The sequence below is a fragment of the Mesoplodon mirus genome, assembly GCF_964341445.2.
Source record: "Mesoplodon mirus genome assembly, chromosome: 4".
Classification (NCBI taxonomy): Eukaryota; Metazoa; Chordata; class Mammalia; order Artiodactyla; family Ziphiidae; genus Mesoplodon; species Mesoplodon mirus.
Window position 1 is genome coordinate 68519111 of NC_138979.1, and position 72089 is coordinate 68591199.

The window sequence follows — 72089 nt, forward strand, 5'->3', positions numbered from 1 at the left end:
CTTCATCTGGTACATAACCCTCTGCTTTTCATCTTGTCTATCTTTCTGTGAATGTGGTTTTTGTTCCACAGGCTGCAGGATTGTAGTTCTTCTTGCTTCCGCTGTCTGCCCTCTGGTGGATGATGCTCTCTAAGGGGGTTGTGTAAGTTTCCTGATGGGAGGGACTGGTGGTGGGTAGAGCTGACTGTTGCTCTGGTGGACAGAGCTCAGTAAAACTTTAATCCACTTGACTGTTGATGGGTGGGGCTGGGTTCCCTCCCTGTTGATTGTTTGTCCTGAGGCAACCCAACACTGGAGCCTACCTGGGGTCTTTTGTGGGGCTAATGACAGACTCTGCATTGGCTCACACCAAGGAGTACTTCCCAGAACTTTTGCTGCCAGTGTCTTTGTCCCCACGGTGAGCCACAGCCCCCACCCCCACCTCTGCAGGAGACCATCCAACAAAACAGGTAGGTCTGGTTCAGTTTCCCCTGGGGTCACTGCTCTTTTCCCTGGGTCCCATTGAGCACCCTACTTTATGTGTGCCCTCCAAGAGTTGAGTGTCTGTTTCCCCCGTCCTGTCGAAGTCCTGCAATCAGTTCCCACTAGGCTTCAAAGTCTGATTCTCTAGGAATTCCTCCTCCTGTTGCCAGACCCCCAGGTTGGGAAGCTTGACTTGGGGCTCAGAACCTTAACTCCAGTGGGTGGGATTCTATGGTATAAGTGTTCTCTAGTCTGTAAGTCACCCACCCAGCAGTTATGGGATTTGATTTTATTGCGATTGTGCCCCTCCTACTGTCTCATGTGGCTTCTCCTTTGTCTTTGGATGTGGGGTATTTTTTTGGTGAGTTCCAGTGTCGTCTGTCGATGATTGTCCAGCAGCTAGTTGTGATTCTGGTGTTCTCACAAGAGGGAGTGAGAGCACTTCCTTCTACTCTGCCATCTTGGTTCGTCCCCTCTTCTCCATTTTTTTTCTCCCTGTGTCTGGCTAATGGTTAATCAATTTGATGTATCTTCTCCAAGAACCAGCTTTTAGTTTTATTGATCTTTGTTATTGTTTCCTTCATCTCTTTTTCATTTATTACTGATCTGATCTTTATGATTTCTTCCCTTGTGCTAACTTTAGGGTATTTTTGTTCTTCTTTCTGTAATTAGTTTAGCTGTAAGGTTAGCTTATTTATTTGAGATGTTTCTTATTTCTTAAGGTAGGATTGTATTGTTATAAACTTCCCTCTTAGATCTGCTTTTCCTGCATCCCAGAGTGTTTGGGTTATTGTGGTTTCATTGTCATTTGTTTCCCAGTATTTTTTGATTTCCTCTTTGATTTCTTCAGTGATCTCTTATTTATTTTGTAGTGGATTGTCTAACCTCCATGTGTTTGTATTTTTGTTTTGTTTTGTTTTTGGTTTTTTTGTGTGGTATACAGGCCTCTCACTGTTGTGGCCTCTCCCATTGTGGAGCACAGGCTCCGGACGCACAGGCTCAGCAGCCATGGCTCACGGGCCCAGCCTCTCCACGTCATGTGGGATCTTCACCAAGCGGGGCACGAACCCATGTCCCCTGCATTGGCAGGCGGACTCTCAACCACTGCGCCACCAGGGAAGCCCCTGTTTGTATTTTTTACCGTTTTTTTTTTTTTACCTGTAATTGATAACTAGTCTCATAGCATTATGTTTGGAAAAGATACTTGATAAGATTTCAATTTTTGTAAATTTACCAAGGCTTAATTTATGACCCAAGATATGATCTATCCTGGAGAATGTTCTATGAGCACTTGAGAAGAAAGTGTATTCTGTTGTTTTTGGATGGAATGTCCTGTAAATATCAATTAAGTCCATCTTATTTAATGCATCATTTAAAGACTGTTTTTCCTTATTTTCATTTTGGATGATCTTTCCATTAGTGAAAGTGGGGTGTTAAAGTCCCCTAACATGATTGTGTTACTGTTGACTTCCCATTTTATAACTGTTAGCCTTTGCCTTATGTATTGAGGTGCTCCTATGTTGGGTGCAATATTGTCAATAATATTGACAATTGTTACCTCTTCTTATTGGATTGATCCCTTGATCGCTATGTAGTGTCCTTCTTTGTCTCTGTAATAGTATTTATTTTAAAGTCTATTTTTTCTGAAATGAGAATTGCTACTCCAGCTTTCTTTTGATTTCCATTTGCATGGACTCTCTTTTTCCATTCCTTCACTTTCCATCTATATGTGTCCCCAGGTGTGAAGTGGGTCTGTTGTAGACAGCGTATATATGAGACTTGTTTTTGTATCCACTCAGCCAGTCTATATCTTTTGGTTGAAGCATTTAGTCCAATTACATTTAAGGTAATGATCGATATGTATGTTCTTATGACCATTTTCTTAATTGTTTTGGGTTCATTATTGTAGGTGTTTTCCTTCTCTTGTGCTTCCTGCCTAGAGAAGTTCCTTTCACATTTGTTGTCAAGCTGGTTTTGTGGTGCTGAAATCTCTTGGCTTTTGCTTGTCTGTAAAGATTTTAATTTCTCAGTCAAATCTGAATGATATCCTTGCTGGGTAGAATAATCTTGGTTGTTGGTTTTTCTCTTTCATCACTTTAAATATATCTTGCCACTCCCTTCTGGCTTGCAGAATTTCTGCTGAAAGATCAGCTGTTAACCTTATGGGGACTCCCTTGTTTGTTATTTGTTGCTTTTCCCTTGCTGTTTAAATATTTTTTTATATTTAATTTTTGATAGTTTGATTAATATGTGTCTTGGCATGTTTCTCCTTGGTTTTATCCTGGACTTGACTGACTATTTCCTTCCCAATATAGGGAAGTTTTCAACTATAATCTCTTCAAATATTTTCTCAGTCCCTTTCTTTTCCTCTTCCTCTTCTGGCACCCCTATAATTCTAATGTTGGTGCATTTAATGTTGTCCCAGATGTCTCTGAGAAAGTCCTCAATTCTTTTCATTCTTTTTTCTTTATTCTGCTCTGCAGTAGTTATTTCCACTATTTTACCTTCCCAGTCACTTATCCGTTCTTCTGCCTCAGTTACTCTGCTCTTGATTCCCTCCAGAGAATTTTTATTTTCATTTATTGTGTTCTTCATCATTGTTTCTTTGCTCTTTAGTTCTTTTGGGTACTTGGTAAACATTTATTTTATTTTCTACATTCTATTTTTAACATTTTATATCATCTTTACTATCATTACTCTGAATTCTTTTTCAGGTAGACTGCTTATTTCCTCTTCATTAGTTTGGTCTGGTGTGTTTTTATCTTGCTCCTTCATCTACTGCGTGTTTCTCTGTCTTCTCATTTTGCTTAACTTACTGTGTTTGGGGTCTCCTTTTTGCAGGGTGCACGTTCATAATTTCCGTTGTTTTTGGTGTCTGCTCCCAGTGGCTAAGGTTGGTTCAATGGGTTTTGTAGGCTTCCAGGTGGAGGGGACTGGTGCCTGTGTTCTGGTTAATGAGGCTGGATCTTGTCTTATTGGTGGGCAGGACTGTATCCAGTGGTGTGTTTTGGGGTGTCTGTGAACTTATTACGATTTTAGGCTGCCTCTCTGCTGATGGATTCAGTTGTGTACCTGTCATGCTAGTTGTTTGGAATAGGGTGTCCAGTACTGTAGCTTGCTGGTCGTTTAGTGGAGCTGGGTCTTAGCACTGAGATGGAGATCTCTAGGAAAGCTTTAGCCATTTGATATTATGTGGAGCCAGGAGGTCTCTGGTGGACCAATGGTCTGAACTTGGCTTTCCTGTCTCAGAGGCACAGGCCTGACATGTGGCCGAAGCACCAAGACCCTGTCAGCCACACGGCTCTGAAGGAAAGGGAGAAAGAAAGAAAGAAAGAAAGAAAGACAATAAAATAAAATAAAGTTATTAAAATAAAAAATATTAAAAATAAAAACATTTTTAAAGTAAGAAAAAAAAGGAAAGAAGAGATCAACCAAACCACAAAACAAATCCTCCAATGATACGAATCGCTAAAAATTATACAAAAAAAAAAAAAAAAAAAACAACCATGGACTGAGAGAACCCTAGGACAAATGGTAAAAACAAAGCTATACAGACAAAGTCATACAAAGAAGCATACACATACCACAAAAACACAAAAAGGAAATATATATATATATATATATTAGAAAAAAGGAAGCGAGCAACCAAATCAATAAACAAATCTACCAATGATAATAAGGTCCACATACTAAACTAAAATAAACATAAAACCGGAAAAAAATTAGATGCAGAAAGTAAACCCCCTAGTCTACAGTTGTTCCCAAAGTCCACCACCTCAACTTTGGGATGATTTATTGTCTATTCAGGTATTCCTCAGGTGCAGGGTACATTAAGTTGACTGTGGAGATTTAATTCGCTGCTCCTGAGGCTGCATGGAGAAAGTTCCTTTTCTCTTCTTTGTTCACAGAGCTTCTGGGTTTCAGCTTTGGATTTGGCACTGCCTCTGCATGTAGGTCGCCTGAGGGCATCTGTTCTTTGCTCAGACAGGACAGGGTTAAGTTTGCAGCTGATTAGGGTGCTCTGGCTCACTCAGGCCAGGAGAAGGGAGGGGTACGGAATGCAGGGTGAGCCTGCAGCAGCACAGGCCAGCATGATGTTGCAACAGCCTGAGGTGCACCATGTGTTCACCCAGGGAAGTTGTCCCTGGATCAAGGGACCCTGGAAGTTTCAGGTTGCAAGGGCTCCTGGGCGGGGCAGTGTGGATAGTGACCTGTGCTGCACACAGGGTTCTTGGTGGCTGCAGTAGCAGCCTAAGCATTTCATGCTCGTCTCTGTGGTCCACACTGATAGCCGCGGCTCGCGCCCATCTCTGGAGCTCGTTTAGGCAGTGCTCTGAATCCCCTCTCCTTGTGCACCCTGAAACAATGGTCTCTTGCCTCTTAGCCAGTTCCAGACATTTTCCCAGACTCCCTCCAGGCTAGCTGTGGTGCACTACCCCCCTTCAGGCTGTGTTCGCACAGCCAACCTCAGTCCTCTCTCTGGGATCTGACCTGCAAAGCCGGAGCCTCAGCTCCCAGACCCCACCCGGCCTCGCAGGTCAGCAGACAAGCCTCCAGGCTGTTGAGTGCTGGTGAGCACCGATCCTCTGTGCAGGAATCTCTCTGCATTGCCCTCTACACCCCTATTTCTGAGTTCTCATCTGTGGCTCTGAAGCTTTCCCGCACTACCCCTCATCTTCGCCAGTGAAGGGGCTTCTTACTGTGTGGAAACTTATCCTCCTTCACAGCTCCCTTCCAGAGGTGCAGGTCCTGTCCCTATTCTTTTGTCTCTGTTTTTTCTTTTGCACTACTCAAGTACGTGGGGAGTTTCTTGCCTTTTGGGAAGTCTGAGGTCTTCTGCCAGAATTCAGTAGGTGTTTTGTAGGAGTTGTTCCACATGTAGATGTATTTCTGATGTATTTGTGGGGAGGAAGGTAATCTCCTGGTCTTACTCCTCCTCCATCTTGAAGGTCTCCTCAATATTGCCTATTTCTGATGAGTTGTATACTTGCCCCTCATGTAGTGAATTTATTTATTCCTAATAATGCTTTTTACCTTATGATTTATTTTGCTGGATGTTAACATTAATGCAGGGGCTTTATTTTGGTTCAAAAATATCTGCTATATATTTCCCACTTTTTTGACCTTAATACTTTTGTTTCTTTATATTATATGCACGTTTACTCTTGACAAGAATTTTTCTGCCAAAAAATATTCGAGTCTACATAGCTCTGTCTTTTTATTATCTCTGTTTCATGCACTTTCTCTTCCTTCATCAGTGAGGGAGAGATTCCTGACCTTGTAATGGAAATGGCCAAACTCCTGATGGCTGCACTCAGGAACAGAGTGGAAGTATGTTTGCTGCAGTAACCAGCATTTCTAAATATTTTACACTAGTGAGATACTAAATAATATGAGCTTTTGTTTATACATTGTTGTCTTCTGAGTTTAGTTTGCAAGAATCATCCTTTCAGAGGTCTAGTTTTTTATGAACTTTTGCAATGAGGTTCCACACCTGAAAAGCATGGAACCTCAGGCCCTGTAGCCATGGAAACTTCTCCAAATGCAGAGACACCATTGTTGATAGTGCCTAAGCAGCTAATATGCACATCACAAAAATATCTGTTTAACTGAACACATTATCTACTAAAGAAATCAGGTCATTGGGTCCATTTGATTAAGGAAGTTCTTGTAGACTGTACATTTACATCTTTTTTTAACCCCCTTTAATTCTAGAACCTGGCTCAAGGCCTGGAGTCCCTGAGGGCTCAGTATATATATACATATTATATATATGTACAGATGTGAGTCTATTTCTATTTTGTAAAGAGGTTCATTTGTACCATTTTTTTGAGATTCTACATATAAGTGATATCATATGATATTTGTCTTTCTCTGTCTGACTTACTTCACTCAGTATGCCAATCTAAGATGTGGTACATATATACAATGGAATATTACTCAGCCATACAAAAGAATGAAATAATGCCATTTGCAGTGACATGGATAGACCTAGAGATTGTCAACATATATTTTTGATGAATTTTAAAAAGTGATTTTTCTGATTCTGTAATGTCTTCCAAAGAGTGAAGAGAAAATGACATTACTGCATTTATTGGAATAAAATTGACTATGATAGATACAGTTTTTCCACCATATAAAAGAGTAGGAGCACCACAGCCAGCATCAGGGTGTTACAACTGACAGGCTTTACTGTTATCAGTGGAGGAATTTCAATCCTTGCAAACAGGAGAGCATCATGACTCAGACCTGCTTCTGTCAGAGTCTTGGGGCAGCACAGAATCTCCGAGTGCCATTTCTCAAATAAACCCTAGAACATTCTCCTTTAATTTTACAGAGGCTCAGAAATCATTTCTCTGGAATTACTGCACTGCACAATGAATGTCTTTCTCCATTAGCTAAAGAATGTCTTTGCACTAAAGGATTTCATTTTGCACTCAAAGATTATTTTGCACTGAGGAATCATATTGGAGTAAATGTAAATGCTTAGCCTAGATGGAGATGTGCTCACTTTAAGATAAGAGGCTCATATTTTAAAAATCAAACTTCCACTTTCTTTTAAGGAGGGATGCATAGTCCTTTCCATCTGTTCTTCAAAGAAGATTAGTAGGTGAATAGGTACATCTCTTCAAGCTGGAATAATCCTTTAAGGTCGTTGAAGGGAAACTCCAACTTTATAGGAATAGTGGCATTATAATAGATGGGAAAGAATGAGCCTTGGAGGAGGAAATGTGGATTATCTGAAACCAAGGCCATCCCTCAAACTTGTCTTTGTCCTTGGCGCAACTCTACCATCAATAACTCTCTCTTTTCTTACTGCCAACAAGATATTCCTGATCTTTCCTGTGCTGCATTTTCTCAGTTCTTTACCAGGTGACATAGTGCTTTGTTCTAAATTGTTAATGGCTGCCAATGCCTTGATATGATACCACTTCCATGAAGAATGTTCAGGTGATATCTGGACATATAATCTTCTATCAAAAATAAACTAATTGGAAATAGAGAATTTGGGGGACAATGTGTCCATAGGATGGAAGTAGATGCTTTGGTTTGATGTTCTTTTCAATACTCCTAAGGTCAGTCTACCTGTGAGTCCCAATGTGGACCATAGATGGACTACCCCATGACTGATATCCTGGAAGGTCTTTGTTTCATGTCACCCACCAGTTATTTGAATCTCCCTCAATCTTTGTTTGGAGAGTGAGCATCACTAATGAACACAAAGTCATTTGTATTGAACACAAACAGCCTAAATGAACATTTAAAACTCTGATCTTGGCAATGTCAGTAATTTTAGAAACAATGCTGTTATTTATAAATTATGAAATTACCTTGAATTTATCAGATTGACTTGCTTTTTATTATAGGATTCCAGGAAACTGTCTGGATCAAGGCTTTTTCTCTGGTAGAATCTACCAAATTTTAGAAGAGGGATTCTATAAATGAAAAATGAAAACACAAACCATAAATTACCATGAAATTGGAGGGGCCAATGCCATTGGGGGTTTATGCTGTCACCTTGACACATCTGCACTCTGTCCCTTTTCTTTTCTTTCCTCCTCCATATATCCCTTGGGTGATAGCATAGCGTAAGAACCTGTTCCTTTGTCCTGTCCCCTCCTGCTTCTGGTCCCAAGGCTGGTCCCTCTCAGCCTTCAGAAACATGGCCCCTCTCTCTTTGTCTGGTCTAGCTCCCTCACATGTAATTTAAATACCTGTCTCCATTTTCCCCCTTAATCCTTGGAACCTGGATTTCACAGATAGCTCTAATGCAATGGTCACTATTATTTCTTCCATAAAAACCAAGCTACACAGTGACCCCTATTTAACCTGATTCCCTCTGGAGACCCTCTCCTCACTCTGTTATCCTGTCACGTCCTCTACTTCTGAGAAAAGTTTACCTTTTTTACATTTTCAGACTACCCTTTCGCCTCCCACTGGATAGAAGAGGATTCCTCCAATCCTTCCTTCTCTGAAGTATCCTCCTGACATGGGACCTTCTGTGTTCCCCCCCTCCTCCTACTGGTTTCCAGTAGGAGTCACAGGGTGACACATTTTAATCTTGTTCTCTAGCCACAAATTTTCATCCAAGTTTGAGTCTGGCTTCTGACATTTTGTCATTCATCCTGTCCTCACTTCTAACTCTACATGTCCACAACAAAGCTGTCCCTAAAATTATTTCCTCTTAACATTCTCTCCATACATTTTAATATTATTCTCCTAAAACAAATTTTAAAAATTTATATTAACATTTTTAGTTAAATCCTATTATTCTGGTACAAATTTTGGATTTTTATTATTATTTTGATGCAATAAGTTGTTGATGAGAATCACAATTTTACCATATACTAAACATCTACTCTTAGGCAAGTTGCTTGACCTTGGTCTCATATTTCTCATCTATAGAACAGGTATTCAAAATTGCTACAGACCAGGGGTTCTTTGTGCCTTCCAATGTCTCCCTTTTTGAGAAGGAGTGTCTGTAGGCTGTTGCAGGTATTTTTATCCTGTCCCATAACTGTATGTTGAGTGTATGTGGGTGGGGTGCCTTGTTTCTTAGCTTTCTTGATCTGCAAATCAAGAAAAACTGTATTTGAGAAATTACACCCAAGGACCTTCATCCACACTTGGGATAGATTTAGAAAATGAGATCCTGGGCTTTGAGCCTATGCTGTAATAGGGTGAGACTCTGGGGGACTTTGGGAAGAGGTCAGTATTATTGTTCATGAAGGAGGGACACAAATCCCAGGCACCTGAGAGTGGATTGTGGTAAGCATCCTCTCTGGTGGTTTCTCAAGGCACTAATCACCTCTGGGGCAATTGTGAGTCACTGTGGCATTGATGTAAGCTTCTTGCTGAAAAAGACATTAGTTGAGTGCAGTAGGAATCTAGATGTACCTTTACAACAGATTAATTGCATCAGTAGCCCTAATTCTTTACCCCTCTATTTATGTTTTTTAAAAATTTTAGCTGCCTGCTCCATTTTTAATTTTTTATTTTTTTATTGAAGTATAGTTGATTTACAATGTTGTGTTAGTTTCAGGTGTACAGCAAAGTGATATATATATATATATATATATATATATATATATATTCTTTTTCAGATTCTTTTCCCATATAGGTTATTACAAAATATTGAGTATAGTTCCCTGTGCTATACAGCACGTCCTTGTTTATTTGTACTTAGTTTTGATGCTTAACAACAGCTGTGCTTGTCTTTATATGAAGCAAAATAGCTTTACAATAGTATTCTGCATTCACGCCAAAACCCGGCACCATCCAGTGATTGCTGCAGACTCTAAATGAAGAAACATTGAATGTTGAGCTTGCAAATGCAGTGTTAGGAAATATCAATATTGTGGCAGCCATCATCATTCTCTTAGATCTCCACCTTGAAATTTGGAGCTTAGCATGGATCCTCCCCCATCATTCCTTTCAAACATCTAATTGAATAAATTCATCAAGATTTTTCTAAACAGTTATTGGAATTTGTTCTTCTTAATGATAGTTATCACTAGATCCTCATCACCTGAACTCAAGTCCAAAAAAAAATCCTTAAGCACCTGTCGAGTACAAGGAAGCACTCCTGGTGTTTATAGAGGTACAGGAGGAGGGGTACCTCCCTTTGTGGCTTGGGTAAGTGACCACAAATCAGGGATGAGGAGACACTAGACAAACACATCTAACACAAAGCAGAAGATGTCAAATGCCACTGAGAGAGACCAGCGAAGTGACATGAGATGTGAAACCAGTGAGACTTCAGAGCCGGTCAAGAGGATCAGGGAAGGATTCTCCTGGGGCCATGTCTTCTTTCCGGCTGACTCTCATTATAGCCAGTTGGCCTTAGGGTTCCCTTTCACCTGTCTGGCCAAAATCCTCACATGGGCACGAAATTCTGGTTCCCCAGTCCTTTGGGGCCTGGTCATATTCCATTCCCCACATAAGGTGTTGTGCTCAGTCACTGTGGGACCTTCAGTCCACACTTCCCAAGCCAGCCTCAGCTGGTTTCCCAGTCTTGGGTTGTGTGTTTATTCAGGAAGGCAGCTCAGACAGAGATGACATTTGTGATGGGCCTTGAAGCATAATGGACATGGTGGGAGGCAGTGTAAAGGGAGGTGCTCAACAACACGGGAGTATATATGTCAGGTATACAGCTTAAAACTTGCAGGTCCAAATAGTTCGGTTTACTCAATTGTCCTTGTGATTGGAGCTTTTTATAATGGATAATATTTGTCTCTAGGAGAAAGTCTAAAGGAATTTGCCTCTATGACTAGTTTTATTCTTTATAATTTAGGGGAAACATCAGGGGTAATTGAAGAATGCATGTTTTCAGTGGCTTTTTATACAAAATCTACAAAACTTAGGAATTTGATGCATGCTATAAAGCTAAGAGGGGTCTTACTATGGCCTATAATGTAGGGGGCAAGAAAAGATGAGAAAAATACCTGAATTTTCCCTCTTGACCTCTAAGTAAATTCACTCCTTTGTAATGTAGGTTGTCATGGAATCAGAAAGGGCTGTGGAATTATGAGACTGGAGAAGATATTGTAATTAGAGGATCATTAAATTCATTGTAATTGCTGTTTCCTTCAGTTAAACTGACCGAGGGGTACATTTGACTGCCAGGAGAAATTTGGGACATCGTGTGGTTAATAAACTCTTCCCAGACCATTCTTTTACCTATTATCAGGGAGTTTTAGGACAAAAGAACATGGGAAATCACAGCAGATGGGACAGACTTTTGACAGCAGTGTGCATAGTGACACTGTGTTGGGAAAGAGTGGATTAGAATAAGGATGGAGATTTAAAAATATACCAAGGGACAGTAAGACATTACAGTGTTTGGAGCAGCATTGTGAAATGAATGGAATTGATCCAAACATCAGAAGAAATAATCAGACAAAGTACATCATACAGAATGTATGAAAAGGGGATTGAGATGAGTCATTAGGAAGCTATTGTAATAGCTCAACCCCAGGAAACAGAACATGTATTACTATGACTTCCCGAGTCTAAAAAAAGAACAATGATCTCAAAGAGCAGTTAAGGTGCTAAATCAAGAAACCAGTAAGAGACTATTGCAAACCATTATTAAGCTATTTGAACTTTCAATGAGAAAAGCATGCAATTCCTTTACTCATGTTATATAAGGATTTGAAATGTAGGCTGAAGTATTTCTGGCTTCCCCACAATCAATTCCAATTTTGCTAAGCTTTGAGGAGATGGGGATTCAATGAGGGACATTAATTCTGCTGAGAATAAAGTAGAAACAGCTTACAAGGAATTAAGGCTGCTTTTCTGAATGTTTGTAGACCGGTATATATGGGCCTTGGCCTAGTCAGTGCGAAGGCCCAAAGGCAAAGCAAGAAATAGGCACTAAAGAGAGTAGGATATGGTCTTTGGTACAGACCCTGAGTATAAACCCAGTTGCTCAGCCCTCAGTGGCATGATCTCCCCTCACAACCCTGCAGGCCTGTGGTCCCAGGAACCTCCACCCTGGTGATTTCTCACTCCCTCTGGGCTGCTGAGCCCTGTCGATGTAGGTGTGCCATGTCATCATCATTCACCTGTGATCTCTCTTTTTTTTTTTAATTAGTGTGGTAAGAGCAGTTAATGAGAGATCTACCCTCAAATTTTTAATTATGAGATATAGTCTTGTTAACTATAAACTCGATGTCATGTGGCAGATCTCCAGAACTTATTCATTTTGCAAAATTGAAACTTTATGCCCAGTTATTAGCAAGTCCCCATTTTTCCCTCTCCCCAACTCCTGCCAACCACCATTCTACTCTTCTTCTATGAGTTTAACTATTTTAGATCCCTCGTATTGGTGAAGTCCTGCAGTATTTTCCTTCTGCTACTGGCTTATTTCACTTAGCATAATATCCTCCAGGTTCATCCAAATTGTTGGATATGGCAGAATTTCCTTCTTTTTAAAGGCTGAATAATTCTCCATTGTATGTATACATTGCATTTTCCTTATCCACTCATCTGTGGATGAATGTTTAGGTTGTTTCCATATCTTGGCTATTGTGTAATGCTGCAATGAACCTAGAAGTGGTAATATCTCTTTGAGATCCTAATTTCAATTCTTTTGAATAAAGAACCAGAAGTGGAATTGCTGTATCTCATGGTAGCTCTATGTTTAATTTTTTTGAGGAACCTCCATACCGTTTTCCACAGAGGCTGCATCCTTTTGCATTCCCACCAACAGTGCACAAGTGTTCCCCTTTCTCCTCATCCTCTCCAACACTTGTTTTTTTTTTTTTTCTTTTTGCGGTACGCGGGCCTCTCACTGCTGTGGCCTCTCCCGCTGCGGAGCACAGGCTCCGGACGCGCAGGCTCAGCGGCCATGGCTCATGGGCCTAGCCGCTCCGCAGCATGTGGGATCTTCCCGGACCGGGCATGAACCCAGATCCCCTGTATCGGCAGGCTGACTCTCAACCACTGCGCCACCAGGGAAGCCCCTCAATACTTGTTTTTTATCTGTGGTCTCTTGTGATGACTTTGCTTTTCTTGCTGGATTAAATGACTGAACAATTGTAACTTCAGCCAAGCCTGAGACATAATTTGTTTATACTCAGAGTTAGGCATCTGTACACCTTTGTACAGATATGTTCCTCGATATATCTTTCTACAATGTCTTCCTCTTACACAAACTACTAGGAAGCTCTGGATAGGATTTGTGTTCTCTGCTCTAGCAGAGTGTCTGAAGCCTGAATATGATATTTGTTGGTGTTATTTTAACACTATCTGGCTTTAGCTTAATTTTCCTATGCTTACTTTCCCCTTTCTTGTGATTTTTCTTTTTTTCCAGGTTTATTGAGATATAAATGACACATAACATTGTGTAAGTTTAAGGTATACAATGTGATGACTTGATACACATATATATATACCAAAATTATTACCCCAATAAGGTTAGTTAGCACATCATTCACCTCACACAATTACCTTTTATTTATTTATTTTTTTGTGGTGGTTATGGTGAGAACAATCCCATTCACAATAGCATAAAAAGCAATAAAATATTTAGAAATAAGTTTAACCAAGGAAGTGAAAGATCTATATACCAAAAGATATAAGACATTGATTAAAGAAATTAAATAAGGAGAGTTCCCTTTCTTCACACCCTCTCCAGCATTTATTATGTGTAGATTTTTTTGATGATGGCCATTCTGACCGATGTGAGGTGAAACCTCATTGTAGCTTTGATTTGCATTTCTCTAATAATTAGTGATATTGAGCATTCTTTCATGTGCCCCTTGGTCATCTGTATGTCCTCCTAGGAGACAAGTCTATTTAGGTCTTTTTTGATTGGGTTGACTGATTTGTGATACATGGAACCTAAAAAAAATACAAATGAACTTATTTACAAAACAAGAAAAGGCCCACAGACATAGAAAACAAACTTACGGTTACCAAAGTGGGGTGTGGATAAATTAGGAGGTTGGGAATAACATATACACACTACTATATATAAAATAGATAGCCAACAAGGACCTACTGTATAGCACACTACATAGCATTATAAAATATACTCAATATTTTATAATGCCTGTAAGGGAAAGAATCTGAAAAAGAATATATATAAACATATCTACACATTTTTTTAGTTTCTTAAGGAACCTCCATACTGTTTTCCATAAGTCAGACAGAGAAAGAGAAATAGTGTATGATATTGCTTATATGCAAAATCTAAAAAAAGAAAAATGATACAAATGAACTTATTTACAAAACAGAAACAGACTCACAGACTTACAGAACAAACTTATGGTTACCAGAGGTGAAGGGTTGGAGGGAGGGATAGTTAGAGAGTATGGGATTGACATGTACACATTGCTGTATTTAAAATGGAAAACCAATGAGGACCTATTGTATAGCACAGGGAATCTGCTCAATATTATGTGACAACCTAAATGGGAAAAGAATTTGAAAAAGAATAGGTATATGTATATATATATAACTGAATCACTTTGCTGTACACCTGAAACGAATGCAACATTGCTAATCAACTATAATATAAAATAAAAAGTTAAAAAAAGAATATATACATACATACCTGTACTGTACCCCTGAAACTAACACAACATTGTAAATCAACTATACTTCAATAAAATAAAATTTTTAAAAATTAAGGAAGACAGAAGTAAATGGAAAGTCATTTTTTGTTCATGTATTGGAAGAGTTAATATTATTAAAATATCCATACTACCCAAAGCCATTGATAGATTCTAAAGTAATCTCTATCAAAATCCCATTTTTTTTCTGACAAATTTTTCCCCAAATTTCAAATCCTTGTTGAGATAAACATGTACTATAAAGTAATGTTTACATTTAAAAGCAACCTCTCAATTTTATTGAGCTAAGTTGCTACTTAAATTTGGTGAGAATCAAAATCTTCTTTCCTTTAAATCAACATATATGAAGCCAGGTGAGAGCTTTCTTAGTTAATTATTTGTTTTCTAATTTAGGATATCATTTTTCACATATGATTATGCTTTGCAAGTTAACTAACATATATTTATTTATTGGCTTTGAGGAATGTCCTCCAAAACCAGTATCTTGTGATGAGATACAGGTACATTTTCATGAAATGCACCTTTCACAGCAGTGCTGTGACCTGCAGCCACATGGGGGCGATGCCTAGCTGAGCCCTTGCCATTTCAGCTCCCCTGCACCAGCACCTCCTCTCACCATCTGTTGCTCAAATATATACATCCTGAAAAGTCAGTCTGCTCACTGGCATTTCTCCTACCCAACCTGGTGCCCCCTGCTCTCTGTCCAGTCACAATGCTAAGATAACCTAGAACAGCAGTCTGATTCTAGAACTACCATGTGAAGCCAGAGAACACTGATTTCCACTCTTTCACAATAAGAAAAGTCCCATTCATCACACTAGCATTTTGCATTTGGGGACCAGAGGGTATGAGAACTAAACCATCTCTGTATTCTCTTGGTCTCCATCCTGTTGGCCTACCCTGCAGACTTTGGACCTGTCAGCCTATACAACTGTGTAAGCCACCAGTTGACCCTTGAACAATGAAGGTGCTAGGGGCACTGACCCCTGCACAGTCAAATTTTGCTTATAATTTTATAGTCAGCCATCTGTATCTGTGGCTCCACATCTGTGAATCTGACCAATCACGAATTGTGTAGTACTTCTGTATTATTTATTGCAACAAATCCACGTATAAGTAGCCTGTGTTGTTCAAGTGTCAACTGTATATGTATAGACACATCCTATTGCTTCTTTTTCTCTGTAGAATCCTGACTAATACAGTTTCTTCCTTCTTCCTTCTTTTTTCCCAAGGACAGGAGAGACTGGGCTCTGGGTGGAGAAAACCACAGGGAAACAAGTGACACAGTCTCTGGACCTGCCTCTCCGCTCATCTTCTCCTTCAGGGTAGCGTATGTTCCCCTGCCCTGCAGACCAGCCACTCAAGCTACCTAGTGAGTGAAAGGTGACCAGTTTGCATTGCTGGTTTCTCTCTCTCTCCTCTCTTCTTTTCTCATTCCCATCCAATTCCCTGCAGGAGCCTGACTCATCTTGGGGCAGGAGGACCAGGTGGATACCCTGCAGCCATCACTTCTGAGATGAGGGGCCATGTGCACACAGGGTGCTGGGCTCCGGGAGAGAGAGCAGGACCAGCAGGAGAGGGAAGACCAGACCCCACTCCAAGGCTGGCCATGCCCCAATGTTGTCCCCCAGGCCTAAGTAATGCTTGGACTTCCTCTCAATGAAAATAAACACTTGACCTAATTTATATTTATTAAAATATTTGTTTCTCTTGTCAACTTGATCTTTTTGATTTTGAGCATCACACACTACCGTTTCACTCATAATTACTTTCATTGTGAACTGAGAAAAGTGTCGGTGAATTTCATGGCTAGACCCTCCCCTCCCCCAGACAATGGCTTCCTGGTGCTACAGGCTGAAAAGAAGTGGAAATAAGGGCATTAATTCTTAACACACACACACACATACACACACACACGCACAAACACACACACACCATTGACAGCTCACTGGAAGAGGTCTTGCTCATAAATCACCCTCAATTTGTTTTTCAAAAGATTATATGTGAATAAATTATGGTCATTATTTACTTACACTGTTGGCAGTTTAAGTAAATGATAACTCCTCCTCCTTTTCTTCTGCCTTCTTTTTTTTCAGAATGCAAATTGCTTCTTTAAAGTCTATTTTATCTGTTATGAATATTGCTACTCCAGCTTTATTTTGATTTCCATTTGCATGGAATATCTTTTTTCATCCCTTCACTTTCAGTCTGTATGTGTCCCTAGGTCTGAAGTGGGTCTTTTGTAGACAACATATATATGGGTCTTGTTTTTGTGTCCATTCAGTGAGCCTGTGTCTTTTGGTTGGAGCATTTAACCCATTCAAATTTAAGGTAATTATCATCTATACTCCTTCACTGAGTAAATGATTATGGAGAACCAGCCACTTGGCCAGACATGGTTCATCTCAGTCTTCATCATAGGGTCCTGCCCTTGTGCAACTGGCATTCTAGCTGACTGTGGGGTTGGTGGGTAGTCAGAACAGATCCAATAAACCTAAAATAAAGCATAAGAAGATTAAGAGTGCTATCAGAGAGAGAGAGAGAGAGGGAGGGAGAAGGAGGGAGAGGAGGAACCCATAAATTAAAACCAATGACAATGCAATGACCATATTTGGATCCGGATTCAAACAAGCTATGTAATAAAGAATATTATGAGAGTTATGGGAATGTAAACACAGACTAGATATCTGAAGACATTTGGGAGTTATTGACTATTTTAGACATATGCTTTTTAAGAAAATAATCCTTTTTTTAAAAAACATCTTTATTGGAGTATAATTGCTTTACAATGTTGTGTTCGTTTCTGCTATATAACAAAGTGAATCAGCTATATGTATACCTATATCCCCATATGTCTTCTAGAGATTTATCATAAAATATCTACAAGTGAAATTATGTAATATCTAGGACAAGCTTCACAATAATCCAAGGAGGCTGGAAAGAAGCGAAAGCGGTTCAGGTTAAACACAACTATCCATGAATTGATCTCTGTTGAAGCTGGGTCTTTGGTATTTGAAAATTAATTTTGTCATTTTGTTCTTCTTTGGGATATGTATGACACTTCCTATAATGAAAAAGTATTAAAAAAAGACTTCTTCTTCTTGTAATTAATGTGCATAGGGTCATCTTTGAGAAGACCCTGGATATCATGAACATATTCTTCTGAATTCTCTTCTGGAAAATTTATTGTTTTGTTTTACATTTACAACAAAATCAACCTACAACAGATTCTGTGTATGGAGTAAGGCACAGGTTAAGTACTCTTTTCCCATGTATATGTCCAACTGGAAAACACCATTTATTGAAAAAATGGCATTCCCCACTGCCCTCACACAGCCTCTCACAGACCTTTGTCCATCTATGGGCAGGTCTGTTCTGGGCCCCCCACTCCATCCTGTTCATCAGTGTGTCAATCCTTGTCAACTGCTATGGCTTTAAAAAGTGTCAATATACCGTTGAACAAATCTTTCCAACTTGTTGACCTTTTTTCAAAACTGTCTTTTCTAGTCTTGCTCCTTTTCATTTCCAGGTGAATTTAGGGCCATCTTCTCAAGTTCTACCAAAAAACTATTGAGATTGCACTAAATCTATAGGTTAGTCTGGGGAAAATGGATATTTTTACAAAATAAAACAGAGTGTATGCCTCCATTTATTTACATCTTCTCTAATCTCTCTCAATGATGTCCCACAGAGGTCTTGCACGTTTTTTGGTATATATATTCCTGAGTATTTATACACAATCTGATTACTATTTATTGACTTACATAGATATTCTTTCTGTGTGAGTTTTGGTAAGATTCATTTTTCTAGGAATTTATCTTTTTCATCTACATTTTCAAATGTAAGGTATAAAGTGTATATAATCTTTCAATTTTTTAAATGTTTTTAAAAACTACTGAAATCCTCATTTTTTATATCTGTATTGGTTATTTGTGTCCTTGCTCCTTTTCTCTAAATTATGCTTACAGGGGATTTATCAATCTTATTAGTAATAAGATTGGTATTCTTCTTCCTTACATATTTGGTGGAATTTGCTGGTGAAGTCATCTGGGGCTTCAGATTTTGATAAATTAATAATTTTAATTACTTCGTGTATTTTCTTAGTAGTCATTGGATTATTAAATGTTTTATTTATTCTTTTGTCAGCATTGAGATGTTGCATTAAAATTTTGAAGCTAATACAACATTGTAAAGCAACTATATTTCAATAAAAAAATTTATTTTTAAATTGGAAAGAAACCCACTTTTGACCTTATTGAAACTCTCTGTTGTGTGCTTGTTTTTTATTTCTTTAAAATTTCTGCTTGTATCTCTCAGAGTACCAGCAGGAAACAGATGAAACATGCACATTAGAATAATTTGAGAAGACTTAATAAAGAGAAATTTACCTAAGTGTGGGTTGAGGTGAGAAGACCACAAGGGGCAGATAGTGTGATATCATGGGAGGTGATGTTGAGTGTAGGTTGCTACCTCTGGGCCTGAAAGGGCGAGAGAGGGAGATTCTATAGGAAGCCAAGGTCACAGGTCTGATAGTGAAGGATGACTGAGTGGAACTTGGTCCTTTGGTCAAGGATGCATTTGGCCTGGGCTGTTCACATGGGGAGAGAGTAAAAGGAATCAATATTGCAGCCCCAGGCTCCTCTCCTACCTGGGTTTCCCAGGAGGCCAGAAGGTCAGGGAGCCTACCATGTGGTCAGCATCCTGAAAGACAGATCCAAATGAAGAAGGGTGAAGTGTAGAACTGAAGGAGCAGAAAGTATGTCGCACAGACTGCTCCTCTTGCCCCTTGGTATACAAGATTTTTCCAGATGAAAAATTGGTGTTCCCATCACAGAAGACACAGCTTGGCTGTTTGGGATAACGCTGGTTCTGTCCTATGATCATGTGATCATAAAGCAATTTGTCCTCCACATCCAGATAGAAAACCTTAAAATGTACTTCAGACATTGAAAACACAAGAACAAGGACTTAAGGACTAAAGATCTAAAGAGGAAATCTAAAGCTTGACTGAAAGGAGTTCCCAAAAAAGAGAACAAAGAAAATGCAGAAGAATAAATTGCGTAAAATGAGGGACAAATCTGTCTCAGTGGTAAAGGAAGACAACAGTCTTCAGGAGAGGTCCCACAAAACTAGAAGAATTTTTTTAAAAAAAGATTCACTTTGAGGGTTATCTACACATGATTTCATAACAAAAAATCAATTCTAAAATTCTTCCAAGGAAAAAACAAGAAGGGAATCTGCAAAAATGATTAAAAGCCTGGTATTTGAGACAAAAGCCCAGTTCCTAGCTGGAAAGATTCATCTGTCAAAAGTAAACTATCCACAAGCTTACTTGTAACTTCAGTTGCAAGCACGGTCAAATTGATAAGGGATTCTCAATTCATATGGAGTAGAAAATGTACAAATATTCATAATATAACTTTGAAAATAATTAAGGGAAATGAATTTTTTCCTACCTGATGAAATGACTAAATTTCTAAATATAATAATGATTTTATTAATTTTCCACAGATAAGTATGTATAAAAATCACATATTACATAAAATGCATTAATTTGTAAATACATTCTTCCACTCCCTTAAAAAATAAATTATTCTGTTTACAAGCCTCTTTTCAAAGAAAAGTCACTAGACTTCATGGCAAGCACAATAATTACAAAAGTGAGTTGCACAAAAGGAAGTCAAAGGTATGAGTATAAGGCAGATCAGATCATTCAAGACCTTCTCAAAAACAATAATAAACTAGGGATTTTTAAAAAAATGTAACAAAAACTATTGGAGGATTTGAAGCATAACATAAGTAACAACAGATTTATATTTAGGAAGATTACCATGGTTATAATATGAAAGAATGGATTTTGTGGCATCTATGGAAAGAGGACAGTTGGAAGACTGTTATAATCTTGGGAGAGGTGCTGCTGGCCTGGGGTGAGGTGGTGACAAAATTGATGGAGGTCACATTGGTAGGCTTTACTGATGGGTAAAATTGAATAGGTATCAAAGATGTTGTCCATATTTCTGACTTGAACAATAGGTGGATGGTCATACCATTTGCTGAGATGGGGAAGACCCATTAAAGAAGAGAAACTAAGAGATCAATTTTTGTATCCATCAAGTTTGAAAACTCTGTAAACAATGTGGCATTAGCTATGCTTGACTGGAGTTTAGGAGAGAGATATGTTCAGAAATATAAAGTGAGGGATGTCAACCTTAAACAATGTTAAAAACTCCATGTTGATCTAAGAAGAAAAAAATATAAGAGGGCACAGGATTAAGTCCTGACAAATCCCCACATTTACAGTCAGGCAGAGATGGAGGAAGTATCAGCCAAGAAAACCAAGAAAGAAGGGCCTGTGAGGTGGGAGAAAAACAGAAGAGGGCTAGGTTATGGAAGACAAGGAAGAGAAGTGTTTCAACACTTAGAGCAGCTGACTGTATCACATACCTCAGTGTTACGGAGTAGAGTAAGGGCAGATGGTCCTTTACATTTGACCACGTGGATGGAGGTCATTGATGCCCTAGACTGGAGAAGATGCAGAGGTGTGGTGATGTGGGAGTCAGATTGCAGTGATCAGAGGGTGAATGGAAGGCAAGAAAATGACAACCACTCTTCATGGGCAACAAGTGGGTGAACACATGGGAAGCAAGAAAATGGGGTAGTAGTTGGAGAGAGATGGATGGTAGAGGCCTTGTCCTTTTGAGGTTTACTGCTTGTTTCTTAAAAAAATGCAAAAGGTAAGTGGATAAATGAGAGGGGAGGCCTTGAAGTGCACCAGCAGATGAGATCCAGAAAACATGTAGAGGGCAAGGCCTTTGATAGGAGTGAGTATAGGGAAGGTGGTAGGTACTGGAGGGAAGATAAAAAAGGTTACTGCTGTGTCTCACTGAAGTAGGAGGGGTGTGTGTGTGTGTGTGTGTGTGTTCTGGTTGTGCACTACACAAATACAGAGGAGTCCTGTGTGATGAGCACTCTTGGTGTCCTGCACTACACACCTTGTCCTGTTGTACACGATGGCCCTAAATGAGGTCATCAGCTGACAGATTGAAAGTCTCCTTCAGAGTCTTTAAGAAGAGATATCAGACCCACAACCAGTTTATCTACAATAAGATGGATCCCTCTGGTGTCCTCAATTCCTTCACAAGCTTCGGGGGAAAAAAATGGGCCTAATATACAGAGAAGCAAAAATAAGAGAGATGGGAGGGACTTCCCTGGTGGTCCAGTGGTTAACACTCTCTGCTCTCAATGCAGGGGGCACGGGTTTGATCCCTGGCTGGGGAAATAAAATCCTGCATGCTGCACAGCATAGCCCCCGCCCAAAAAAATAACTAAAAGGATGTTTTCTTCCTTTAATATTCCAGAATTTTAAAAAAGGTTGGGGGGAGAATAGCTAATAAGCCTATGTTGTTGTTTTTTTCTGTCTCTGGATCCATTTGTTTCTGGAGTCAGCTCTATTTTCAACTTTTCCAAGTAGGATGTAAGCCAGCATACCCCTCTGGGTCCCTTGGCAAAAAAAAAAATCCAAAACACTATATATGTAGATGCCAGATGATTGATACATCTAGCATCTAGAATCTGGGAGGTATTCCTGCTTTACACATCATCAGACTTCTTTCTTTGGCAAGAAGACACATGTGCACACACCACACACACTAAAAACAGGGTCTTCAGGAGAATTCAGTTAACAACAGCTAAAAATTCATATGTTAAAACATTTTGATATCTAATGTATAACTCTTCTTCAGCTATGCTTTGGAAGCTCCAATTTTATAGAGTAAGGTGACTTTTCTGACACCCAGAAACAAAATAGCTTTTTTTTTTTACATCTTTATTGGAGTATAATTGCTTTACAATGGTGTGTTAGTTTCTGCTTTATAACAAAGTGAATCAGTTATACATATATATATGTTCCCATATCTCTTCCCTCTTGTGTCTCCCTCCCTCCCACACTCCCTATCCCACCCCTTTAGGTGGTCACAAAGCACCGAGCTGATCTCCCTGTGCTATGCGGCTGCTTCCCACTAGCTATCTATTTTACGTTTGGTAGTGTATATATGTCCATGCCACTCTCTCACTTTGTCACAGCTTACCCATCCCCCTCCCCATACCCTCAAGTCCATTCTCTAGTAGGTCTGTGTCTTTATTCCTGTCTTACCTCTAGTCTCTTCATGATATTTCTTTTTCTTAAATTCCATATATATGTGTTAACATACTGTATTTGTCTTTCTCTTTCTGACTTTCTTCACTCTGTATGACAGACTCTAGGTCCATCCACCTCATTACAAATAGCTCAATCTCATTTCTTTTTATGGCTGAGTAATATTCCATTGTATATATGTGACACATTTTCTTTATTCATTCATCCGATGATGAACACTTAGGTTGTTTCCATCTCCTGGCTATTGTAAATAGAGCTGCAATGAACGTTTTGCTACATGACTCTTTTTTTTTTCATTCTTTTTTTTTTAAATCTCTGCTTTACAACAAAGTGAATCAGTCATACATATACATCTGTTCCCACATCCCCTCCCTCCTGCGTCTCCCTCCCTCCCACCCTCCCCATCCCACCCCTCCAGGCGGCCACAAAGCACCGAGCCATGGCTCTTTTTGAATTATGGTTTCCTCAGGGTATATGCCCAGTAGTGGGATTGCTGAGTCATATGGTAGTTCTAATTGTAGTTTTTTAAGGAACCTCCATACTGTTCTCCATAGTGGCTGTACCAATTAACATTCCCAACAGCAGTGCAAGAGTGTTCTCTTTTCTCCAAACCCTCTCCAGCATTTATTCTTTCTAGATTTTTTGATGATGGCCATTCTGACCAGTGTGAGATGATATCTCATTGTAGTTTTGATTTGCATTTCTCTAATGATTAATGATGTTGAGCATTCTTTCATGCGTTTGTTGGCAATCTGTATATCTTCTTTGGAGAAATGTCTATTTAGGTCTTCTGACCATTTTTGGATTGAGTTGTTTGTTTTTTTTGCTATTCAGCTGCATGAGCTGCTTATAAATTTTGGAGATTAATCCTTTTTCAGTTGCTTCATTTGAAAATATTTTCTCCCATTCTGAGGGTTGTCTTTTGGTCTTGGTTATGATTTCCTTTGCTGTGCAAAAGCTTTGAAGTTTCATTAGGTCCCATTTGTTTATTTTTGTTTTTATTTCCATTTCTCTAGGAGGTGGGTCAAAAAGGATCTTGCTGTGATTTATGTCATAGAGTGTTCTGCCTATGTTTTCCTCTAAGAGTTTGATAGTTTCTGGCCTTACATTTAGGTCTTTAATCCATTTTGAGCTTATTTTTGTGTATGGTGTTAGGGAGTGATCTAATCTTATACTCTTACATGTCCCTGTCCACATTTCCCAGCACCACTTATTGAAGAGGCTGTCCTTTCTCCAGTGTACATTCCTGCCTCCTTTATCAAAGATAAGGTGACCATATGTGCGTGGGTTTATCTCTGGTCTTTCTGTCCTGTTCCATTGATCTATATTTCTGATTTTGTGCCAGTACCATACTCTCTTGATTACTGTAGCTTTGTAGTCTAGTCTGAAGTCAGGGAGCCTGATTCCTCCAGCTCCATTTTTCGTTCTCAAGATTGCTTTGGCTATTCGGGGTCTTTTGTGTTTCCATACAAATTGTGAAAATTTTTTTCTAGTTCTGTGAAAAATGCCAGTGGTATTTTGATAGGGATTGCATTGAATCGGTAGATTGCTTTGGGCAGTAGAGTCATTTTCACAAAGTTGATTCTTCTAATCCAAGAACATGTTATATCTCTCCATCTCTTTGTATCATCTTTAATTTCTTTCATCAGTGTCTTATAACTTTCTGCATACAGGGCTTTTGTCTCCTTAAGTAGGTTTATTCCTAGATATTTTATTCTTTTTGTTGCAATGGTAAATGGGAGTGTTTTCTTGATTTCACTTTCAGATTTTTCATCATTAGTGTACAGGAATGCCAGAGATTTCTGTGCATTAATTTTGTATCCTGCTACTTTACCAAATTCATTGATTAGCTCTAGTGGTTTTCTGGTAACATCTTTAGGATTCTCTATGTATAGTATCATGTCATCTGCAAACAGTGACAGCTTTACTTCTTCTTTTCTGATTTGGATTCTTTTATTTCCTTTTCTTCTCTGATTGCTGTGGCTAAAACTTCCAAAACTATATTGAATAAGAGTGGTGACAGTGGGCAACCTTGTCTTGTTCCTGATCTTAGTGGAAATGGTTTCAGTTTTTCACCTTTGAGGACGATGTTGGCTGTAGGTTTGTCATATATGGCCTTTATTTGTTGAGGAAAGTTCCCTCTATGCCTACTTTCTGGAGGGTTTTTATCATAAATGTGTGTTGAATTTTGTCAAAAGCTTTCTTTGCATCTATTGAGATGATCATATGGTTTTTCTCCTTCAATTTTTCAAATATTTTCCACCAATCTCTGATTTGGTCTTTTTATTCTTTTAATGGTGTCTTCTGCTACAGAAACTCTTAACTTTCATGAATTTAAAATTATCAATCCTTTCATTATGGTTTAATATTTTTTTTGTGTGAAGATGTTGACTTCTAGAAACTATTTTTATTTTTTATATTTAACTCTATAAACCATCTGCAATTCAAGATTCCTTTTTTTTTTTTACCCATTTGGATATTCAATGAATCCAGTGAAATTTATTGCAAGGACCATCTTTCCCCCATTATTCTTTGGTAGCAAAGATGATAGATAGATAAATAAATAGATAGAAAATAGATAGATACATAGATCTGTGTGTCTTTAAAAAAATTCTCTTTTGTTACTTCAGTCCTTTTGTCCCTTTTTGTGCCAAAATCATATTTTGTTAATTATAGTAGCTTTTAAATAAGACTCTATATCCAGTGGATAAGCCCTCCAACTTTGTTGAAGATGTTTTTGGTTTTATTTATGTCTTTACAAGATTCAGGTTATAAATTTCCATAAATGGCCTGCTAGGATTTTGACAATTTAATTGAATCTATAGATCAACACAGAGAGAACTCATGTCTTAACAACCTTATATCATCCAATTTTGGACCATGGTATATTTCTCTAATGATTTAGGTTTTCTTTAATATTTTTCAGTAACATTATTGAGCCTTATGTGTAGTTTTCTTGCACATCTTTCCTTTCTTTCTTTTTTCTGTCTTATAAACAGAGTAGAGTTCACAGATCTGAAGTGTTCAACCAGATTAGTTTTTAGATATCCAGGTACATATGTAATCATCATTTATAACAGGCTGTAAGATATTTTCAGCATGGCAGCAGAATCTCTGTGCTCTTTCTTAGTTGATACCTCTCCCCCAAAGGCAACAGCTATTCTGACCATTACCAGCAGAGACAACATTATGTTTGAATTTTATATTTGGAAGCACACAGGATATGACATTTTAAAAATTATTTATTTATTTATTTATTGATAATAGTAGGTCCTTGTTGCTTCTCTATTTTAAACATAGCAGTGGGATAGACTGGGAGTTTGGGATTGACAGAATATATCTTTTTGAGTATGGCCGTTTTTTAAACATCTTCATTGGAGTATAATTGTTTTACAATGGTGTGTTAGTTTCTGCTTTATAACAAAGTGAATCACTTATACATATACATATGTTCCCATATCTCTTCCCTCTTGCGTCTCCCTCCCTCCCACCCTCCTTATCCCCCCCCTCTAGGTGGTCACAAAGCACCGAGCTGATCTCCTATGCTACACGGCTGCTTCCCACTAGCTATGTATTTTATCTTTGTTAGTGTATGTATGTCCATGCCACTCTCTCACTTTGTCACAGCTTACCCTTCCCCCTCCCCATAACCTCAAGTCCATTCTGTAGTAGGTCTGTGTCTTTATTCCCGTCTTACCCCTAAGTTCTTCATGATCTTTTTTTGTTTTTTTCTTAGATTCCATATATATGTGTTAGCATTCGGTATTTGTCTTTCTCTTTCTGACTTACTTTACTCTGTGTGACAGACTCCAGGTCCATCCACCTCACTACAAACAGCTTAACTTCATTTCTTATTATGGCTGAGTAATATTCCATTGTATATATGTGCCACATCTTTTTTATCCATTCATCCGATGATGGATACTTAGGTTGCTTCCATCTCTGGTCTATTGTAAATAGAGCTGCAATGAACATTTTGGTACATGACCCTTCTTGAATTATGGTTTTCTCAGGGTATATGCCCAGTAGTGGGTTTGCTAGCTCATATGATAGTTCTATTTGAAGTTTTTTAAGGAACCTCCATAGTGTTCTCCATAGCGGCTGTACCAATTCACATTCCCAACAGCAGTGCAAGTGTTCCCTTTTCTCCACACCCTCTCCAGCATTTATTGTTTGTAGATTTTTTGATGATGGCCATTCTGACCAGTGTGAGATGATATCTCATTGTAGTTTTGACTTGCATTTCTCTAATGATTAATGATGTTGAGAGTTCTTTCATGTGTTTGCTGGCAATCTGTATATCTTCTTTGGAGAAATATCTATTTAGGTGTTCTGCCCATTTTTGGATTGGGTTCTTTGTTTTTTTGTTACTGAGCTGCATGAGCTGCTTGTAAATTTTGGAGATTAATCCTTTGTCAATATCTTCATTTGCAAATAATTTCTCCGATTCTGAGGGTTGTCTTTTGGTCTTGTTTATGATTTCCATGGCCTATTTAAATCAAATTTATATCTGTGATATTCATGAACAATATTGTGTTTTGTAGGGTTTAATATTTATAATTATTGTGTTGCATTTCACATTGTTTTTTGTTTTTTAAATTAGTTTCTGCTTTATAACAAAGTGAATCAGTTATACATATACATCTGTTCCCATATCCCTTCCCTCTTGCATCTCCCTCCCTCCCACCCTCCCTATGCCACCCCTCTAGGTGGTCACAAAGCACTGAGCTGATCTCCCTGTGCTATGCGGCTGCTTCCCACTAGCTACCTACCTTACATTCTGTAGTGTATATATGTCCATGTCCCTCTCTTGCTTTGTCACAGCTTACCCTTCCTCCTCCCCATATCCTCAAGTCCATTCTCAAGTAAGTCTGTTTCTTTATTCCTGTTTTAACCCTAGGTTCTTCATGACATTTTTTTCTTAAATTCCATATATATGTGTTACCATAAGGTATTTGTCTTTCTCTTTCTGACTTACTTCACTCTGTATGACAGACTGTAGGTCTATCCACCTCATTACCAATAGCTCAATTTTGTTTCTTTTTATGGCTGAGCAATATTCCATTGTATATATGTGCCACATCTTCTTTATCCATTCATTGGATAATGAACACTTAGGTTGTTTCTATCTCCGGGCTATTGTAAATAGTGCTACAATGAACATTTTGGTACACGACACTTTTTGAATTATGGTTTTCTCAGGGTATATGCACAGTAGTGGTACTGCTATTTCATATGGTAGCTCTATTTGTAGTTTTTTAAGGAACCTCCATATTGTTCTCCATAGTGGATGTACCATAGTGGTGGGAATTCACATTCCCACCAGCAGTGCAAGAGGGTTCCCTTTTCTCCACACCCTCTCCAGCATTTACTGTTTCTAGATTTTTTTTTTTTTTCTTTTTGCGGTACACGGGCCTCTCACTGCTGTGGCCTCTCCCGTTGCGGAGCACAGGCTCCGGATGCGCAGGCCCAGCGGCCATGGCTCACGGGCCCAGCCGCTCCGCGGCATATGGGATCCTCCCAGACCGGGGCACGAACCCGTATCCCCTGCATCGGCAGGCGGACTCTCAACCACTGCGCCACCAGGGAGGCCCTGTTTCTAGATTTTTTGATCATGGCCAATCTGACCGGTGTGAGATGATATCTCATTGTAGTTTTGATTTGCATTTCTCTAATGATTAATGATGTTGAGCATTCTTTCTTATGTTTGTTGGCAGTCTGTATATCTTTGGAGAAATGTCTATTAAGGTCCTGTGCCCATTTTTGGATTGGGTTGTTTATTTTTTTGCTATTCAGCTGCATGAGCTGCTTATAAATTTTGGAGATTAATCCTTTGTCAGTTGCTTCATTTGAAAATATTTTCTCCCATTCCCAGGATTGTCTTTTGTCTTGTTTATGATTTCCTTTGCTGTGCAAAAGCTTTGAAGTTTCATTAGGTCCCATTTGTTTATTTTTGTTTTTATTTCCATTTCTCTAGGAGGTGGGTCGAAAAGGATCTTGCTGTGATTTATGTCATAGAGTGTTCTGCCTATGTTTTCCTCTAAGAGTTTGATAGTTTTTGGCCTTACATTTAGGTCTTTAATCCATTTTGAGCTTATTTTTGTGTATGGTGTTAGGGAGTGATCTAATCTTATACTCTTACATGTCCCTGTCCACATTTCCCAGCACCACTTATTGAAGAGGCTGTCCTTTCTCCAGTGTACATTCCTGCCTCCTTTATCAAAGATAAGGTGACCATTTATGTGTTGGTTTATCTCTGGACTTTCTATCCTGTTCCATTGATCTATCTTTCTGTTTTTGTGCCAGTACCATACTCTCTTGATTACTGTAGCTTTGTAGTATAGTCTGAAGTCAGGGAGCCTGATTCCTCCAGCTCCGTTTTTCATTCTCATGATTGCTTTGGCTATTCGGGGTCTTTTGTGTTTCCATACAAATTGTGAAATTTTTTGTTCTAGTTCTGTGAAAAATGCCAGTGGTATTTTGATAGGGATTGTATTGAATCTGTAGTTTGCTTTGGGTAGTAGAGTCATTTTCACAACGTTGATTCTTCCAATCCAGTAACATGGTATATCTCTCCATCTATCTGTATCATCTTTAATTTCTTTCATGAATTTCTTATAGTTTTCTGCATACAGCTCTTTTTTCTCCTTAGGTAGGTTTATTCTAGATATTTTATTCTTTTTGTTGCAATGGTAAATGGGAGTGTTTTCTTGACTTCACTTTCAGAGTTTTCATCATTAGTGTATAGGAATGCCAGAGATTTCTGTGCATTAATTTTGTATCCTGCAACTTTACCAAATTCATTGTTTAGCTCTAGTAGTTTTCTTCTAGCATCTTTAGGATTCTCTATGTATAGTATCATGTCATCTGCAAACAGTGACAGCTTTACTTCTTCTTTTCCGATTTGGATTCCTTTACTTCTTTTTAATCTCTGATTGCTGTGGCTAAAACTTCCAAAACTATATTGAATAAGAGTGGTGAGAGTGGGCAACCTTGTCTTTTTCCTGATCTTAGTGGAAATGGTTTCAGTTTTTCACCATTGAGGATGATATTGTTTGTGGGTTTATCATATATGGCCTTTATTATGATGGGGAAAGTTCCCTCTATGCCTACTTTCTGAAGGGTTTGTATCATAAATGGGTGTTGAATTTTGTCGAAATCTTTCTCTGCATCTATTGAGATGATCATATGGTTTTTCTCCTTCAATTTGTTAATATGGTGTATCACGTTGATTGATTTGCTTATATTGAAGAATCCTTGCATTCCTGGGATAAACCCCACTTGATCATGGTGTATGATCCTTTTAATGTGCTGTTGGATCCTGTTTGCTAGTATGTTGTTGAGGATTTTTTCATCTATTTTCATCAGTGATATTGGCCTGTAGTTTTCTTTCCTTGTGACATCCCTGTCTGGTTTTGGTATCAAGGTAATGGTGGCCTCATAGAATGAGTTTGGGAGTGTTCCTCCCTCTGCTATATTTTGGAAAACTTTGAGAAGCATAGGTGTTCGCTCTTCTCTAAATGTTTGATAGAATTCGCCTGTGATGCCATCTGGTCCTGGGCATTAGTTTGTTGGAAGATTTTTCATCACAGTTTCAGTTTCAGTGCTTGTGATTGGTCTGTTCATATTTTCTATTTCTTTCTGGTTCAGTCATGGCATGTTGTGTCTTTCTAAGAATTTGTCCATTTCTTTAAGGCTGTCCATTTTATTGGCATAGAGTTGCTTGTAGTAATCTCTCATGATGTTTTGTATTTCTGCAGTGTTAGTTGTTACTTCTCCTTTTTCATTTCTACTTCTATTGATTTGAGTCTTCTCCCTGTTTTTGTTGATGAGTATGGATAATGGTTTATCAATTTTGTTTACCTTCTCAAAGAACCAGCTTTTAGTTTTATTCATCTTTCCTATCGTTTCCTTCATTTCTTTTTCATTTATTTCTGATCTGATTTTTATGATTTCTTTCCTTCTGCTAAGTTTGGGGGCTTTTTGTTGTTGTTTCTCTAATTGCTTTAGGTGCAAGGTCAGGTTGTTTACTCGAGATGTTTCCTGTTTCTTACGGTGGGATTGTATTGCTATAAACTTCCCCCTTAGAACTGCTTTTGCTGCTTCCCATAGGTTTTGAGGTGTCGTGTCTCCATTGTCATTTGTTTCTACACATTTTTTTATTTCCTCGTTGATTTCTTCTGTGATCACTTCGTTATTAAGTAGTGTATTGTTTAGCCTCCATGTGTTTGTATTTTTAGAGATCTTTTCCTGTAATTGATATCTAGTCTCATAACGTTGTGTTCAGAAAAGATACTTCATACAATTTCAATTTTCTTAAATTTACAAAGGCTTGATTTGTGACCCAAGATATGATCTATCCTGGAGAATGTTCCATGAGCACTTGAGAAAAATGTGTATTCTGTTGTTTTTGGATGGAATGTCCTATAAATATCAATTAAGTTCATCTTGTTTAATGTATCATTTAGAGCTTGTTGTTCCTTATTTATTTTCATTTTGGATGATCTGTGCATTGGTGAAAGTGGGGTGTTAAAGTCCCCTACTATGAATGTGTTACTGTCAATTTCCCCTTTTACAGCTGTTAGTATTTGCCTTATGTATTGAGATGCTCCTATGTTGGGTGCATAAATATTTACAATTGTTGTATCCTCTTCTTGGATCGATCCCTTGATCATTATGTAGTGTGCTTCTTTGTCTCTTCTAATAGTCTTTATTTTAAAGTCTATTTTGTCTGATATGAGAATTGCTACTCCAGGTTTCTTTTGGTTTCCATTTGCATGGACTATCTTTTTCCATCCCCTTACTTTTAGTCTGTATGTGTCTCTAGGTCTGAAGTGGGTGTCTTGTAGACAGCATATATATGGGTCTTGTTTTTGTATCCATTCAGCCAATCTGTGTCGTGTGGTGGGAGAATTTATTCCCTTTACATTTCAGGTAATTATCGATATGTATGTTCCTATTCCTATTTTTGTAATTGTTTTGGGTTCGTTATCGTAGGTCTTTTCCTTCTGTTGTGTTTTTGCCTAGAGAAGTTCCTTTAGCATTTGTTGTAAAGCTGGTTTGGTGGTGCTGAACTCTCTCAGCTTTAGCTTGTCTGTAAATTTTTTAATTTCTCCATCAAATCTGAATGAGATCCTTGCTGGGTAGAGTAATCTTTGTTGCAGATTTTTCTCCTTCAACACTTTAAATATATCCTACCAGTCCCTTCTGGCTTGCCGAGTTTCTGCTGAAAGATCCGCTGTTAACATGATGGGGATTCCCTTGTGTGTTATTTGTTGTTTTTCCTTGATACTTTTAGTATGTTTTCTTTTTGTTTAATTTTTGACAGTTTGATTAATATGTGTCTTGGTGTATTTCTCCTTGGATTTATTCTGTATGGGACTCTCTGTGCCTCCTGGACTTGATTAACTATTTCCCTTACCATATTAGGGAAGTTTTCAACTGTAATCTCTTCAAATATTTCTCAGTCCCTTTCTTTTTCTCTTCTTTTTCTGGAACCCCTATAATTCGAATATTGGTGCATTTAATGTTGTCCCAGAGGTCTCTGTGACTGTCCTCAGTTCTTTTCATTCTTTTCTCTTTATTCTGCTCTGCAGCAGTTATTTCCACTATTTTATCTTCCACCTCACTTATCTGTTCTTCTGCCTCAGTTACTCTGCTATTGATCGCATCTACAGTATTTTTAATTTCATTTATTGTGTTGATCATCATTGTTTGAATCATCTTTCATTCTTCTATGTCCTTGTTAAATGTTTCTTGCATTTTGTCTATTCTATTTCCAAGATTTTGGATCATCTTTACTATCATTATTCTGAATTCTTTTTCCTGTAGACTGCTTATTTCCTCTTCATTTGTTAGGTCCGGTGGGTTTTTATCTTGCTCCTTCACCTACTGTGTGTTTTTCTGTCTTCTAATTTTGCTTATCTTACTGTGTTTGGGGTCTCCTTTTTGCAGGCTGCAGGTTTGTAGTTCCCGTTGTTTTTGGTGTCTGTTCCCAGTGGCTAAGGTTGGTTCAGTGGGTTGTGTATGCTTCCTGGTGGAGGGGACTAGTGCCTGTGTTCTGGTGGATGAGTCTGGATCTTGCCTTTGTGGTGGGCAGGTCCACGTCTGGTGGTGTGTTTTGGGGTGGCTGTGCACTTATTATGATTTTAGGCAGCCTCTTTGCTAACGGGTGGGGTTGTGTTCCTGTCTTGTTAGTTGTTTGGCATAGGGTGTCCAGCATTGTAGCTTGCTGGTCATTGAGTGAAGCTGGGTGCTGGTGTTGAGATGGAGATCTCTGGGAGATTTTTGCCATTTGATATTATGTGGAGCTGGGAGGTCTCTTGTGGACCAGTGTCCTGAAGTTGGCTCTCCCCCCTCAGAGGCACAGCACTGACTCCTGGCTGCAGCACCAAGAGCCTTTCATCCACATGCCTCAGAATAAAAGGGAGAAAAATTAGGAAGAAAGAATTACTAGAAGTAGAAATTAAGAAGGAAATAAAGAAAGAAAGGAGGGAGGGAGGAAGGAGGTAAGGTAGGAAAAAAAGAAAGAGAGAAAATAAAGTAAAATAGAATAAAGTATGATAAAATGTAATAAAGTTATTAAAATGAAAAATAATTATTATGAAAAAAATAAAACAGACGGATAGAACCCTGGGACAAATGGTGGAAGCAAAGCTATACAGAGAAAATCTCAGACAGATGCATACACATACACATTCACAAAAAGAGGAAAAGGGGGAAAAATCTTAAATCTTGCTCTCAAAGTCCAACTCCTCAATTTGGGATGATTCGTTGTCTAAAGGAGGGAAGGAAGGAAAGAAAGAAAGAAACGAAGAAGATAAAGTAAAATAAAATAAAGTAAGATAAAATAAAGTTATTAAAATAAAAAATAATTATTAGGAAAAAAAAAAAAGGACGGATAGGACCCTAGGACAAATGGTGGAAGCCAAGCTGTGCAGACAAAATCTCACACAGAAGCATACACATACACACTCACAAAAAGAGGAAAAGGGGAAAAATCATAAATCTTGTTCTCAAAGTGTACTTCCTCAATTTGGGATGATTTGTTTTCTATTCATGTATTCCACAGATGCAGGGTACATTAAGTTGATTGCAGAGTTTTAATCTGCTGCTTCTCAGGCTGCTGGGAGAGATTTCCCTTTCTCTTCTTTGTTCTCACAGCTCCCGGGTCTCAGCTTTTTATTTGGCCCCGCCTCTACGTGTAGGTCGCTGAAGGGCGTCTGTTCTTCTCTCAGACAGGACGGGGTTAAAGGAGCAGCTGCTTTGGGGGCTTTGGCTCACTCAGGCCGGGGGGAGGGATGGATACGGAGTGCGGGTGAGCCTGTGGCGGCAGAGGCTGGCGTGACGTTGCACCAGCCCAAGGGGTGCCGTGCGCTCTCCCGGGGAAGCCGTCCCTGGATCCCGGGACCCTGACAGTGGCGGGCTGCACAGGCTCCCCGGAAAGGGGGAGTGGGCAGTGACCTGCGCTTGCACACAGGCCTCTTGGCGGTGGCAGCAGCAGCCCCAGCGTCCCATGCACGTCTCTGGGGTCCGCGCTTTTAGCTGTGCCTCGCGCCCGTCTCTGGAGCTCCTTTAAGCAGCGCTCTTAATCCTCTCTTCTCGCGCGCCAGGAAACAGAGGGAAGAAAAAGTCTCTTGCCTCTTCGGCAGGTCCAGACTTTTTCCCAGACTCCCTCCCGGCCAGCCGTGGTGCACTAACCCCTTCAGGCTGTGTTCACGCCGCCAACCCCAGTCCTCTCCCTGCACTCCGACTGAAGCCCGAGCCTCAGCTGCCAGTGCTGCCCACCCCGGCAGCCGAGCAGACAAGCCTCTCGGGCTGGTGAGTGCCGGTCGGCACCGATCCTCTGTGCGGGAATCTCTCCGCTTTGCCCTCCACACCCCTGTTGCTGCGCTCTCCTCTGCTACTCCGAAGCTTTCCCCCTCCACCACCCGTAGTCTCCGCCCATGAAGGGGCTTCCTAGTGTGTGGAAACCTTTCCTCCTTCACGGCTCCCTCCGACTTGTGCAGGTCCCATCCCTATCCTTTTGTCTCTGTTTATTCTTTTTTCTTTTGCCCTACCCAGGTATGTGGGGAGTTTCTTGCTTTTTGGGGGCTCTGAGGTCTTCTGCCAGTGTTCAGTAGGTGTTCTGTAGGAGTTGTTCCTCGTGTAGATGAATTTCTGGTGTATCAGCTGGTCCACGCCAGAGCTGCTTCAGCAGTTTGGGCAGTGGCGGAAAGGCTGTCACTGCCCGGTTCTGTGGCTTGAAAATTTGACTTTGCCTCGTACTGTTTTTTTGTTTTGTTTTGACTTTTTTAGAACTTTCCCGCAGTCACTCGTCAATGGAGCTGCACGCACACTCACATTGTTAACATACCTGTTTACTCATTGTATTAATAAACATTTGTGTTATTTCTGTTTGGGATTGTTATGCTGCTGTAAACATTATTGTACATGTTTTTTTGTTAAGCATAGCACTTTCAACTCTTAGTCATATATTCCCCAAATTGCTGGGTCAGATAAGCTATCTATCTATCTATCTATCTATCTATCTATCTATCTATGTATCTATCATCTGTCATCTATCTATCTGGTACTCCCTACTATAGTGTGTATACATGGTTGGTATATATAGTTGGTTAGTACTCTGCACTTATTACCAAACTGGTGCACCCATTTACACCTCCCCCAGCAATATATGAATTTTAGCCATTATGGTAAATAGATACTGAAGTGTCTGTTCAAGTATATTTGACTAATTTTATATTGTGCTCATTTTATATTGGATCATTAACATATTCATAATCATTTGTAAAATTTCTTGTTACAATTTAGATAAGAGTTATTGTTTAATTTATTGTATAGTAAGTATTTTCTTCCTGTATGTGGCTTGCCTTTTTTATTCTCATAATATTGTACTTTGCTAAATGGAAATTCTTGATGTTTATAAAGTCAAATTTATTAGTTATTTTTTAGTTAGTGGTGTTTTGTCCTGTTCTTGCTCTAAACTTGCAAAGACATTTTCCCATGTTTTCTTTGAGAAATATTATTGTTTTTATCTTTAACTTTTACATCTATAATCCATTCCAAATGAAATTTTATGTATAGTGTTAGGTAGACATCACAATTTATTTTATTTTATTTTTTATTATTTATTTATTTATTTTTTTGAGGTATGCGGGCCTCTCACTGTTGTGGCCTCTCCCGTTGTGGAGCACAGGCTCCAGACGGGCAGGCTCAGCGGCCATGGCTCACAGGCCCAGCCACTCCATGGCATGTGGGTTCTTCCCTGACCAGGGCACGAACCCGTGTCCCTTGCATCGGCAGGCGGGCTCTCAACCACTGCGCCACCAGGAAAGCCCAGGATTTATTTTTTTATTACATATGCCTAGCCAGTTGACACTGCATTATTTATTGAAATGATGATCTTTTTTTTTTTTTTTACTGAATTGCAGTCATTCCTTTGTTGTAAATCAAGTGACTACAAATTTATGGGTGTGTTTCTTGTTTGTTACTCTATTTCAATGTTTTATTTTTTCCTTGTGCCAGTATCCATGCTTAATTATTTACTACTGATTTATAATAGTTATTGATATGTAGTAGTATAAATCCTCCAGCTTTCTTCTACTGTGTGTGTGTTTTTAGTTGATTGCTCTGGCTATTTACATACTTTCCATTTCATATAAATTTTAGAATCCTGATTTAGAAACCTATTTAGATTTTGAATGGATTGCATTGAATCTATAGATCAGTTTGGAGACAGAAGAGATTGACATCTTAGCAATCTATTTAAGAGTACTTAGCTCCATTTATTTAAGTCTCTTAAATTTTCCTCAGCAATGTTTTGACTTTGATTAGATTTATTCATAGGTAACTTTATATTCTTGACACTATTGTAAATAGTGTTAAGTTGCTTTTTAAATTGTTTTCTAATTGTTTGCTGATAGTGTTTATAAAAACAATAGAAATGAAGCTAACTTGTTATATTGGCCTTGATATCAGCAGGTTGAAGCTAACTTGTTATATTGGCCTTGATATCAGCAGGCTTTCTTAAATCAAAATCATTTGTTTATACATTCTTTTGGGTTTTCTATGTAAACAATCTTCAAATAGTGAGTATTCACCTTCTTAATTTCTACCAGTCTTACCTTCCTTGCTTTTTTACACAGCATACAACCTCCAGCACAATACTGAATATAGGTGGTGTAGTGGACATCTTTGTCTTGTTCCTCACCTCAAGGAGAAACATCCAATATCATCATTATTTTACTGTAAACTGTGTTTTTTTTCATAGATACCCTTAAAGATACTAGAAACTTATTTCTATTTCTAGTAGCTATGGCCCAAATGTTTGTGACACCCCCAAATTCTTTTGTTGAAATCCTAATGCCCAGTGTGATGATTTTAGGAGGTGGGACCTTTGGGAGGTGATTAGGTCATGAAGGTGGAGGCCTCATGATGGGATTCCTACTCTTATAAAAGAGATCCCACAGCCTTCCCTAGCCCCTTCCACCATGTGAGGACAGTGAAACATGTCAGCAGTCTCCCACCTGGAAGAGGGCCCTCACCAGAAGCTGGCCATGCTGGCACCCTGATCTTGGCCTTTCAACCCCCAGAACTGTGAGAAACAAAGTTCTGATGTTTATAAGCCACTCAGTCTAAGGTATTTTGTTATGGCAACCTGAACAGACTAGGATACTAGTTAACTAGGAATCTTTATTATAAACAATTGTTGACTTTTATCAAAAGTTTTATTCTTTACCTTTTACATTAGGGGTCTCCAACCCCTCAGGCCACAGACTGGTAGTTTATGGCCTGTTAGGAACCAGGCCACACAGCAGGAGGTGAGTGGTGGGCTAGTGAGTGAAGCTTGATCTGCCACTCCCCATCACTCGCATTACTGCCAGAACAATGCCCCACCTCGTCCAAGGAAAAATCGTCTTCCACAAAACCGGTTCCTGGTGCCAAAAAGTTGGGGACTGCTGTTTTACATGACCATTTGTCTCTTCTTTATTCTGTACATGTAATAGATAACACCAATTAATTTTTTTAAAGTGTACTTGGTTATGTGTGTCTTCCTTGTATGATTGTTGCTCCATTGAAGATGATGGAGCATCTTTTCTTCTAGCTGCTTTTATGGATTTGTTCTTGCATTCAGTTTTCAGCAGCTTTACTGTGATGTGATTTGGTGTACTTTTTTTTTAAACCAGCATGGAATTCAGAGACTTTCTTGACTGTATGGCTTCTCATATTTCATCTATTTTAGAAAAATCTGTGGCCAGTGTTATTTCATTTGTTGTGTCTATTTCATTCATTATCTCTTCTCTCCCTCTAGGATGAGAGTAACATATATGGTAGAGCTCTTTTCCATACTCCATGAGCCTCTGGTATTCATTTCTGTATTTTTCATCCTTTATTCTCTTTAGGCTTCCATCTGGATATTTTTTACTGACATGTTTACCAGTTTATTGGTACTTTCTTCTTCCCTGTCTAATCTATCTTTATACTCATCTGAGTTAGTAATTTTAGTAATATTTTTATTTGCAAGACTGCCCATTTGATTTATTTTTGTACAATTCTTTGTTAAAACTTGTTACTGTGTCCTCTATTTTGAATATATTAATTATAATTATTTTAAAGACCCTGTCTAATAATTCTAATTTTTAGGTAGCCAATTAATTTGTTCTTATTATCTATTTTCTTAGAGTTAGCCATTTGGTCCTGTATCCTGGTGTTCCTTATAATTTTGTATTAAATTATTGTCACTGTGTATGAAAATTTGTGGAAGCTCTGGGGGATATTACTTTTCTCCAGATAGGATTTAATGCTCTTCTTTCAGGCATATATACCAGGAGGAGTGCAACCTGATTCAACCAAGAGTGAAAGTTTTGAGTCTGGATATCAGGCTACTTAAGGGCTGGCTTATTTCTGGATTGTCCTTGTTCCTAGGAAATAGACTTTCAGGGTTTCAACCCAAGTGGTACCATATTTACCAAACATTTTCCCTCCTTGCTGAACTCTAAACTCCATGTTTCCCCCCAGCACCATGAGACAAATGAAAGGTCTGCATAAGCATTTAACCTCTCAATATCTGCTCAGTGATTAATTTTTCAGCTTCTTACCCTTCCATAGCTTAGGTTTTGACATGAGAGTAAAATCTCACAGAATTCAGGGCTCCCTTGTCTGAGGTCCCTTTCTCTGGGATCTTGGCCCATCAAGATCTGACTGACTTGGTAGCCCTGAGAAGTCTCAATGCTGAAAATCAGCAGATGTTCCAAGGGGAAAATGTGGAAGAGAGTATCTAACCTACCTTAATGTTTTCCTTTCCCCAAGATCATGGTGCTCAAGTTATGGGTGCCTTGGTTTCTCTCCAGAACCTTCAAAGAGCTGGTGATCATTGTTTGTTTTTGTTTGTTTGTTTTAAAATACAGCTTTCTTGGCAGGAATATTAGCCTGATAAAAACTACTTAATCATTGCCAGAATTATAAGTCTCCTACTACTGTTATTTCTTCATGTTGTTGTATGAGAGATATTCCAAAGAAAATTTGGTGAAACTAGAAAAAGGATAGCTACCATATATGTGTGGATTGGTTACTGGATGTAGTTGTTGATGCGATTTTCCAATGTTGGTAGAGGGTAAGTGCACATTTTCCATTTTATGAAGATGTCAATTTGGGTATGCTATTTTTAGAAGAAGGGTGTTTATGAATGGTAAACACCCAAAGGGTGGTGTATTTGGACACTTGTAATATTTTCAACTTGAAAACATCTGGAAATTCTTCAAGTTGCCCCAGTACTCGCTGTGTAATCTTTTTTTTTATTTATTTTTTATTTATTTTTAATTATTTATTTTTTTTTATTAGTTTCTGCTTTATAACAAAGTGAATCAGTCATACATATACATCTGTTCCCACATCCCTTCCCTCATGCATCTCCCTACCTCCCATCCTCCCCATCCCACCCCTCCAGGCAGTCACAAAGCACTGAGGTGATCTCCTGTGCTCTGTGGCTGCTTCCCACTATCTATCTACCTTACGTTTGGTAGTGTATATATGTCCATGCCTCTCTTTCGCTGTGTAATCTTGATGGATATCATTACAAATGGCAAAATGTCAAGATACAGTCTCTCTGTAACCCATGGCAACTGCTGCTTGTGCCTGAATCATAAGCCAGCAAATCAGATGTTTCTGTCCAGCACTTTCAATCTGAAACAAGTCATTCCAGGGACACTGGAAAATTCAAGTGGACAGCAGTTGTGGAGTCCATTATATAAAGAAGAGAGTCCAGTGTCCCACAGAAGAAGGCTTTTTCTGTGGCATGGTTCTGATTGTGGTTCTGACTGCCATGCTTCCTTTGGTTTCTGCCCATTTTCAGAGTTTTACTGGAAACAACATCAATTATGTAAATTAAATTTGGATTTTTTTGGTTTGCTTGTACTCAGAAGCCTTGGTAAGTATACTGTCATTGTTTGTACTGACAAATCCAGTGTCAGAGGAAAGTATAAAGGACGAGTTGAAGAAGAATGTTCAACATACGTCCTCAAAGCAGGACATATAAGTGATATATCAAAAATCCATCTAAATAGCCAATACATGTCAGAGAATTAAAGAAAAAAAGGCAGTGTAAAAAACCGAATGGACTAAATAGCAAGTACCAGGAAATAATGATACAAAACACAATGGTGGAGTTATGTATTCCCAGGACCCACATGGGCAAGCAATTCCATTTAAAGGGATTGCAACAGAACAAAAAATAGTAAAATAAAAACAATACAATATGTCAAAGTATGGGTCATGTCCTCTTGTTGTTTAGAGTCTAATAAAGGAAATTGAACATTTGTGTAACTATAACAAAAAACCAAGATGTCCAATTTCATTTTAAAAAGAATATATAAAAGGACCTCAAGGAAGGAAAGGTAAGATTAATCTGGGTAATTGGGGAAGAGTAGTATACAGTATTGGCCTGAAACTTACCTTGGGGGACTGGAGGCAAACAGACGGAAGTAAGTAGGGAAAGGACATTCTGAGTAGAAGGAGGTAAAAGTATAGAGTGTTTACAGAAAAGAAGTACTGAAGATCCTACATGGATTCAGGGAAAGAATGAGAAGTAGAGTTGGGCAATTAAGGTTGGAAAGATTGTTTGAGAAAATCAGACAATGGAGGGTATTTAATGCCATGCTAAGAATTTGAATCTTATCATGGAGGTCGAAGGGAGCCAGGCAAATATTTGGAACAGTGTAACGACAATTAAATCTGTTTTAGAAACAGTACTAATTTGCATAAAATTTATTTGGTCAAAAGGTACAAACTTCCAGTTATAAGATAAATAAGTACCAGGGATGTAATGTACAACATGATTAGCATGATTAATATAAATAACACTGTTGTATGTTAGATATGAAAGCTGTCCAGAGAGTAAATCCTAAGAGCTCGTATCAATGGAAAAATATTATTTTTCTTTTATTTTGTATATATCTGAGATGATGGATGTTCACTAAACTTACTGTGATAATCCTTCCATGATGTATGCAAGTCAAATAATTATTCTGTGCACCTTAACCTTATACAGTGCTGTATGTCAATTATATCTCAATAAAACTGGATAAAAATAATAGTAAAAAAAGTAATAGCTCAGCTAAAAAAAGGTGTGTTGACAAACGTCATGGGTTGAAAGAATGTTAGTTATCACTTGTGAGGAGCTCTGTCTCTCCCATTCTGTCTCTGTCTGTCTGCCTCTCTCATCTATCACTCTTAGTTATAGTACAATAAAATATTCTGAGAGTGCCAAAACATAATGTATCAGGAAATAGACCCAAAGATTCAAAAATAGAATTAATGGGAGATAAATCACTGGATATGGGAAAAGAAAGGAATAAGGAATATTTATAGCCAATTATCAATGGAAACTCAAAGGAGAAACTGGTTTGTGGCAAGAAATACTTTTTAAAATTTAGTTTTGAATTTGAGATGACAAAGGACATCCAGGTAGACATATTCAACTGACAAAATCAGGATGGGAGATCACATTTTCAAATTTTTCTATTCATTTATGTATCTCTCTATCTACCTGTGTGTATGTATGTATGCATGCATGTATGTATGTTTCTATCTATCTGTCTGTCCATCTGTCTATCTACCTATCTACCTACCTACCTACTATGTATCATCTACCTTATAAGTGCCTCGTATTTATGTTGGGTCCACCTGGATAATCCAGAATAATCTCCCCATCTCAAGATCCTTATCTTAATCACATCTACAGGGTCGTTTTTGCCATATAAGGTAACATTGGCAGGTTCTAGGGACAAGGACCCCATTGGGATGGCCATTTTTCAGCCTACCACAGCCACCTTACTCTATAGCTTTCTATCCTTCTCATTTTGGGGGGTGATACAGCCTTAAGTAATTTTATTTCAGGGTACATGGGAGGTGAATTTTCGTAGTCCTAGATTTTAAAAAATTCTCTTGATAAATATATTACCTGGATCTAAAACACTATAGCCAAAATACCAAAAATTTTGTTAATTTTGACATTACTCAATTTCTAGCATTAAGTGCTTCCTCTGAATATTCTTGTTCAGGCTGATTCTTGTTCTGCTGTTGATAACACTGTTAGCACTCTGGAATTGTTTTTAATCATGTCTTTATTTTCTGGATATGAAACAAAATCCAGAACATAGTAAGGTATGAGTCTTAGTTTCATTCACACTGCCAAATAGTCAGCTCTGGGAAATTTATTCTTCTGCTCTGAAAAATATATTTTTTTATGCCTTTGATAATTTATTTACCTCCATTGTCTCTCTTTCAGGAATTGCTATTTTTTTGGAAGTCATGACTTGCAGATTATTTAATTCTCTTATATTTTCTTTTATCATTCTTATTTCTGTATTTTTCTCTAATTTCTAATATACTGTCTCAATTTTCTCTTCTAATTCTTCTATTGACTTTTTACTTCAGCAAGCTAGTTTCCAATTTCCAAAAGGCTTCTTTTCTTCACCTCTTTTTTCATAACATCATGCTGTAATTGTACAGGTGAAATATTTTCTTGAGTCTCTCTGAAGATACTTCTTTGCGTGTTTTAAATTCTTCCACTGAATTATGGTGCTTATTAAAGTGTTTCTATTTCTGATGGTGTCAGTTCTTTTTTAGCCCCTATTTATTTTTTCAGTCTGTAGATATTCTTCATAGATCTTTTGATTCTTGGTTGCTACTCATATTTAAAAATAAAGAAGTAGGTTAATTAACACTAGCAATCTGGAAGGCTTGGTCAAAGCCCTGCCTAGGTGGGGAGTGAGCTTAGGGTTCTGAATGGAAGGAGGATGGTAGGTTTCCTGCTCTGTAGCTCAAATGCATCAGAATTTTTAGGGATTCTTCTGGAGGTTTAAACTACCCATAGCTCCTCAGACAGCTTTTTAACAAGAGAATAGTTGTTCAATTTTGTTTTTGTTTCTTAGTTTTACTCTTTTTTTCTGTTTTTTGTTTGTTCATTTTATCCAAGGGAAACTTCAGCTGGTAATTATGCAGAATGAATATACAGGGAGGTAGGGGTGGGAAAGAAGATAGTGAAGCAAAGGTTCTGAGAGCACGTCTTAGGTGCTCCCCATTTTCTGCCTCATTTTGTCCCTTCATGACCTCAGCCGACCCCACCAATCCTGTCCTGCACACCTGAGCTTGCCTTTTCCTGTTGTGCATCATCCTTTAATACATGCCCACCACATTTATTTCATAATTGACACATAACATTGTGTAAGTTTAAGAGGTACAATGTGTTGATTTGATACACTTATATATTGCAAGATAATTACCCTTATAACATTAGCTAGCATCTGTCTCAAGTCACATAACTTTATTATTTCCTTCTTGTGTGAAAACATTTAAGACCTAGTTTTTAGCAACTTTGAACTATATCACACAGTATTGTTGACTGTAATCGCTATGCCATTCATTAGCTCCCCAGAACTTATTTATCTCTTAGGTGCAACTTTGACCCTTTGACTAACATCTCCTCAATACATGCTCGCTCTTTCCCATCTTCCAGAAAATTCTTGAAAACTCACCAGCCTTCTTTAGGGTCATTTATGTGGAAAATTGGGAGAGAGGGAAAGTAAATTTTGTCCCATTGGAAAGGATTCTTATTTTCCTTAAACTTGGAAAGTGATTGCATACATATAGGAGTACCTTCAAATTGTATTTTCACAAAAGAGATCACTAATGGGAAAACAAACAAAAACAGAACTTAGAGACATGGAAGAGGTCTTGAAAACAAGAAATTTTAAAGTTATCTTTACCCAACAAATCACTTATGAATTTAAACAACTGGAGCTGGAGCTGGTGGTATTTTTCTCCAAACAAGTGACCCATTATGGCTTCAGAAGCATAGAATACATATCATTCGCTAGGACAGAAGTGCTAACAATGTTTTAAGAATGTTTTGTGCCACAAAACCTTTTGTACTCTACACAGTACATGTGAGCTACATGATTTTTTGAAGAATAGAGTGTCAGAGCTCTGAGGAAAGTATGGACAGCAAAGTACTGTATAATGGGGAATCATAAACCCAGACTGATCTTCAGGAGAGAGTGTGATAGTTTTTAAAACTTAAGGGATGATTTGCATTTCTCTAATGATTAATGATGTTGAGCATTCTTTCATGTGTTTGTTGGCAGTCTGTATATCTTCTTTGGAGAAATGTCTATTTAGGTCTTCTGACCATTTTTGGATTGGGTTTTTTTGTTTGTTTGTTATTGAGCTGCATGAGCTGCTTATAAATTTTGGAGATTAATCCTTTGTCAGTTGCTTCATTTGAAAATATTTTCTCCCATTCTGAGGGTTGTCTTTTGGTCTTGTTTACAGTTTCCTTTGCTGTGCAAAAGCTTTGAAGTTTCATTAGCTCTCATTTGTTTATTTTTGTTTTTATTTCCATTTCTCTAGGAGGTGGGTCCAAAAGGATCTTGCTGTGATTTATGTCATAAAGTGTTCTGCCAATGTTTTCCTCTAAGAGTTTGATAGTTTCTGGCCTTACATTTAGGTCTTTAATCCATTTTGAGCTTATTTTTGTGTATGGTGTTAGGGAGTGGTACAGCCACTATGGAGAACAGTATGGAGGTTCCTTAAAAAACTACAAATAGAACTACCATGTGACCCAGCAATCCCACTACTGGACATATACCCTGAGAAAACCATAATTCAAAAAGAGTCATGTAACAAAATGTTCATTGCAGCTCTATTTACAATAGCCTGGAGATGGAAACAACCTAACTGTCCATCATCCAATGAATGGATAAAGAGGATGTGGCACATATATACAATGGAATATTACTCAGCCATAAAAAGAAACGAAACGGAGCTATTTGTAATGAGGTGGATAGACCTAGAGTCTGTCATACAGAGTGAAGTAAGTCAGAAAAAGAAAGACAAATATCGTATGCTAACACATATATATGGAATTTAAGAAAAAAAAATTCATGAAGAACCTAGGGGTAAGACAGGAATAAAGACACAGACCTACTACAGAATGGACTTGAGGATATGGGGAGGGGGAAGGGTAAGCTGTGACAAAGCAAGAGAGAGGCATGGACATATATACACTACCAAACGTAAGGTAGATAGCCAGTGGGAAGCAGCCGCATAGCACAGGGAGATCAGCTTGGTGCTTTGTGACCGCCTGGAGGGGTGGGATATGGAGGGTGGTAGGGAGGGAGATGCAAGAGGGAAGAGATATGGGAACATATGTATATGTTTAACTGATTCACTTTGTTATAAAGCAGAAACTAACACACCATTGTAAAGCAATTATACTCCAATAAAGATGTAAAAAAAATTAAGGGATGAATACTACTCTGCAAAAAGGAACACACTACACACTACAAGGTAAATGACTCTCAACTATCACACTAAGTGAAAGAAGGCAAACACAAAACATTGTATGATTTCATTATGACACTATGATCCAGCAATTCCACTTGCAGGTGCTTATCTAATGAACATGAAATCTCTATCTTGAGGAGATATACGCACCCCCATTGCAGCATTATTCGCAATAGCTAATACATGGAAACAACCTAAATATCCATTGATGGGTGAATGGATAAAGGAAAACACACACACACACACACACACACACACACACACAATGGAATATTATTTAGCCATAAAAAGAAGGTGATCCTGACATTTGTAATGACATAAATGAACCTTGGGGCATTATGTGAGTGAAATAAGTAAAAGAGAAAGATAAATATTGTATAACTTATATATGAAATATAAGAAAACCAAACTCATAGAAACAGAGAGTGTATTGGTGGCTGCCAGGGACTGGAGGGAGGAGGAAGTGGGTGGTGGTGGTCAAAGGGTACAAACTTCAATTAAAAGATGAATGAGTTCTGGAGATCTAATGTACAACATGGCGACCATAGTTACAATACTGTATTACAATACCTGAAAGTTGCTAAGTGGGCAAATCTGAAATGCTCTTACCACAGGGGAAATGGTAACTATGTGAGGCGATGGATGTATTAACAAGCCTTATTGTGGTAAGCATTTCCTAATACATATGTGTATCAAAACATCCATTGAACACCTTACACTTACTCAACGTTATATGTCAAATATATCCCAGTAAATCTGTAAAAAAAAAAAAAAAAGGCAGGGCTATATGAGAACAAGAAGTGGATTTGTGGTTGCCTGGGGCAGGGAAGGGAATAGCAGCATGAGGAAAATTTTTGGATGACAGAAATACATAGAACTGGGTTGTGTTGATGGTTGTATAGCTCTGTAAATATACTAAAACTAATCTAACTGTACACTTAAAATGGGTCAGTTTTATGGTAGTTAAATTGTCCTTCAACAAAGCTGTTGAATTTCTTGTGATGCTTTAAACAAATAAAGCACCTGGGCAGCAAAATATCAATGGAAACAGGAAGTTGGACCCACCCAGAAAGAGCAGCAGCAGATAGAACTGGGATTGAGTCCATTAGCTGTGAAACACTGGGCACCTTAACTAACTCATATGAGGCTCAGTGATTTCTGCTCCAAAGTAGAGTGGATAAACTTTCCTTCAAGGTTAGTTTAGAAAATGAAGTAAAGGCTATAACATATGACCTAGATCAAAATTAGGACTAAATAAATATTAGTTATTACTTTATTACCTTTGAACTTTATAATGACAAAAACAATTAGTTGTTAATGACTTAACCCATGAGAGGAATGAACTGATCTAAGCAAATACACACACATACACACACCACCAATATATAGATGTATAAGTATAATGCATGCAGGCGTGTGTACTTATAAACATATATATATATATTTAAAAACTATCAATAATAAGGTTCTTTGGCCAATATTGTGTCAGGGATTCCCCAAACCCCCATCAGGTTAAATGATTCAATAGAAAGAGAACTAACTAAGGCTGTTATAATCATGGTTCTACTTTATTACAGCAAAAGTATACAACTTAAGATCAATAAAAGTGAAAAGCAAATAAAGAAGAGTCCAGGACAGACAAGGCACACGCTTCCAGTTTTCCTTCCCAGGGGAGTTGTATAGGAAAGGCTCATTTCTCCCAGCATAATGTGTGACAACACATATGGAGTGTTGTCAACCAGAAACCTCTCCCTAGAGAGAGTTTTACTGGGGTTGATCATGTAGGCGTGGAGTCCCCATGAGTTACTCAGTCTCCATCTACTCCAGAGGTCAAAACAAATACAGCATGGCCCAGAGTCCCCACCATAAATTACATAAAGTCTCTGGTGTGGTCCAAATCCCCAGGTATACAAAGGTACTGCTATCAGATAGGATATTCCAAGTACTTAGAGATTACTTCCCAAAAGTAGGTCAAAGGTCAATTTCTTTGGAACATGCAGGAATTGAATTACCCCAACTTGCAGAGTTAACCTTTACTTCACAGTTAGTCCCCCTGGCACTTGCCCTAGGCTCTTGGATCTTTTACAGAAAAAAAAATCATATTTGTCTGAGCATCTACATATAAAGCAGCATTTATGTAACACATATTCTAATAGTATCAGTGTGAATATGCTTAACATTTGGAGGATCCAGGGTGGTTTGAGGATAGATTTAAAGAAACAACAAATCGGGGCTTCCCTGGTGGTGCAGTGGTTGAGAATCTGCCTGCCAATGCAGGGGACACGGGTTCGAGCCCTGGTCTGGGAAGATCCCACATGCCGCGGAGCAACTGGGCCCGTGAGGCACAACTGCTGAGCCTGCGTGTCTGGAGCCTGTGTTCCGCAACAGGAGAGGCCGCGATAGTGAGAGGCCCACGCGCTGCAATGAAGAATGGCCCCCGCTTGCCACAACTGGAGAAAGCCCTCACACAGAAATGAAGACCCAACACAGCTATAAATAAATAAAAAAATAAATTAAAAAAAAAAAGAAACAACAAATCTACCTGTATCTTCAGAGGTAAGAAAAATAGGATTTATTTAAGACACACACACACACACACACACATACACACACACACAAAGATTTATTATAGGGAATTGGTTCATACTGTTATGGAGGCTGGTGAGTCCCAAGTTTTGCAGGGTGAGAAGACAAGCTGGTGACACAGAAGAGACAATGGTGTGGCTGAAGCCTGAAGGCCCACAGGCTTGAACCCCAAGAAGAGCTGATGTTCCAGTCCAAGTCTGAAGGCAGGAAAGCAGCTGATGGCCCAGCTCAAAGGCTATCTGGCAAGAAAAATTTTCTCTTACTTGGGGCAGGGTCAGCCTTTTCGTTCTCCTCAAGCCTTCAGCTGATTGGATGAGGCCCACCTACATTATGGAGGGCAATCTTTACTTTACTCAGTCTACTGATTTAAATGTTAATCTCATCCAAAAACATCCTGACAGAAATGCCTAGAATAATGTTTTACCAAATATCTGGGCACCCTGTGGCCCAGTGAGGTTGACATAAAATTAATCATCTCACCACCCTATAAAGTCTTTACATACATTTTCATATCACTGTCCTAATTTGACTACCTATTTCCTCATCAACCTACTGCTAATTATATATTATGACAAACTTGTGCTAAACTCTTTAGCATAGATTAGATAATGGTTAGGTATAGCTTTTCCCCAGTCCAGTAATTTTACATTGGTACTGCATCCTGATGAGACTTTGACTCTATCTCCCAATACATTTGGCCATTGATATCAGTATTATCATAGGATTTGTTTGCATACAGTAGTTGGATCTTACCAACAATGCCAGTGTTACACCATACAACAGTATGGTAGTAAAGGTAACCTGAAAAATAAGAGTTAAAGATACTGGTCCTTACTAGCATTCCACTATATTATTAACAATTGGTTCAGTTCATCATCATATTTTATGACCAAAATTTCTCCCAGAGCGATGCCACTTGGGTATGCAAGATTCCATTTGAGCTTGTCAGGTTCCCAAACCAGGGATGTTCTTGGCAAACATATAGCTTCACCCTTTTGGGTACCTGGTGTAATTGAGCTATGTTACAATATCATCATTGGCTACAGCCCTCTCTTGAGGCACCAAGGTAATATTGTATTTCTCTCATTGCATAAACCATTTATTCATTCTTTTCCCCACAGTTACTGTATCTCCTTCTTTACATTTATCATTTATTTTAAGTCAAACTTTTCCATCTTTAGGAGACATGTTTGCCACTCTGCTGGTCCAGATTGCTTTCCATAACACCAGTTTAGCAAGTGCATCCCTCTCAGTCCATTCCCAGTCACGTAGGGGTGGGTTACAGAGGGACAGAACTATTAGGTTTTCTTGGCTATTAGCAAGGAAGATATATTCACTGTCAACTCCAACTTTGCCAGATGAGCTAAAGGTACAATCCACTCCACGAGGTTCTTAGAAATTCTGGCACAAAGACTTAAAGGTATGGTTACTGTTTCTTCCTTAAGAATCACCCCTGCTTCTAGTATCCACTGTTATAGCTCTGATCCCAGGACCACTACATCAAATGGGAAAAAAAGAAAGTTGATTTGATGTGGGAAAGAATTGTATAGTTTTACCAGCATTGGCCCCCCTTCCCCGACATCCCCCAGAAAAGTGGAGGACTCTATCTAGTGAAGATATAAGCACACATTCATGAAGGCATGTCAGCCAGTCCTTTATTCCTTTATCACTCTATCTTTTTTTGGGGGGGATCTTAACAATAAGAATATTTATTAGCTCACATGACAATATCTAGAGGTAGAGTGGTTGCAACATTGGTAAATGAACTGTTTAAAAATAAGATAAAAGTTACATCTTTTCTGCTTTACCATCCTCAGCACTTAAACTTCTCTATTCATGATCTCAATGTAGCTGTTGCATGTCAGATATTTTAAAAAAATTTATTGGGGGTATAATTGATTTATAGTGTTGTGTTAGTTTCAGGGTACAGCTACTGTGGAAAACAGTATGGAGGTTCCTTAAAAAACTGACAGTAGAGCTACTATATCATCCAGCAATCCCACTCTTGAGCATATGTACAGAGTAAACAATAATTTGGACAGATACATGCACTCCAATGTTCATTACAGCACTATTCACAATAGTCAGGGCATAGAAGCAACATAAATGTCCATCAACAGAGAAATGGATAAAGAGGATGTGGTACATATATATACTGGAATATTACTCAGGCATAAAAAAGAGCAAAATAATGTCATTTGCAGCAATATGGATGGACCTAGAGATTCTCATACTGAGTAAAGTAAGTCAGACAGAGAAAGACAAATATCATATGATATCACTTATATTTGTAATCTAAAACAAAATGTAGAAATGAATTTATTTACAAAACCAAAATAGAGTTACAGATGTAGAAAATAAACTTATGGTTACTGGTGGGTGGAGATGGGGAGGGATAAATTGGAAGATTGGGATCGACACATACACACTACTATATATAAAATAGATAACTAATAAGGACCTACTGTATAGCACAGGGAAATCTACTCAGTACTCTGTAATGGCCTATATGGAAAAGGAATCTAAAAAAGAGTTGATATATGTATTTGTATCTTTCACCATCTTAAATGACAAGAGTTTCTGTTTCTTATTCCAATTCTCTTTTAAACCATTATTCTGAGGATGGTCTGCAACATGATATGTCCATTGGATGTGCTGTCTCTTAGTTCATTGTTAGACACTATAGGCACTAAGTTTTTTTCCTTCATTTGAAAAACTATAACTCAGTAGTCCAAATTAATACATTATCTTCTATTCCAGTCACTTTGTAGTATTTTGAGTATTTGCATTTACCAGTAGATAAGCAAAGCACAGTCTAGAGTAAGAGTCTATACTCATGAGGATACATGTGGGTGATGTGCAGTCCAATGCAGTATATTTGCCAACTATGTGAGGGGTCTTCCCCCCTGGGGAATCTTCCATAGCCATCTGCAGTTTCTGTCTCTTCTGCTGGGACACAGAATGGTAGTTCTTGACATTTTAAGCCCCGTAGAATGTGAGTGGGATGTGTTGATGGTCACCCCTTCTCTACATTGTTGTAGCTCTCCACATCCTCTCATCCCATGGAAGCCAGGTGGCCACGTCAAGGAGGCACATCAGGATATGCACTTGATAGTCCTAATAACCTTCCAATCCTGAAAGAGGGTTCTTCTGATGGGTACTGACATGTCCAACCTTAATGAACCAATTACATTTCCAAAGAGATTTCCAGGCTGTGCCTAACAAGGATTTAAACTGTACTCAGGCTCCTGGACCTTCTCCTAAGCCCAGTGTGTACATCCTTGTAAATACTAGTTTTAGCAAGAACCCCAATAAGTCAGTTTAGTCATAATCCCACACACACACTCTAGATATCTGATGGGGTCCTGAGCCTCCACCATCCCCCAGGTGATGTCTGATCACCCTGGCCTGTCTTCAGCAAAGAATCCTGTGAGGTCAGTTTAGTCAGAATCGTCCTAGCCCCTGATGCTTTCTCTTAGTAATTTTCTGTCCACTGACTTCCATCCTGCTCCTTGGCTATAAATTCTAACTTGCGCAATGCTATATTCTGGATTGAGCCCCATCTCTCTCCCTCATTGTAAAATTCCATTGCAGTGGTCCTTATATCTATCACAATGGTTCTGGATAAAGCCTGCCTTACCATCTTTAACAAGTATCACTGAATATTTTTTTTCAACATGTATGGCTAGAATAAAATTCATCATAGGAAACCTGTATCTCTCACCAAGATCCTTTGTGTGCACCTTTGAAATCTTTGTGTTCATTCCTGACTGACTGATTGGTGAGTCTGATTCCTAAATCATTGCTCTGGACAAATATCCACTGAAGCTGGTAAGGATAGACTTTGATTCTTAAGATTTTGAGAATGCTCTAGAAACCAGGTTAGAATCCCAGGTTTCTCTGTGTAAAATCAGCTGAGTTAGAGTCCCAAGTTTCTCTGTTTGTAAGGGGCTGACTTGACTCTGTAAGAAACTGAAGCTGTGTTGGAGTCTCAATTTCTCTGTTCATAAGTATAAAGGGACCATTAATTAAGAACGTGGGATGGGATAGGGAGGGTGGGAGGGAGGGAGACGCAAGAGGGAAGGGATATGGGAACATATGTATATGTATAACTGATTCACTTTGTTATAAAGCAGAAACTAACACACGATTGTAATGCAATTATACTCCAATAAAGATGTTAAAAAAAAAAAAAAGAACGTGGGAGCTTCTTGGTGGTTTGAAAACTCCCTTATCTAACCCTTGCTGAATATATGCTCCATCAACTCTGTGCTTCCTTTCTTGTTGGCATTCATTTACTAAGGATAACTGGAAACTTCAATGGTCTCTTTGGGAAACTTATAACCTTCCCCAACTGGTTTCTCTAAAACCACTTCCTACCTTTCACAGCTGCTCCTGCTTCCTCCTTTTATTGCTTTGGTTCTTCCCTCTAGTTCCTTTGAGTCATTTGATATGTTCCCCTTCAAACCCCTACCTCCTTCATCCCTCTGTCCACCAGCCAGACATTTCCCACATCAACCGCTCAGCTCCCTGCAGTCACTTGAACTTTAGACCCCCTGCCCTCCATCGAAGGTTCTCAAGGGACTAAGAACTCCCAAAAGGAACCATGTCAGGATGAAAAGAGGAAAAAGCTATTTGGAAACAGAACTGGATGTTTTGACTATTCAGTTGGGTTTTGCAGACATCCAAAAAGTTGCTGTCTCCTCAGTCACTGGCCTAAAATCTACTCCACAGCCTCCATCAGGTGAAATGTCAGGACAAAAGAAAAATTTTTAAATTTCCTTCAAAAATATTTGTAAAAGAATTTAGCCCTTATTAAGTAACCTCAACTTGTACGTACATATGTATGTATGTATGTATGCTATACATGTGTGATATTTCTTACCTCTGGATAGTATTACCAAATTGATTTATAAAATACCTTAAAGAAATTCTATTCAAATTGCCTTAGACATAAATGAGTGCTCATAATAATTAAGTATTCCCAAAACTTTTGGAAATAGAGACTCTAACTCAAATGCTTATTAAGTTCCTGTGATCTAGGATAATCTTTGGTAAATAAGCTAGTTTTAAAGCTGTTCATAAAATAAAAATAGGTATGTCTTCAGAATTGTCAGCATTACATATAATTCTGGCATACAATTTATGCCACCTAGGTTTACTAGTGAAACAAGCTCATGCTATCTCTTATTAGATGTTTAAGATTATAAAACTATAAATCCAACCTAAGGACAAAATGTACAATAAAAATGAATTGTTTGATGCATGTCAAGCATGTCAGTGAAAAAAAAGGCTTTGGGGAGGGGGAAGAACATTTTAGATTCTTTGCCTCTGTGTTTTTCTTTTTCTCCCCCTGATTTGTCAAGAAAAATAACTTAACATGATGGCTTTCATTTAATGTACCATAATTTTTCATTATTAATTCAAGCATAATTGTTCAGAGGAAGTGGATTAAATAGAAGTAAGTGGGATAAAATTTCATAAATGACCTTTTAAACAATAATTAGTTTTATAACATGTTTACTTAAAAATAGCTTCAAAACTCTTTTTGATAACTTGAAATCTTAAAGCTACACTATGTTAAATTAAATGATGGATACTCATTGAATATTTATATCATTTAAAAATAAGATAAGAGGGGTGAGGATAGCATCAGCCAGTTTCCATCCCAAAGGGCACCTCAGTGGTCAGAGTAGATGCTTGTGTCTCAGGCTGATGCTCCAAGACAAGCAAATGAGTCTCTTTCAAACACAGTCTGGGAACCTCTTGCTGGACTGCTTCTGTCCTGGGCCCTGAGGCAGATTCAGCAAAGACATCCAGATGGGTCTGTGTGGTGTTTTGAGAGCAGCCCCTGTTGAAGCTCTTCTCTAGGAGAGCAGAGGCATGTTTTGATTTGGATCAAGATGGCGGAGGAGTAGGAAGCAGAGTTCACCTCCCTCTACAGAAACACTGAAAATACATCTACAAGTGGAACAGTTCACACAGAACAGCTACTGAGTGCTGACAGAAGATCGGCATTCAGACATCCAAAAAGACATCCAAAAAGACACACACAAAAAAAACCCTCCATGTAACTGGGTAGGACAAAAGGAAAAAGAAAAGGAAGGTATCAAGATGGAGCCTGTACTCCTGGGGAGCGAGCTGTGAAGGAGGAAAGTTTCCTGCACCTTGGGAAGGCTTCTCACCACTGTAGAAATTAGACTGGATGGAGAGGGGAATTTTGAAGCTTAAAAAGGGGGAGAGCAGCAACAAGTTTGTGAAAGACAAAACAGAGAGTAACCTGCACAGAAGGTCGGCACCACCACCCTGTGTTCCCCAAGCTGAGACACTCCTCTGTCAGTGAGGGTGGGAGTTGGGTGCTGAAGCTCAGACTCCAAGGCTCATTCCAAGGGAGAGGACCAGGGTTAGGTGTGGAAACAGCCTGAAGAGGTTGGGCTGTGGCAAATGAAGGTGTACTAAGAACAAGCCTGGGCCCACCAGAGCAGAAAGTTACCATTATTGGGAGGTGTGCAAGGAGAGGGGTGGGAACACCATAAAAGTTTCTTTCCCTGTGAGTGCTCCCAGGAAACAGGACACCGCCTACAGAAGCTCTGTGGGAAGACGTTAATCACTGCCACCATCTTGGGCTCCAGAAGTAGGCACTGGCCGACTCTTCCAGGTCCATGGGCAGATGCCAGACCCCGCTGCTGCTGAACTAGAAGGGTGCAGACAGATCCAGTCACTAGCAATTTTGCTAGCGGGCCCCAGGACCTGTCCAAGCTGACCTGGAAGGGTGCAGACAGCTTTCTGCTGGTGGGCCACAGGACATGTCCCTGCTGACCTGGAGGAGTGTGGATGGATCCAGCCTCTGGGAATTCCACCAGCAGGCTCCAGGACCTGCCTATGCTGTCCTTGGAGTGTGAGGATAGCTCTTGCTATTGAGAAGCACACCAGTGGGTGCCAGGACCTGCTCCATATCTCAGTAGGGCACAGAAAGCTTCCATGACTAGGAAATCCATCAGTGGGTGCTGGAACCTGCCCTGCTGTCCCAGGAGTACATGGATAACTTCCCCCACTAGGAAATCCATCAGCAGATGCCAGGAGCTCCCCCACTGTCCCTGGAGTGTGCAGAAACCTCTCACTACTAGGAAATCTGCCAGTGGGTGCCTGGACCTGCCCCACTGTCCTGGGAGGTGCAGATAACTCCCACTAGGAAATTCTCCCACAGGAGGGGTTGAAACCACAGCTGAGCCCCAGGGGCTGTGTAACTAATGAAGAAGAGCTGAAATCTCTCCTCACGGCTGCATGAACTATGGAGTTACACCTCTGCTGATGACTTCCTAAATTTAGTGCCTGTGAAACATCTGAAAGGACAACAAGTGTTCTTGCAGCTGGGACAGGTCCTGCTTTAGCAGCTATGGGCTCTGTGGGCACACAGCTGTGGGGGTTGGGCCAGACCAGAGTTTGAGCTGCCTCCATAGCTCCCACAGTGGGCCCAGGTGCAAGACTACTGCAGTACTGGGACCTAGCCTCCGTGGACCTGCACCAGTGGCTGGGTGAAAACAATGCCTGAGAGTCACGAGGGCCAATTGCCAACATACCCACAGTTAAGGCAGGACTGAAAGCAGTTTCAAAAACAGTATACATGGTGAGCCCACACAACAAGCAGAAGGGGACATAACAGAGTATATTCACAGGTGAACAGCTTGAAAGGAGGAAACCTCAGTGGCTTCTCTCCCAGTGGGAGTGTTCCAATTCCACCTCAAACCACAGATCAGAATCACAGCTAAGAGACAGATCTGGGAGCCTCTACTCCAACAATTAGTGAGCAGACCCTGTCCCTGACAGGGCAGTGACAACCACAGAGCAAAGGGGAGGCCCTGCTCAATATCCAGGGGAGGGTCCGGTCACCACAACACCAATCAAACCCACTATCAAGGGGATAGTGGCACAAGCCTCTGGACCAAACTCACCCACCAGGGGGGCAGACACCACTAGCAAGAGGAACAGTGATCCTGCAGCCTGCAGAAAGAGACCACAAACACAGTAAGTCTGACAAAAGGAAACAACAAAAGAATATGTTGAAGACGAAGGAGAAAGATAAAAACCTACAAGAGCAACAAAATGAAGAGGAGATAAGCAACCTATCTGAAAAAGAATTCAGAGTAATGATAGTAAAGATGATCCAAGATCTCAGAAACAGAATGGAGGTACAGATCAAGAAGATACATGAAAAGTTTAACAAAGACCTAGAAGAACTAAAGAACAAATGAACAGAGATGTACAAGAGAGTAACTGAAATGAAAAATACACTAGAAGGAATCAATAGCAGAATAACTGAGGCAGAAGAATGAATAAGTGACCAAGAATACAGAATGGTGGAAATCTGTGCCATGGAACAGACTAAAGAAAAAAGAATGAAAAGAAATGAGGACAGTCTCACAGACCTCTGGGACAATATTAAATGCACAAACATTCGAATTATAGGGGTCCCAGAAAAAGAAGAATAAAAGAAAGGGCCTGACAAAATATTTGAAGAGATCATAGTCAAAAACTTTCCTAACATGGGAAAGGAAATAGTGACCCAAGTCCAGGAAGCACAGAGAATCCCATATAGGATAAAACCTAGGAGGAACACACCAAGACACATATTAATCAAATTTAGAAAAATTAAATACAAAGGAAATATTAAAAGCAACAAGGGAAAAGCAACAAGTAACATACAAGGAAATCCCCATAAGGTTATCAGCTGATTTTTCAGCAGGAACACTGCAAGCTAGAAAGGAGTGGCAAGATATTTAAAATGATGAAAGGGAAAAACCTATAACCAAGATTACTCACCCAGCATGTATCTCATTCAGATTGGATGGAGAAATCAAAAGCTTACAGACAAGAAAAACTAAGAGAATTCAGCAAAAGTAAATCAGCTTTATAACAATTACTAAAGGAATATCTCTAGGTAAGAAACATCTCTAGGCAAGAAACACAAGAGAGGAGAACAAAAGAGGAAGGGAAGAAAAAAGACCTACAAAAACAAATCCAAAACAATTAAGAAAATGACAATCCATAATTATCTTAAATGTAAATGGATGGAGTGCTCCAACCAAAAGACATAGACAGGCTGAATGGATACAAAAATAAGACCTATATATACACCATCTACAAGAGATGCACTTCAGAACAAGGGAAACATACACGCTGAAAGTGAGAGGATGGAAAAAGACATTCCATGCAAATGGAAATCAAAAGAAAGCTGGAGTAGCAATACTCATATCAGACAAAAGAGATTTTAAAATAAAGACTATTACAAGAGACAAGGGAGGACACCACATAATGATCAAGGGATGAATTCATGAAGAAGACATAACAATCGTAAATATATATGCACCCAACATAGGAGCACCTCAATATATAAGGCAAATTCTAACAGCTATAAAAGGGGAAATTGACAGTAACACAATAATAGTAGGGGACATTAACACCCCACTTACACCAATGGACAGATCATCCAGGCAGAAAAATATTAAGGAGACACAACCCTTAAATGACACATTAGACCAGATCAAATAAATTGATATTTATAGGACTTCCCATCTGAAAGCAGCAGAATACACTTACTTCTCAAGTGCACATGGAAAATTCATCAGGGTAGACCATTTCTTGGGTCACAAATACAGCCTCAGTAAATTTAAGAAAATCGAAATCAATAAACCATCTTTCCTGACCACAATGCTATGAGATTAGAAATCAATTACAGGAAGAAAAAAGACTGTAAAAAACACAAACACATGGAGGATAAACAATATGCTGCTAAATAACAAAAAGATCACTGAAGAAATCAGAGAGGAATCAAAAACTACCTAGAAACAAATAACAATTAAAATATAATGACCCAAAGCTTATGGATGCAGCAAAAGCAGTTCTAAGAGGGAAGTTTATAGCAATACAATGTTACCTCAAGAAACAAGAAAAATTTCGAATAAACAACATAACCTTACACCTAAAGCAACTAAAGAAAGAAGAACAAACAAAACCAAAGTTAGTAGAAGGAAACAAATCATAAAGATAAGAGCAGAAATACATGAAATAGAAACAAAGAAAACAATAGCAAAGATCAATGAAACTAAAAGTTGGTTCTTTGAGAAGATAAATAAAATTGATAAAACTTTAGCCAGACTCATCAAGAAAAAAAGGGAGAGGACTCAAATCAATAAAATTAGAAATAAAAAAGAAGTTAAAACTGACACCACAGAAATACAAAGTATCATGAGAGATGACTAGAAGCAACTATATGCCAATACAATGGTCAACCTGGAAGAAATGGACAAATTCTTAGAAAAGTACAGCCTTCCAAGACTGAGCCAGGAAGAAATAGAAAATATGAACAGACCAGTCACAAGCACTGAAATTGAAACCGTGATTAAAAATCTTCCAACAAACAAAAGTCAAGGAACAGATGGCCTCACAGTCAATTTCTATCAAAGGTTTAGAGAAGGTTAAAGAAGAACTAACTCCTATCCTTCTCAAACTCCTCCAAAAAATTGCAGAGGGAGGAACACTCACAAGCTCATTCTATGAAGCCACCAACTTTCTGACACTAAAACCAGAAAAAGATACCACAAAAAATAAAATTACAGGCCAATATTATCGATGAACACAGACGCAAAAATCCTGAACAAAATACTAGCAAACAGAATGCAACAACACATAAAAAGGATCATACACCACGATCAAGTGGGGTTTATCCCAGGAATGCAAAGATTCTTCAATATACACAAATCAATCAACGTGACACACCATATTAACAATTAAGGAATAAAAACCATATGATCATCTCAATAGATGCCGGAAAAGCTTTTGACAAAATTCAACACCCATTTATGATAAAAACTCTCCAGAAAATGGGCATGGGGGGAATCTACCTCAACATAATAAAAGCCATATATGACAAACCCACAGCAAACATCATTCTCAATGCTGAAAATCTGAAACCATTTCCACTAAGATCAGGAACAAGACAAAGATGTCCACTCTCACCACTATTATTCAACATAGTATTGGAAGTCCTAGCCATGGCAATCAGAGAACAAAAAAAAAAAAAACTAAAAGGAATCCAAATTGGAAAAGAAGTAAAACTGTCACTATTTGCAGATGACATGATGCTATATGTAGAAAATCCTAAGGATACTACCAGAAAACTACTAGAGCTAATCAATGAATTTAGTAAAGTCACAGGATACAAAGTTAATGCACAGATATCTCTTGCATTTTTGTACACTAACAACAAGATATCAGAAATAGAAATTAAGGAAACAGTCCTATTTATTACTGCAATAAAAGAATAAAATACCTAGGAATATACCTACCTACAGAGGCAAAAGACCTGTATGCAGAAAACCATAAGATACTGATGAAAGTAATCAAAGACGACACAAACAGATGGAGAGATATACCATGTTCTTGGATTGGAAGAATCAATAATGTGAAAATGACTATACTACCCAAAGCAATCTACAGATTCAATACAATCCCTATCAAATTACCAATGGTATTTTTCACAGAATTAGAACAAAAAAAATTACAGTTTGCATGGAAAAACAAAAGACCATGAATACACAAAGCATTCTTGAGAAAGAAAAATGGAGTTGGAATCAGACTCCCTAACTTCAGACTATACTACAAAGCTACAGTAATCAAGACAGTATGGTACTGGCACAAAAACAAAAATATAGATCAATGGAACAGAATGGAAAACCCAGAGATAAATCCACGCACATATGGTCAATTAATCTATGACAAAGGAGGCAAGAATATACAATGGAGAAAAGACAGCCTCTTCAATATGTGGTGCTAGGAAAACTGGACAGCTACATGTAAAAGAATGAAATTAGAACACTCCCTAACACCATACACAGAAATAAACTCAAAACGGATTAAAGACCTAAATGTAAGGCCAGACACTATAAAACTCTTAGAGGAAAACATAGGAAAAACACTCTTTGACCTAAACCACAGCAAGATCTTTTTGTGACCCATCTCCTAGAGTAATGAAAATAAAAACAAAAATAAACAAATGGAACTTAATTAAACTTAAAACTTTTGCACAGCAAAGGAAACCATTAACAAGACAAAAAGACAACATTTAGAACGGGAGAAAATATTTGCAAATGAGACAATGGACAAAGGATTAATCTCGAAAATATACAAACAGCTCATGCAGCTCAATATCAAGGAAACATACAACCCAATCAGAAAATGGCCAGAAGACCTAAATAGATATTTATCCAAAGAAGATATATAGATGGCCAACAAACACATGAAAAGATGCTCAACATCACTAATTATTAGAGAAATGCTAATCAAAACTACAACTACCACCTCACACCGGTCAGAATGGCCATCATCAAAAAATCTACAGACAATAAATGCTGGAGAGGGTGTGGAGAAAACGGAACCCTGTTGCACTGTTGGCGGGAATGTAAACTGATACAGCCACTATGAAGAACAGTATGGAGGTTCCTTAAAAAACTAAAAATAGAACTACCATATGACCCAGCAATCCCACTACTGGACATATACCTGAAGAAAACCATAATTCAAAAAGACACATGCATCCCGATGTTCATTGCAGCACTATTTACAATAGCCAGGATATGGAAGCAACCTAAATGTCCATCAACAGAGGAAAGGATAAGGACGATGTGGTACATATATACAATGGAATATTACTCAGCCATAGTAAGGAACAAAACTGGGTCATTTGTAGAGACATGGATGGACCAAGAGACTGTCATACGAAATGAAGTAAGTCAGAAAGAGAAAAAGGAATATCATATATTAATGCATACATGGGGAATCTAGAAAAATGGTATAGATGATCTTATTTGTAAAGCAGAAATAGAGACACAGATATAGAGAGCAAACTTATGGTTTCCAAGGGGGGAACGGGGGCATGGGGCAAATTGGGAGATTGGGATTGATATATATACACCACTATGCATAAAATAGATAAATAATGCAAACCTCCTGTTTAGCACAGGGAAATCTACTCAGTGTTCTCTGGTGACCTAACTGGGGAGGAAATCTAAAAAAGAGTGAATATATGCATACACATAACTGATTCCTTTTACTGTACAGCAGAAACTAACACAACATTGTAAAGCAAATACACTCCATTAAAAATTTTTAAAAAACAAATAAGATTAAATATTGAAACATGCCTGCTGAATATAAGTTTATTTGCTTTTGTTTTGTTTTGGTTTTGAATTTTATTTTATTTATGTATTTTTTATACAGCATGTTCTTATTAGAACATAAGTTTATTTACTTTTGGCATCTTGTTTTATATGGTACAAAAAGCTTGATATATTTAGATCTGTTAATAAACATGAAAATTGTACTATGGAAAACATGACTGTAGAAAATGATGAAATTATGTATTCACAAATTTACTACTTTTCATAAAAGAGAATAATTGTGTCCTATACTAGAGTGATTGGTTGTTCCAGAATGGGAAAGATAGAAGAGTAGAACAAAAACTGACTGAGAAACCCATATATATGGAATCTAAAAAAAAAAAAAAAGGTTCTGAAGAACCTAAGGGCAGGACAGGAATAAAGACACAGACATAGAGAATGGACTTGAGGACATGGGGAGGGGAAAGGGTAAGCTGGGATGAAGTGAGAGAGTGGCATGGACATATATACACTACCAAATGTAAAATAGATAGCTAGTGGGAAGCAGCCGCATAGTACAGGGAGATAAGCTCAGTGCTTTATGTTCACCTAGAGGAGTGGGATAGGTAGGGTGGGAGGGAGATGCAAGAGGGAGGGGATATGGGGATGTTTGTATATGTATAGCTGATTCACTCTGTTATACAGCAGAAACTAACACACCATTGTAAAGCAATTATACTCCCATAAAGATGTTAAAAAAAAACTGAGGAAAAAATATTGTAGAGAAATCTTGGGGAAAGACTGTTATCTTGTGTGATCAAAGCTATTAAGATTAAATATATATGTATTTTAATGAACCTTAATATAACAAGTATACTGGTACAAAACTAGAATTTGGTTTTCTTTCTTTCTTTTTTTTTTGATAAGCAACTTTTTATTTATTAAAATCACATCAAAGAAATCCTAATGTTGGAAACTCCTCCCATGATTATCAGCTATTTTACTGACCCCTCATTCCTCTGAACAATGAAACATCAAACTAACTTTTACATGCAAATTTATACATTGACAGAGAAAAAAGAAAACCTTCATTAACTGAACAAATGACCAAATGTGATTTAACAAACGCATGGACCTAGAGTCTGTCATGCAGAGTGAAGTAAGTCAGAAAGAGAAAAACAAATACTGTATGCTAACAAATATATATGGAGTCTGAGAGAGAAAAAAAAAGGTCATGAAGAATCTAGGGGCAAGACAGGAATAAAGACGCAGACCTACTAGAGAATGGTTTTCTATCTCTGTAAAAATAATTGTTTTCTTAGATTATTCATCTGCTCTTAATAAGAAATCCTAAAAAGGGTATTTCTTTACCTTTTAAGTAACCTGCCTGGGAAACGAAGATTTTGTGCCTTAGAATAATTTCCTGTGCTCCATGTTGCCTTCACCAGGTCTTTGACTACTTAAGAAAACCAAATCTCAAATAATTTGTCTCTCACTTTATAAAAAAGATACTTTAAATTAATTGGGTTTATTTGGTATGTTAAATTATGTGGGGAGCACTGTCAAATAAGCACTGATGATAAGCCTTCTTCGGTTGTAAGTGCATGGATATATGTTATATAGATCTTCCACAAGATCTATAAAGTTCATAGAAATTTGGAAACACACTTGTTGTCTGGTTATAATGTTAAAATGCTGTACACCATGTAAATAACTAATTTGTGTTAAATGAATTCTCATCAGATGCTTAACCTCGACCATTTTAAGTCTTTTGCCATTAACAGTTATTTTGTTACCTCACTCTGGTTCTTTTCTTAAAGCATTTACAATTAGCTACCACAGAAATGCTTCATGATGGCCTCACTTAAATAACTTGGAGACCATGATTCTAGATTCATTAAGAATTTTCAGAACTAAAGAAGAAGCTGATGGGGACTTCTGGGGAAGATGGCAGAAGAGTAAGATGTGGAGATCAACTTCCTCCCCACAGATACACCAGAAATACATCTAAAATTGGAACAACTCCTACAGAACACCTACTGAACCCTGGCAGAAAAATCAGACCTCCCAAAAGGCAAGAAACTCCCCACGTACCTGGGCAGGGCAAAAGAAAAAAGAATAAACAGAGGCAAAAGGATAGGGATGGCACCTGCACCAGTGGGAGGGAGCTGTGAAGGAGGAAAGGTTTCCACACACTAGGAAGCCCCTTCGTGGGCGGAGACTATGGGTGGTGGAGGGGGAAAGTTTCGGAGTCGCGGAGCAGAGCTGAGCAACAGGGGTGTGGAGGGCAAAGTGGAGAGATTCCCGCATGGTGGATCAGTGTCGACCATCACTCACCAGCCCGAGAGGCTTGTCTGCTCGCCAGCTGGGGTGGGTGGGGCTGGGAGCTGAGGCTCGGGCTTCGCTCAGAGCGCAGGGAGAGGGGACTGGGGTTGGCGGCATGAACACAGCCTGCAGGGGCTTAGAGTGCCACAGCTAGCCCAGAGGGAGTCCGGGAAAAAGTCTGGACCTGCCGAAGAGTCAAGAGACGTTTTCTTCCCTCTTTGTTTCCTGGTGCGCAAGGAGAGGGGATTAAGAACACTGCTTAAAGGAGCTCCAGAGACCGGAGTGAGCCACAGCTAAAAGCGCAGACCCCAGAGATGGGTGTGGTACACTCGGGCTGCTGCTGCCGCCGGCAAGAGGCATGTGTGTGGGCGCAGGTCACTGTCCACACCCCCCTTCCAGGGAGCCTATGCAGCCTGCTACTGCCAGGGTCACGGGATCCAGGGACGGCTTTCCTGGGAGAGCGCATGGTGCGCCTCAGGCTGTTGCAACGTCACACCGGCCTCTGCCACCGCAGTCTCGCCCCACACTCCGTGCCCCTCCCTCTCCCAGGCCTGAGTGAGCCACAGTCCTTGAAGCGGCTGTTCCTTTAACCCTGTCCTGTCTGAGTGAAAAACAGACGCCCTCTGGTGATCCACACGCAGAGGTGGGGCCAAATCCACAGCTGAGACCCGGGAGCTCTGAGAACAAGGAAGAGAAAGAGAAATCTCTCCCAGAAGCCTCAGAAGCAGCAGACTAAAGCTCCACAATCAACTTGATGTACCCTGCATCTGTGGAATACATGAATAGACAATGAATCATCCCAAATTGAGGAGGTGGACTTTGAGAGCAAGATTTATGATTTTTCCCCTTTTCCTCGTTTTGTGAGTGTGTATGTGTATGCTTCTGTGTGAGATTTTGTCTGTACAACTATGCTTCCAACATTTGTCCTAGGGTTCTATCCATCCGTTTTTTATTTTTTCTGATTGTTTGTTTGTTTTTTTCTTAATAATTCTTCTTTATTTTAATAACTTTATATTATCTGACTTTATTTTATTTTACTTTATCTTCTATCTTTCTTTCTTTCGTTCCTTCCTTCCCTCCTTTAGAAAATGAAACATCCCAAATTGAGGAGTTGGACTTTGAGAGCAAGACTTATGATTTTTTCCCCTTTTCCTCTTTTTGTGAATGTGTATGTGCATGCTTCTGTGTGAGATTTGTCTGTATAGCTTTGCTTCCACCATTTCTCCCAGGGTTCTATCCGTCCTTTTTGTTGTTGTTGTTGTTTAAATTTTTTTCTTAAAAATTATTTTTTATTTTAATAACTTTATTATATTTTGTCATACTTTATTTTATTTTACTTTATCTTCTTTCTTTCTTTTTTCCATCCTTCCCTCCTTCCTCCCCTCCTCCCTCCCTCCCTTCTTTCTTTCTTTCTTTCTTTCTTTCTTTCTTTCTTTCTACTACTACTAACTCTTTCTTTCTACTTTTTCTCCTTTTTATTCTGAGGCTTGTGTGTGAAAGGCTCTTGGTGCTGCAAGCAGGAGTCAGTGCTGTGCCTCTGAGGTGGGAGAGCCAACTTCAGGACACTGGTCCACAAGACACCTCCCAGCTCCACATAATATCAAATGGTGACAATCTCCCAGAGATCTACATCTCAACACCAGCACCCAGCTTCACTCAACGACCAACAAGACACAGTGCAAGACACCCTATGCCAAACAACTAGCAAGACAGGAACACAACACCACCCATTAGCAGAGAGGCTGCCTAAAATCATAATAAGTCCACAGAGAGCCCAAAACACACAGCCAGGTGTGGACCTGCCCACCAGAAAGACAAGATCCAGCCTCATCCACCAGAACACAGGCACTAGTCCCCTCCACCAGTAAGCCTACAAAACCTGGTTAAACAACCTTAGCAACTGGGGACAGACACCAAAAACAAAGGGAACTATGAACCTGCAGCCTGCAAAAAGGAGACCCCAAACACAGTAAGATAAGCAAAATGAAAAGACAGAAAAACACACAGCAGGTGAAGAAGCAAGATAAAAACCCACCAGACCTAACAAATGAAGAGGAAATAGGCAGTCTAACTGAAAATGAATTCAGAATAATGATAGAAAAGATGATCCAAAATCTTGGAAATAGAATAGAAAAAATGCAAGAAACATTTAAGAAGGACCTAGAAGAACTAAAGATGAAACAAGCAATGATGAACAACACAATAAATGAAATTAAAAATACTCTAGATGGGATCAATAGCAGAGTAACTGAGGCAGAAGAACGGATAAGTGACGTGGAAGATAAAATAGTGTAAATAACTACTGCAGAGCAGAAGAAATAAAAAAGAATGAAAAGAACTGAGGACAGTCTCAGAGACCTCTGGGACAACAATAAATGCACCAACATTCAAATCATAGGGGCTCCAGAAGAAGAAGAGAAAAAGAAGGGACTGAGAAACTATTAGAAGAGATTATATTTGAAAACTTCCCTAATATGGGAAAGGAAAGAGTTAATCAAGTCCAGGAGGCACAGAGAGTCCCGTACAGAATAAACCCAAGGAGAAATACACCAAGACACATATTAATCAAACTGTCAAAAATTAAACACAAAGAAATCATATTAAAAGCAGCAAGGGAAAAACAACAAATAACACACAAGGGAATCCCCATAAGGTTAACAGCTGATCTTTCAGCAGAAACTCTGCAAGCCAGAAGGGAGTGGCACGACATATTTAAAGTGATGAAGGAGAAAAACCTACAACCAAGATTACTCTACCCAGCAAGGATCTCATTCAGATTTGACAGAGAAATTAAAAGCTTTACAGACAAGCAAAAACTAAGAGACTTCAGCACCAGCAAAACAGCTTTACAACAAATGCTAAAGGAACTTCTCTAGGCAGGAAACACAGAGAAGGAAAAGACCTACAATAATAAACCCAAAACAATTAAGAAATGGCAATAGGAACATACCTACTGATAATTACCTTAAATGTAAATGGATTAAATGCTCCCACCAAAAGACCTAGACTGGCTGAATGGATACAGAAAAAAGACCCATATATATGCTGTCTACAAGAGACCTACTTCAGACATGGAGACACATACAGACTGAAAGTAAGGGGATGGAATAAGATACTCCATGCAAATGGAAACCAAAAGAAAGCTAGAGTAGCAATTCTCATATCAGACAAAATCGACTTTAAAATAAAGACTATTAGAAGAGACAAAGAAGCACACTACATAATGATCAAGGGATTGATCCAAGAAGATATAACAATTGTAAATATCTATGCACCCAACATAGGAGCACCTCAATACATAAGGCAAATACTAACAGCCATAAAATGGGAAACAGACAGTAAAACACTCATAGTAGGGGACTTCAACACCCCACTTTCACCAATGGACAGATCATCCAAAATGAAAATAAATAAGGAAACACAAGCTTTAAATGATACATTAAACAAGATGGACTTAATTAATATTTATAGGATATTCCATCCAAAAACAACAAAATACACATTCTTCTCAAGTGCTCATGGAACATTCTCCAGGATAGATCATATCTTGGGTGACAAATCAAGCCTTGGTAAATTTAAGAAAACTGAAAGTGTATCAAGTATCTTTTCCGACCACAATGCTATGAGATTAGACATCAATTACAGGAAAAGATCTGTAAAAAATACAAACACATGGAGGTTAAACCATACACTACTTAATAATGAAGTGATCACTGAAGAAATCAAAGAGGAAATAAAAAAATACCTAGAAACAAATGACAATGGAGACACGATGACCCAAAATGTATGGGACGCAGCAAAAGCAGTTCTAAGGGGGAAGTTTATAGCAAAACAATCACACCTTAAGAAACAGGAAACATCTCGAGTAAACAACCTGACCCTGCACCTAAAGCAATTAGAGAAAGAAAAAACAAAAAAACCCCAAAGTTAACAGAAGGAAAGAAATCATAAAGATCAGATTGGAGATTAATGAAAAAGAAATGAAGGAAACGATAGCAAATATCAATAAAACTAAAAGCTGGTACTTTGAGAAGATAAACAAAATTGGTAAACCATTAGACAGACTCATCAAGAAAAAAAGGGAGAAGACTCAAATCAATAAAATTAGAAATGAAAAAGGAGAAGTAACAACTGACACTGCAGAAATACAAAAGATCATGACAGATTACTACAAGCAACTTTATGCCAATAAAATGGACAACCTGGAAGAAATGGACAAATGTGTAGAAATGCACAACCTGCCAAGACTGAATCAGGAAGAAATAGAAAATATGAATAGACCAATCACAAGCACTGAAATTGAAACTGTGATTACAAATCTTCCAACAAACAAAAGCCCAGGACCAGATGGCTTCACAGGTGAATTCTATCAAACATTTAGAGAAGAGCTAACACCCATCCTTCTCAAACTCTTCCAAAATATAGCAGAGGGAGGAACACTCCCAAACTCATTCTACGAGACCACCATCACCTTGATACCAAAACCAGGCAAGGATGTCACAAAGAAAGAAAACTACAGGCCAATATCACTGATGAACATAGATGCAAAAATCCTCAACAAAATACTAGGAAACAGAATCCAACAGCACCTTAAAAGAATCATACACCATGATCAAGTGGGGTTTATTCCAGGAATGCAAGGATTCTTCAACATATGCACATCAATCAATGTGATACACCATGTTAACAAATTGAAGGAGAAAAACCATATGATCATCTCAATAGATGCAGAGAAAGCTTTCGACAAAATTCAACACCCATTTATGATAAAAACCCTGCAGAAAGTAGGCATAGAGGGAACTTTCCTCAACATAATAAAGGCCATATATGACAAACCCACAGCCAACATCATCCTCAATGGTGAAAAACTGAAACCATTTCCACTAAGATCAGGAACAAGACAAGGCTGCCCGCTCTCACCACTCTTATTCAACATAGTTTTGGAAGTTTTAGCCACAGCAGTCAGAAAAGAAAAGGAAATAAAAGGAATCCAAATTGGAAAAGAAGAAGTAAATCTGTCACTGTTTGCAGATAACATGATACTATACATAGAGAATCCTAAAGATGCTACCAGAAAACCACTAGAGCTAATCAATGAATTTGGTAAAGTAGCAGGATACAAAATTAATGCACAGAAATCTCTGGCATTCCTGTACACTAATGATGAAAAATCTGAAAGTGAAATCAAGAAAACACTCCCATTTACCATTGCAACAAAAAGAATAAAATATCTAGGAATAAAACTACCTAAGGAGACAAAAGACCTGTATGCACAAAATTATAAGACACTGATGAAAGAAATTAAAGAAGATACAAATAGATGGAGAGATATACCATGTTCCTGGATTGGAAGAATCAATATTGTGAAAATGACTCTACTACCCAAAGCAATCTACAGATTCAATGCAATCCCTATCAAACTACCACTGGCATTTTTCACAGAACTAGAACGAAAAATTTCAAAATTTGTTTGGGAAAACAAAAGACCCCGAACAGCCAAAGCAATCTTAAGAACGAAAAACGGAGCTGGAGGAATCAGGCTCCCTGACTTCAGACTAGACTACAAAGCTACAGTAATCAAGACAGTGTGGTACTGGCACAAAAACAGAAAGATAGATCAATGGAACAGGATAGAAAGCCCAGAGATAAACCCACGAATATATGGTCAACTTATCTTTGAAAAAGGAGGCAGGAATGTACAGTGGAGAAAGGACAGCCTCTTCAATAAGTGGTGCTGGGAAATGTGGACAGGGACATGTAAAAGTATGAGATTAGATCATTCCCTAACACCATACACAAAAATAAGCTCAAAATGGATTAAAGACCTAAATGTAAGGCCAGAAACTATCAAACTCTTAGAGGAAAACATAGGCAGAACACTCTATGACATAAATCACAGCAAGATCCTTTTGGACCCACCTCCTAGAGAAATTGAAATAAAAACAAAGATAAACGGGACCTAATGAAACTTCAAAGGTTTTGCACAGCAAAGGAAACCATAAACAAGAGCAAAAGACAACCCTCAGAATGGGAAAAATATTTTCAAATGAAGCAACTGACAAAGGATTAATCTCCAAAATTTATAAGCAGCTCATGTAGTTCAATAGCAAAAAAACAAACAACCCAATCCAAAAATGGGCAGAAGACCTAAATAGACATTTCTCCAAAGAAGACATACAGAGTGCCAACAAACATATGAAAGAATGCTCAACATCATTAATCATTAGATAAATGAAAATCAAAACTACAATGAGATATCATCTCACACCAGTCAGAATGGCCATCATCAAAAAATCTAGAAAGAATAAATGCTGGAGAGGTTGTGGAGAAAAGGGAACACTCTTGCACTGCTGGTGGGAATGTGAATTGGTACAGCCACTATGGAGAACAGTATGGAGATTCCTTAAAAAACTACAAATAGAACTACCATATGACCCAGAAATCCCACTGCTATGTACATACCCTGAGAAAACCATAATTCAAAAAGAGACATGTACCAAAATATTCATTGCAGCTCTATTCACAATAGCCCCGAGATGGAAGCCACCTGAGTGTCCATCATCGGATGAATGAATAAAGAAGATGTGGCACATATACACAATGGAATATTACTCAGCCATAAAAAGAAACGAAATTAAGCTATTTGTAATGAGGTGGATAGACCTAGAATCTGTCATACAGAGTGATGTAAGTCAGAAAGAGAAAGACAAATACCGTATTAACACATATATATGGAATTTAAGAAAAAAAATGTCATGAAGAACCTAGGGGTAAAACTGGAATAAAGACACAGATCTACTTGAGAATGGACTTGAGGATATGGAGAGGGTGAAGGGTAAGCTGTGACAAAGTGAGAGAGAGGCATGGACATATATACAGTACCAAATGTAATGTAGATAGATATTGGGAAGCAGCCGCATAGCACAGTGAGATCAGCTCGGTGCTTTGTGACCACCTGGAGGGGTGGGATAGGGAGGGTGGGAAGGAGGGAGACGCAAGAGGGAAGGGATGTGGGAACAGATGTATATGTATGACTGATTCACTTTGTTATAAAGCAGCAACTAATTAAAAAAAAGAACAGACACAATCACAGGTTACTCCTTTTCCTCTATATATTCTGCCATGGTCTCCAGCATGTCCCTGGGTGTAGAGGGAACCTTCCTGCTATGCTCTGAGAAGCAGCTAGAAAGGCAGAGGATGAGATAGCACCCCCTCCCCTCACCCATGAGACAGTTAAAGGGATACGTGGGGTGTGAGTCATGACGTAATGACATTAGATCCCTGTTATTTTAGAAATAATGCCATCTAAAGTTGAAGAGCTGGGCTTCCCTGGTGGTGCAGTGATTAAGAATCCACCTGCCAATGCAGGGGACATGGGTTCGAGCCCTGATCCAGGAAGATCCCACATGCTGCGAAGCAACTAATCCCATGTGCCACAACTACTGAGCCTGTGCTCTAGAGCCCACGAGCCACAACTACTGAACCCACGTGCCACAAATACTGAAGCCCACACACCTAGATCCCATGCTCCACAACAAGAGGAAGCCACTGCAATGAGAAGCCCACGCACCGCAACGAAGAGTAGTCCCTGCTCACCACAAGTAGAGAAAGCCCGCATGGAGCAATGAAGACCCAATGCAGCCAAAAATAAATAAATAAAATAAATTTGTTTAAAAAAAAGATGTTTAAAATAAAATAAAATACTCCAAACCATGAAAAAAAATTCATTCTGGAGATCACTTTGTAGAAGTATAAATCTTTCTCTTTTATTTAGGCTACAAAATACTCTTTTATGTGGATGAGCCACATTTATTTAAACAGTTCCCTTTAAAGGAAATGAAAGAAGAAATTATAAGGGCAGCTATACTTATGGCTCTATTTATGATAGATTAGCTCATAGGGCACTAATCTAATGTTACTACCAAAAAACAGCTATAAATTTAGGTAAGGTATATAAAATTATTGTCTGAGAATTATTGTGAAGCAAGTGATGAATTAATAATTGAGGGTCTATAATCATTGGGAAAATGGAAACACACAAGGTTAACTCCATATTATACCCCCAGATTATTCCCTGTGTAGATTTTCTATATCAGAGTACAAGGGAATAGAGGCTAAGTATAAATCACAGTCATATTTCTAGAAACAGATGAGAAAGTGATCAAAGCCCCTGGCTGCCCAAATAGCTTGAAGTTGAGAGAGAGAATTCCAGAGAGGAAGAAATCACAGAGAAATTAACTGAAAACCATAAAGCAGAATGGTGGAATAGAGACCTCTGAAAATCTTCTCTTTTAACAAAGTAATAAAAACACTGGCGAAAGTAGTGGGGGTGGGGGTGGGATTGTGATGAATTGGGCGATTAGGATTGACATGTACACACTGATGTGTATAAAATTGATGGCTAATAAGAACCTGCTGTATAAAAAATAAATAAAATAAAATTTTAAAATTAAAAAAAGAATTAACAACAAATAAACAAAA